General features: G+C 37.5%; 2 protein-coding genes across 3 annotated transcripts; one reads left to right on the plus strand and one right to left on the minus strand.

Annotated features, from left to right (window-relative positions):
- Positions 1-33,386: 33,386 nt before the first annotated feature.
- On the plus strand, positions 33,387-35,118 carry LOC119525596 (serine racemase-like). The gene is made up of 4 exons (XM_037824379.1): positions 33,387-33,590; positions 33,731-33,805; positions 34,298-34,507; positions 34,814-35,118. The coding sequence occupies exons 1-4, from the start codon at positions 33,519-33,521 to the stop codon at positions 35,027-35,029; spliced, it is 573 nt and encodes a 190-aa protein (XP_037680307.1). The 5' UTR covers positions 33,387-33,518; the 3' UTR covers positions 35,030-35,118.
- Positions 35,119-35,124: 6 nt separating this feature from the next.
- LOC119525595 (pre-rRNA-processing protein TSR1 homolog) lies at positions 35,125-37,786 on the minus strand. 2 transcript variants are annotated; one of them, XM_037824377.1, is made up of 2 exons: positions 37,580-37,707; positions 35,125-37,359 (listed from the first exon to the last, which is right to left on the minus strand). In XM_037824377.1, exon 2 carries the CDS (start codon positions 37,334-37,336, stop codon positions 35,366-35,368), a length of 1,971 nt encoding a protein of 656 aa, XP_037680305.1. In that variant the 5' UTR covers positions 37,337-37,359; positions 37,580-37,707; the 3' UTR covers positions 35,125-35,365. The 2 variants fall into 2 exon arrangements, with proteins under 2 accessions (XP_037680305.1, XP_037680304.1); XM_037824376.1 differs by having other exon boundaries at positions 35,125-37,786.
- Between the last annotated feature and the right edge of the window lie 34,303 nt (positions 37,787-72,089).

Here is a 72,089-nt window from a genome sequence, read left to right on the forward strand (position 1 = left end):
TCCTACCAAAAGCACTGGGAAAAGACTTAAATTTTCCAAATGCATCAAAGTACACACTTGGAAAGGACAAAATTAGTTAAACTGCTAAGAACTGACTTTTACATACCTAAGCTTTTTCAGGTAGCAAAGAAGGTAAGCAAAAGATGTCACGTCTGTGCTCAAGTCAACTCAAGTCATTTAAGTACCCCTGCTGCCCCCAGTCACTGCCTAAGAGGTCAACTCCCAGGAGAGCAATGGGAAATAAACTTCACGAAACTGCCTCCTGGACCAGGGGAATACAAGTACTTACTTGTGCTGGTGGACACCTTCTCAGAATGGGTTAAAACCTACCCAACTTGGTCAAAGTCAGCTCAGGTAGTAGCTAAGAAAGTATTAGCCAAAATTATCCCTCGGTTTAGCCTACAGATAGCCATGGGGTCTGACAATAGTCTGGCTTTTATAGCCCAAATTACTCAAAATTTGGCAAGAGCATTAGAAATTGAATGGAAGTTACACTGCATTTACAAACTGCAAAGCTCAGGGCAGGTAAAAAGAATGAATCAGACGCTTAAAGAAACCCTCACAAAACTGAAAATAGAGACTGGCGGAAACTGGGTGAGCCTCCTTCCATTTGCCTTGCTCAAAGCTAAATGCACTCCTTATGTAAAAGGTATTACCCCATATAAAGCCATGTTCAGCAGGCCACCCCCACTTCTCCCCAAAATAGGGGAGGAACAGCTCGCCCTTTTAACTAGCTCTAAACTTCTCAAGTCCTTACAGGCCTTGCAGTATAACTCCAGAAACAACCACTGCACCATCCGCGCCCACCACCTGAAACCTAACGCCGCGAGAACAGGAACCCCTACGGTTGACTCTTTGAAGTAAACTGGAACTTACCAAAAGTGGTCAATACGTACCTAAGTGGGGGACTTGCAAAATTGCAAGGCTTTAACTGTAGAAACCTAAACTTGAAACAGGGACTATAAGATAGTCAGCACTATATCTGTCCACAAGAAAGTACCTCAGCAGCATATGGGAAAAAATAATTATTTCTGTTACAATTAGGGCTGTAAAACTATAGCCCCATAAAAAAATGTAAACCGTGTGTTAAGGGTCACAGGGAATAAAAAGCCAAAAGCTTCTACTAAAAATTGTGCAAATAAAAACTATAACCCTGTTACTTTTAAACCACAGCAGTTTTGGAAGAATTCCCAGTGGTTGGAAACAAACAAACAAACAAAAAAAAACGTGGAAATTGCGCCTGTATGTATCAAGACTTTAGGTAACTTTCAAAGACAAAAAAACATGTTTCCAGTCCCCTCAATTCCCCCTATCTACTTCTCCTTATGCTAATTCTTGTGCCTCTGTACTACTCTGGCGAGGGAGGTAGAAAGCACCTCGGGCTAACTAGCCTCCAACGAGTCAAGTCAAGAAAGGAGGACCAGTATTAGTGCCGGTACTCCTTGGGCTTAAAGTAGCCAGAACAGCCGCAGTAAAAACTGCAGCAATTGTCACAGGGAACCAAAACTTTAAAATCCTTAGTAAACACCTATCCTCAGAAGAAACAATGATTTGATTCTCCCTAAAAACCAGTGGGGAATGAAGTGGGGTCCCTTTCCCTTAATCCCAAAACTTCTGCAAAGCAATAGTGTTGTGTAAACAGCATTAGGCCATGAGGAGGGGGAGGGAGTGAGACTGGGCCTGTACCAGTTAAAGAAATCAAAACTTTACCGTTTAGGGGAGGCAAAGCTGCGGTTGCACACATCAGCCAAGCATAACCCTTTTAACAATAACTGCTCCAGGTACAAGTGAAACTTTTTGTAACCCTTTAATAATCAATAGCTGCTCCAGTCCCAAGTGAAACTCTTTGTGAAATTGTTTTTGTGAAATTGTTTGTATGATCAATAACTGCTCCAGTTCCAAGTGAAACTCTTTGTGTAATTGTTTTTGTGATCAAGAGCTAAACTGCCAACTCTGCTCCTGTTAGAATAGCTTGCTTGCTTGCGTTTCTAGGATATGGTTTCTGTCTATATAAGGCACCAGCGCACACAGGTGCGGGCTGCTTGCTGAACTCCCTGTGTGGAGTGAGAGACGGCAGCCGCCTGCCAGCTGGCTAATAAAAGGCTCTTTAAATTCTGTTTGGCTGTCTCGTACTTTAACTCGCGGGCAACGTAACAGAACAAAATTTAAATTTTCTGTAGCACATTATCTAATTTAATCTGCATGATAAATGTATTTAAACAAAAAAAATTACATGGAACCTAGAATAGGGAGTGAGATCCTTTTATTCTCTACGTGTTAGTACAATACCTTGATACATCCCAGAGTATTTGGGGCAGAAATTTAAATAAAAAATGTATTTGCAAAATCCCCTTGAGAGACTCAGGAAAAAATGGAAATATTAAACTTCCCCACCTAGGGAATTCCAGATATTCACCCAAGCATTAGGGTTTCCAGATTTATTAAGACAAGATCTTGATCTTGGGGCTTGATTTCATGAAACTTATTCATGTAAAGGAGAAGCTAAGGTTACTTGTAATTACATCCAAGATTCATCACAGAGAATCTCTCTTCTTGCTCAGTTGTGACCTCTCTCTCTAAGCCAACTCTGCAAGTAAATTCACTACATTCCCCAGTAAGTGGGACATGACTCTCAGGAGTGTAAGTCTGCCTGGCAACATGAGATGTGACTCCAGGGATGAGCCTGTCCCTGGAATCATGGGATTGAGAATGCCTTTTGCACCAAAAGTGGGAAGAGAAATAAAAAAACATGTTTCCATGGCTAAGAGATTTCAAAGAGTTAAGCAGTCATTCCTGAGAGTTTATAGAGGTGGCATGGCACAGCTGCCCAGCCAATTGTGGGAGGGACCTTTTGATTCACTAATTTCTATGGAAATGTAACCAACCAATTGTGGGTGGGACCTTATGATTAGACTACTTCCATGGAGAAGTGACCCTGCCCATTCAAGGTGGGCCATGATTAGTTTACTGGAGTCCTTAAGAGAGCTGACACAGATGGAGACATTTGAGAGAGGAGCTAAGTTATGAAACACAGAGATTGCCCCAGCAGAAGCTAAGATAGAAGCTAAGACAAAAGCTCAGAGATGCTTGGAGTTGCAGAAGAAAGATGTTTTGGGAAGCTAAGGTAAGAAATGAAACTCAGTGTTTGCCCCAACAAGCTAATTGCAATCATACAGGTGATTAAAGAGAAGACCACTGCAATCAGAAGCTGAAAGCAGTGCATCCCTGGAGGAAATGATGAACAGACACCATCCACATGCCTTCCCAGCTGACAGAAGTGTTCTGGAAGACATTAGCCTCTCTTCAGTGAAGTTATGCTCTTGTTGATGCCATAGTTTGGACAATTTTATGGTTTTAGAACTGTAAACTTGTAATTTAATAAATCCCCTTTATAAAGCCAGTCCATTTCTGTTATTTTTCATAACAGCAGCTTTAGCAAACCATAACAAATAATCTCTTCAACATGATTTTGGGAAATTTTGGTATCTGCCTGCCAAAAAGCATGTCACACATGTAACCCACACCATATAAAAAGTTAACTCTAAATGGATGAAAAACCTAAATATAAGAGCTAAAACTAAATCTCCTAGGAGAAAATTTACACAAGAACCTTCATAACCTTGGAAATATAGTAATTTCTTATATAAAATAACCAAGGCATGAACAACAAAAGAAAAAATAGATAGAAAAGACTTTATCAAATTTAACATAATGTTTGTACCTCAAAGAGTCATTAATCTCATGAAAAAAATCTTACCACATGGGAGAAAATGTTTGGAAGCCATTTTTCTGATGTGTTTAATAACAAGAATATAAAGAACTGCTGTGACTCAACAACAAAAAGACAAAATTCAGAAAATAGGGAAACGGATTAATAGACCTCTCTGTAAAGAAAATATACAAATATCCAATAAATGCATGAAAAAATCCTCAATCTCAATGACCATTAGGGAAATGAAAATCAAAATGAAAATTAGGTACCATTTCATATCCATTAGTTTGTATAATATATATTAAAAATACTGGTAAGGATGCAGGGAATTAGGAACACATACATTTTTGGTGGCATTGTAGAATGGTTCAGACCCTCTGGAAATGAGTTTGGCTGTTCCCCAGAAATGTGAAAATATAGTTACCATGTGACCCAGCAATGCCCCTTCCTGGTATATAGAAACATGCCAGTGCTTCTGATGTACAGAACTGAGAGAAAATAAATGGGTGTTGTTGTAAGCTTATAGATGTATGGTAACTTGAATTGCAGCAACTTCAATGTAATATATATTGTATATTTCTAAATTTATTAAGAACTTTAATTTCTTTTTTTAGTCAACAAATTTTCTTGTTCACTTATATATATCATATCAGATGGCAGAAAAGTCAAACACATAGAAGATACTTCTAGCGTTGGCATTGCATTATACTCCTTTTGTCTGTCCTTAAATACATTTCAACAGTAAAAGGTACAGTTTTATATATTTTAACAAGTATATATAGTCCTGTAATCACCCCCACATCAAAATAGAGAATATTTTCATCCTCTTAAACAGATCCTTTGTGTACCTTTGTAGACAATATACTCCTACCCCAGTGACTGGCAGCCAGTAATCTGATTTCTATTCCCTATTTTTTCCTTTCCCAGAATGTCATATAAAAGGAATCAAACAGTATGTAGGTTTTTGAGTCTGGATTCTTTCACTTAGCAAAATTTTTTAGACTCAGCCATGTTGTGTGTATTTTAGTAATCCATTCCTTTTTGTTGCTGAATAGTGTACCATTGTGGCTATATGGATCTGTCACTAATTCTTTATCCATTGACTATATGCTTATTTGGTAATTTATAGTTCTTGTGTAATTAGGAATAAAGCTGCTATAAATATTCATGTTCCGGTTTGTCTTTGGATCATTGTTTTCATTTCTTTTGGGTAAATTCCTAGATGCAGGTTTTTGAGTCATGCAGTAAGTCTTAACTTTAAAAGAAATTGTCAGACCATTTCCCAAAGTGGATATGCCATTTTGCATTTCCAAGCAAATGTCTGAGACTTCCAATTACTCCACATCTTTATCATCATTTCAAACTGGCAATTTGTTGTTTGAACAATTAACAGGTATGTAAGCAGTGTCTCTACCACTAAATCTGCTTTTAATTTGCATTTCCCTAATGACTAATGATTGTGAGAATCTTCTCATGTCCTTCTCATGTGTATCTCTTCTTTGATGAAATGTCTGTTCAAAGCTTTTACCTATTTTTAATTGGTTGGGGTGTGTTCTTCCTATTGAGTTTTGAGATTTCTTTATATATATTGGTTATCAAACATTTATCAGGCATATGTTTTGCAAATATTTTCTTCATAACTGTAGATTGTCTATTTATTCTCTTAACAATGTATTTTTATTATACATTTATCCAAAGATCTAAAGTGAACAATCAATTGACCAGAGTACCATCATACAGCTCTGCATCTATTACCACAATTAATTTCTTCCAATTTTAGAACATTTTCATTACTCCAGATTAGAAATAAAGAGAAAAAGAAGGAAACTCAAGTACTCCTATACCCTTAACCAACCCCACCATTATTGATTCATAGTATTGGTATAGTACATTTGTTACTGTTGATGAAAGAATGTTAAAATAGTACTAAATGTAGTATAGAGTTTGCAATAGGTATATTTTTTCTTATATGCTGGTCTATTAACTTCTAGTTATAGTGTCATACATTTGCTCTAGTTCATGAGAGAGATTGCTAATAATTGTACAGTTAATCAAGGACATTGTCCACCAGAAGATTCACTCTTTTATGGAGTCCGATCTTTTAACCTCCAAATTTCCTTCTGTTGGCATATGTGACTCTGAGATTACCCATTCCACCACATTCACAGACCTTTTAGCATTGTTAGTCATTCTCACAATGTGCTATCATCCTCTCTGTCCACTTCCAAATGTTTAAGTTCACCCTAGTTGAACATTCTGCTCATAATAAACAACTGTTCTCCATACTTTAGCCCAATTATATATCCTGGTAACTTATATTTCATATCTATGCATTTACACATTATAATTAATTCATATCGGTGAGACCATGCAATATTTCTACTTATGTTTCTGTCTTATTTCACTCAATAGAGTGCCCTCAAGGTTTTTTCAGCAACCCATTTTTAAAGACAGTTTTGGTAACACAGCATACATTCCATCCTATGTAAACAATTGATGGTTCCCTGTATAGTCATGTATATATGTATTCATCACTATCACCACTATCTATATAAAAACATCTCCATTTCTTTCACAAAGAAGGAGGAAGAGTCAGAGAAGGTAGAAAGACATAGAAAATAAAGAAAGAGAAAAAAAGTGACAGAAAGGAGGTGATAAAAGGAAAACTAGCATTAAACCAAAGTAGAATAAAGAGTCAAACAGCATCCTCAATGCCAAGAGTCCCATACCCCTTCATTATCCCCCCATATGCATTTAGCTTTCATACATTCCTTTTGTTACATTAAAGGAAGCAAAATACATTGTTTCTGTTAATTACAGTCTCTAGTTTGCATTGATTGTATTTTTCCCAAATCCTATCCTGTTTTTAACACCTTGCTATGTTGACATTAATTTGTTTCCCCACATGTGAAAACATATTTTTACCTTTTATCACAATTGTTGAGCATCCTAAGTTTCATGGAGTTATACTTTACCAGTCTTAATCTTTTCTTCTAGTGTCCCACATGCTCCTAACCTTCCTCTTTCAACCATACTCACAGTCATGTTTGTTCAGTATACTTACATTGCTGTGCTGCTGTCTCCCAAATCTGTGCTCCAAACCTCTCACTCCTGTCTTTTCCTATCTCTCTGTAGTGCTCCCTTTAGCATTTCCTGTTGAGCAGGTATCTGTTCACAAATGCTGTTACTGTCTGTTTTTTTTTCAGAGAATATTTTGAGCTCTCCCTCATATTGGAAGGACAGAATTGCTGGATATAGGATTCTTGGTTGGTAGTTTTCCTCATTCAGTATCTTAATACATCACATCACCTCCTTCTGGCCTCCAAGTTTTCTATTGAGAAATTCTCACATTGTGTTATCAAGCTTCCTTTGCATGTGATGCATCAGTTTTCCCTTGCTGCTTTCAGGATCTTCTCCTCATCTTTGATGTTTGATAATCTGATTGTTAAATGTGTTGGTATAGGCCTATTCATATCTATTCTGTTTGGCATATGTTGCATTTCTTGGATCTGTAACTTTATGTCTTTCATAAGAGATGGGAAGTTTTCATTGATTGTTTCCTCTATTCTTGTTTCTGCCCCTTTTCCCTTCTCTTCTCCTCCTTGGACACCCATGACATATACATTCCTGTGTTTCACATTGTCATTCAGTACCTGGAGATGTTCTTCATATTTTTTCCATACTTTTCTCTATTTGTTCTTTTGTGTGTACCATTCAGGTACTTTGTTCTACAGCTCCTGAATGTTTTCTTCTGCCTCTTGAGATCTGCTGTTGTACGTCTCCATTGTGTCTTTCATGTCTTGTGTGGCACCTTTCATTTCCATAGATTCTGCCAATTTTTTTTTGAACTTTTCAGTTCTAACTTATAAATGCTCAGTGTTTTCTTTATTTGCTTCTTCTGTTTGGCCATATCTTTCCTAAACTTTTTAAATTGATTTAGCAGTAGTTGCTTAAATTTCTGTATCTCAGTTCAAGCATAAGTTTGTTCCTTTGAATGGGCCATAACTTCATTTTTTCTTAGTACAAGTTGCAGTTTTCTGGTATCTAGGCATCTCTTTTGTTTGATTACCCCTATCAGGTTTTCCCTGATCAGAATGTGCTCAGGACTCAGAAGGAGGCAATGATATCACATCTCCCTGAGGGTGTGTCTTAGAATATTGCTACACCCTGTGAGGCCTCAAGCCATTTGTGATTTTCTGCCAGCATGTGGTGCCTGTCTGCCTGTCACTCCAGGCTGGTGTAAGGAGTTAATGTCCATGGCTTTTTCCCCCAGGTTCTGGGGTCTGTTTCTGAATGGAAGGCAGGTACTATTTGGCACCAGCTCTTAGGGAAAATACATCCCCTGGGGAGGTAGCACTTGCATTCAAATAGCCTCTCTGCTGCTGCTATCTCCACCCTTGTCTGTGTCAGAGCACTGGGAACAGAAAATGGCTGAGGCTTTCTCCACTGAGCTGAAAAACAGACAGTAAGTCTCCCTTCAGGGCCAGTCCACAGCCCTCTTTATTTTTCCCCATTGGCCAAAGATAGCACCCAGTCCTCTTGGCTCTCCCTCCCTCCCAGAGAGTTCCTCCAACTATCCAAAGTCAGTCATTGTCAAAAGCCTCTGTCTGCTTCTCGGGGATTCATAGCTTGTATTGAGCAGTCAATATTTGTTAAATAAACCCTCAGTTGGAGCTGGGCTGAGGTATATTCACTCACTTATAGAGTGCTGCTCTCTAGCACAGCAAGGCTTTGGAGTTTGGGCTGCCAAGTGGGGGGACTCTCAGCTCAGGTCCACAGTTTTACTTACAGATTTTATGCTGTGATCCTGGACATTACTCCTAATCCTGGCTGGTGTGATGTGTGGACAGTCATATTTGTCCTCCAGCAGTTATTCCAGATTATTTACTAGTTGTTCCTGTTTGTTTGTTAGATTTTCAATGGGGACTAACTAGCTTCCTCTCCACTCTATGCTGCTAACTTCCCCTCTTCTAATTTCTTTTTATAAAACAAAATAGATGAACAAATTTGTTATCATGTAGCATACAAATATTTCTTAAACATATGTAAATAGTGAACTGGAGAAATCCTTGTAAGGATGGTCCCAAAATATTTAAATCAGGGACCCAGTTAGATATTTCCACACCGATGTTCAGAGAGGCATTATACACAAATGACAAAAGATGGAAGAAATCCAAATGGTAACCAACATATTAATAAATAAGCAAAATGTATATGCTTAAATGAGATACTATGCAGCAATAATATATGAGGTTCTTATGCATGCTATATCATGAAAACTCTATGTTGAGCCAAATAAGACACACAAAAGGGCAAATATTGCATAATATCATTATATTAAATGATTAGAATATTCTAATACATGATAGAAATTAGAATAAAGATTAGCCAGGGTTGGGTGGGAGTGGAAAATGGGAAGTAACTTCTTAAATATTTTTGGAGCACTACATTGGAGTGGTGGAAATATTTTAGAAATGGATGGTGGTTATGATGGCAAAACTTTGAGAATATATTAAAACCACTGAAATGTTTAACTGAAAGTCTATAAACTGGGGGAATGTTAGTTTCTATATATGTTACAAAAATGAAAATTTAAAAATGCATAAATCTCTGGAATACAGATTGAAACAATGCTGACTATAGACTATTATTAATAATATAATTATTATAATATTGTTCAATCTATTTTAATAAATATATCACACTAATGCAAATGATCATAAAAGGACAACTGCATATAAAGGGTTGAATATATGAACTCTGTACTAACTTCTTGATTTTTTGTACACCTACAACTTCTCTAACATAAAAAAATACAAACCAAAAAAGTGTTAATGGATATCAGTGATGGCAGCACAATATTGTTAGCATTATTGCAACTGATTCATACACTTGAATGTGGGTATAATGGGAAATGTTGTGTTTTATATTGGTTACCAGAAAATATTTTTAAAGTGAAAAGAAAACTAGAGAATGGGGTAAAATAATTGCAAAACATATATTGAACACAGTTTTATGATAGTTTCTCAGCTGCTATGTCAACTACCACACAATGGGCTGGCATAAACAATCAAATATATTGGCTCACAGTATGATAGTAGAAGTTCAATACCAAGGAATCAGAAAGGCAATGCTTCTACCAAAAGACCATGAAGTTCTGGTGCTGTAAGCCAAACATACATGGGTACTTGTATTCTAAGCAACATAGCAATACAGACATCAGGGTCCTGTTCTTTCTATTCTGGGTTCCATTGATTCCCAGCTCCTGGTTCTTCCCCTTAGCTTTCTTTCTTATAAGGCCTTAGTCATTGGATTAAGACCTTCCTGGTTCATCTGACTGTATCTTGAATATCATTAGTCTTTTAAAATTCCTATCTACTATTAGTTCATGTTCAAAGGAATGGGGGACACAATAAAACCTACTAAAATTAATCATAGAATATATATAAGGAACTGCTGTAACTCAAAATCCAAAACAGAGGCACGGCAGGTCAAGATGGCAGCATGGTGAGTTGTGGAATTTTGTTCCTGCTTTAGGACAGCTGGGAAATAGCCAGGAAGTGTCCAGAACAACTCTGCGGAGGACTTCTGTGGCCAGACACACATCATGCACCAGTCTGGAATGGGTGGAACAGGTGAGATGGCAATAAAGTTCTGTAAGATTCTCAGGCTGTGGAAGCTGCTGCTCCTTGTCTACTGGTATGGCAGGCTGTCCAAGAGTTGGCTCCCCAAGGGAAAATGATGCAGTCTCTGTTGAGAGCAAGGAAGGTGGCTGAACCAGGCTACAACTGCAGAATTAATTAACAATTTCAGACTGCTGAATAAAAGATATGAATACAGATACACCAACAGCAAGTACAAAAGGAACAAGGAGGTATTGCCTCAGCAGAGAGAAGGTGGGGCTAACAAAAGTAATACAGATTTTGGAGATGGAGGAGCTCACAGTACAGGAAAATGGATAGACAGAACAAGTTACCAATTCCAGCTGTGGACTGGCAAACCTGGTGAGCTGTGGCATAGCTCTGAAAAATGTTTCTTATTTCTCTCCACTTATTTATATATTTTAATTACTTTTCGTAGCCCATTAGAACTGTGGGAACACCCAAGTTTTGGCCTTGCCCCAGGCAAGGGTGGAAATAGGGTATGTTTGGGAGTAACTAGTCAGGTGAAGGAGATCATTTCCTAAAGGACACATCTTTAAGTACTCTCTGTAGGGAACAAGGGAAAGGGGCTCAGCCATGCTCCAGCTGCAGTTTTCATCCTAGCAGAGAAGGAGTGGTGCTGCCAGAAAAAAATAAAATAAAATAAAATAAAATAGAATAAATATGGAAGTTACTGGAATCAGCCAAGCTGAGAGCAGTAGAAAGGGGCTGTGGCCCAAGAATGGGGTACATGGAGCTGGATACTGACTCTGGTCTTTGACCCAAAATTGGGGGTATGGAAAAGGCTATGAAAAGGGATTGGTTTTTCCTTTTATTCTTTTTATTTTTGCTTTATTATTTCTTTTCTTTTTTAAAGTTTTCTTCTTTTTAATAACTAAAAATGAAAAAGTAGCTCATTAGAGAAAACCTCAGGTATTTTCAAGTGGCAGCTGGACCCAAGCAAGGGCATAGTTAGGATAAGTTTGAGAGACAAAACAATGAGTCGAGTGGGGGAGCTAATTCCCTAAAGATCATGCCTTCCTGGGGAAGGAGGTGGAGCCAAGCTCAAGGGTGGGTTTCCTTCAAAGAATTAGGATCCCAGGGGAAGGAAAAAATAAATAGCTTGAGACAACCACTACCCTGGGAGAAACTGGTGCTGCTGGGAATTAGAGGCAGTGCATGGGGAGTTTATGCCAGTGGGGAGCTGTAGGCTGATAAACACCACCTGTTAGGCAGGATAAGAATAGCACAGAAATTAGAGGCTTCACAGGAGGGTCTGAAAGCCTGCAGGGTCTCATCAGGGAAAGTTAATATGGGATACACACACCTCCTGAAACCTGGGTCTGTCTGAACTGGAAAAATCTGATTGGGGTTTATCATACATGGGGAAACCCCCTCCAAAAATGTTCCATATAAGCAGGGAAAGATCCAGAGAAACAAAAGCTGAAAAATACAACTAAAATAAGCAGAAGCTATGCTAGAGACCTGGAATAAATTGAACTGAACAGCAAAGAGCAGAGAACAAAGCAAACCAACAAGAAAACCATTGGTGAAATTCTGAAAAAGACCTCCATAGTAAACTAATCTGGAAAATCAGATGGCCAAACAGCAAAATATCACAGGCCATAATAGGAAACATGAAGTTATGGAGCAGCAAAGTAACAAACTAACACTTCCACTAAGATAAAGGAATTGAAAAACCTAACTAAAGATGTTCAAACAACCTTCAGAATCAAATCAAGGGGTTGAAGGAATATGTGGCAAAAGAGATTAAGGGTATAAAGAAGAAACTGGGTAACCATAAAAAAATCACAAGCTTGAAAAACCAAACAGCAGAACTGTTGGGAACAAAAGGCAGAAAAGAAAAGATGGAAAATGCAAAGGAGACTTACAACAGACAATTTGAAGAGGCAGAAGAAAGGATCATCTCAAATCATGCACACAAATGAACACATATGGAAAATAAATTAAAAATATGAGAAGGTTTTCAGGGATCTGAATGACAATATTAAGCACAGGAATATACATGTTATGATTGTCCCAGAAGGAGGAGATGGAAAAAGAGGTGGAAAGAATAATGCATGAAATAATCACTGAAAATTCCCCAACACTTATGAAAGATGTAAAATTACAGATACAAGAAACTCAGCACACCACAAGCAGAATAGCTCTGAATAGACCTACTCCATGAAACTTACTGATGAGCTTTTCCAGTTTCAAATACAGATAATTCTGAAAGCAGCAAAGGAAAAGTATCAATCACATTCAAGGTAAATAAGATAACAGAATATATGGGTTTCTCAGAAGAAACCATGGAGATGAGAAGGCAGTGGGATGACATATTTAATATACCAAAAGAGACAAACTGCAAAACAAGAATTCCATATCCGGCAAAACTATCATTCAGAAATGCATTGGACTTTATAATATTACAGACAAATAGACACTGAGAGAGTTTGTGAGAAAGAGATCTACACTACAAGAAATAAGGGAGCACTGCAGGCTCATAGCTAAAGACAGAAAAGAGAGGTTTGGAGAAGAGTGTAGAAATGAAGACTATAAGGAAGGGTAAAAGAAGGGACTGCCAAAATAAGGTATGACATATAAAATCCAAAAGAAAATTTGTAGTGGAAAATACTGCCCTTACAGAAAAAATTAAATGTTAATGGTTTAAACTCCCCAATAAAAAACATAGACATATAGAATAGATTTAAGAACAGGAACAAATCTGTGCTGTCTAAAAGATACTTTAGACACAAGGGAAAGAATAACTTGAAAGTAGAAGGCTGGAAAAGATATTTCATGCAAACTTCCACCAGAAAAGAGTGGGTGTGCCTATATTAATATGAGGCAAATTAGACTTCAAATGTAAAAAATTAAAAGACAAATAAGGACATCATATATTAATAAAAAGGACAATTCATCAAGAAGACATAACAATCATAAATATTTATGCACCAAGGCAGAGTACTCCAAAATACATGAGGCAAACACTGAAAACTCTGAAGGAGGAGGCAGACACATATACAGTCATAGTTGGAGATTTGCATCCACTGCTCTCATCAATGCATAGAACATCTAGAGATGATCAATCAGGAAATACATATGTTGAATATTATGGTAAATGAACTAGACTTATTAGATGTTTATAGAACACTACCCCCCACAACAGCAAGATACACATTTTTCTCAAGTACTTTCTACAGGACAGACCACATATTGGGTAACAAAGCAAGTATCAATAAATGTAAATATATTGATATTTACAAAACATTTTCTCACATCACAATGAAATGAAATTGGAAAAATAAAAAGAAGGGAGGGAAATTCACAAATATATGTAAGCTAAATCACACATTTTAAACAACCAATGGTCAAGGAATAAATTAGAGGGGAAAATAGTAAATATGTTGAGGCAAATGAAAATGAAAACATAACATATCAAAACATATGTGAAGAAGCAAAAGTGGTGCTGACATCCCAGAGTAATTTGAGCAGATAATAAAAAATATATTTACAGCCTCCCCCTCCCTAGCCCCGAGGATCTGGGAGACGGTGCGGAAGTGTTGGACTTCCCCACCTGGACTGGTGTTGATGCTGTCACAAACATTGGGACTGGCAGTTTGATGTGTTGAGCCCTCGATCATGGGACATGCCCTTATGAAGCTCGATACTGCAAAGGAGAGTCTAAACTTGCATATAATTGTGCCTAAGAGTCTCCCCCTGAGTACCTCTTTGTTGCTCAGATGTGGTCCCTTCTCTCTCTCTGAGCCACCTTGACAGGTGAACTCGCCGCCCTCCCCCCTATGTGGGACCCGACTCCCAGAGGTGTAAATCTCACTGGCAATGCAGAATATGACTCCCAGGGATGAATCTGGACCCAGCATCATGGGACTGAGAGTATCTTCTTGACCAAAAGGGGGAAGCAAAATGAGATGAAATAGTTTCTGTGGCTGAGACATTTCAAATAGAGTCGAGAGGTCACTCTGGTGGATGTTCTTATGAACTATACAGATAACACCTCTTAGGTTTTAATGTATTGGAAAAACAACAAGTAAATACCTGAAACTACCAAACTCCAACCCAGCAGTCTGGACTCCTGAAGACAATTATATAATAATGTAGATTACAAGGGGTGACAGTGTGATTGTGAAGACCTTGTGGTTCACACCCCCTTTATCCAGTGTATGGATGAATAGAAAAATGGGGATAAAAACTAAAAGATAAATGGGGTGGGATGGGGGATTATTTGGGTGTTCTTTTTTCATTTTTACTTTTTATTCTTTTTCTGGTTCTTTCTGATTTAAGGAAAATGTTCAGAGATAGATTGTGGTGATGAACGCATAACTACGTTATCATAATGTGGACAGTGGATTGTATACCATGGATGATTGTATGGTGTGTAAATGTATTTCAATAAAACTGAATTTAATAAAAAAAAAGTTAAAAAAAATAAAAAGAGGTGCTGAGAGGGAAATTTATTGCCCTTAGCACATAAATTAAAATGGAAGAAAGAACAAAAATCAAGGAATAACTGTTCACCTGGAGGAAACAGAGGAAGACCAGCAACAAACTGCAAGCAAATGGAATGGTGGCTCTTATCAGAAACTCTTTCTGCTGATCCAAACTCCAATCATAGATAGACTGAGACCAGACACCAGAGAATCTGAGAGCAGCCAGCCCAGCAGAGAGGAGAAAGGCATAGCAAAAAACAGCAAGACAAACTCAAAAATAAAAGCAGACGCTTTTTGGAGTTCTGCTGAACATAGAAAAGGGAAGGGCAGAGCTCAGGCCCTGAGGCTTATATGCAAATCCTGAAGAAAAGCTGATCTCTCTGCCCCCTGGATCGTTCCTTCATAGCCCTAATAGCTTTGTCTCTTAGCATTTCAATAACCCATTAGATCGGCCAGGAGGGCACTTTTTTTTTTTTATCTTTTTTTCTTTTTCTAAAACAATTACTCTAAGAAGCCCAATACAGAAAGATTCAAAGACTTGCAATTTGGGCAGGTCAAGACAAGAGCAGAACTAAGAGAGCTCTGAGACAAGAGGTAATAATCCAGTGGCTGAGAAAATTCACTAAACACCATAACTTCCCAAGAAAAGGGGGGCATCTGCTCATAGCCATTATCCTGGTGGACAGGAAACACCCCTGCCCATCACCAATCCCATAGCCCAGAGCTGCCCCAGACAACCAAGTGTGATGGAAGTGCTTGAAATAACATGCACACAGCACAAAACTGGGCATAGACGTTAGCCTTCCCTGCACCCTCAGCTGGTTGTCCCAGACTTGGGAAGGTGGAGTAGTGTGAATTAACAAAGCCCCATTCAGCCAACATTTCAGCAGACTGGGAGCCTCCCTACACAGCCCAGCAGTCCAGAACTGTCCTGGGGGGATGGCACTCACCTGTAACATAGCTCAATCATCCCTCAACAGAGGACCAAGGGGTGCACAGCCTGGAAGAGGGACCCAATCACAAGTCTCAGGGGCCATACGCCAATACCAAGGACTTGTGGGTCAGTGACAGAGACAAACTGTGGCAGGACTGAACTGAAGGATTAGACTATTGCAGCAGCTTTAAAACTCCAGAAACACCAGGGAGATTTGATTGTTAGAGCCACCCCTCTCCCTGACCACCCAGACACATGCCCCATATACAGGGTGGGCAACACGAAATACACACGGAAGCTTGGTACACCAATTGGACCCCACGAGACTCACTCCCCCACTCACCACAAAGGCAAAGCAGGGGAGAACTGGCTTGTGGAGAACAGGTGGCTTGTGGATGCCACCTGCTGGTTAGAGAAAGTGTACTCCATGAAGCTGTAGATCTGATAAATTAGAGATAAGGAATTCAATTGGTCTACAAATCCTAAAAGAACCCTATCAATTTAAGCAAATGCCAAGAGGCCAAATACAACAGAAAATTATAAAGCGTATGAAAAAAGCAGATGATATGGATAACGCAAGCCCAAGCACCCAAAACAAAAGTTGAGGAGAGACACAGTACCTACAGCAACTAATCAAAGAACTAAAGATGAACAGTGAGACCATAGTACAGGATACAAAGGATATCAAGAAGACTGTAGAAGAGCATAAAGAAGATATTGCAAGAATAAATAAAAAAATAGATGATCTTATGGAAATTAAAGAAACTGTTGACCAAATTAAAAAGATTCTGGATACTCATAGTGAAAGATTAGAGGAAGTTGAACAATGAGTCAGTGACCTGGAAGATGACAGAATGAAAAATGAAAGCACAAAAGAAAGAATGGGGAAAAAATTTGAAAAAATCAAAATGGATCCCAGGGATATGATAGATAATATAAAATGTCCAATTATAAGACTCATTACTGTTCCAGAACGGGAAGAAAAGAGTAAAGGTCTAGGAAGAGTATTCAAAGAAATTGCTCAGGAAAACACCCCAAGTCTTCTAAACACAATAAATACACAAATCATAAATGCCCCATGAACTCCAAATAGAATAAATCCAAATAAACCCACTCTGAGACATATTCTGATCACACTGTCAAACACAGAAGAGAAGGAGCAAGTTCTGAAAGCAGCAAGAGAAAAGCAATTCACCACATACAAAGGAAACAACATAAGACTAAGTAGTGACTACTAAGCAGCCACCATGGAGGCAAGAAGGCAGTGGCATGATATATTTAAAATTCTGAGTGAGAAAAATTTCCAACCAAGAATACTTTTTCCAGCAAAGCTCTCCTTCAAATTTGAGGGGGAGCTTAAATTTTTCACAGCCAAACAAATGCTGAGAGAATTTGCTAACAAGAGACCTGCCCTACTGGAGATACTAAAGGGAGCCCTACAGACAAAGAAACAAAGAAAGGAGAAAGAGACTTGGAGAAAGGTTCAGTACTAAAGAGATTTGGTATGGGTACATTAAAGGATATTAATAGAGAGAGGGAAAAATATATATGACAAACATAAACCAAAGGATAAGATGGCTGATTCAAGAAACGCCTTCATGGTTATAACATTGAATGCAAATGGATTAAACTTCCCAATTTAAAGATATAGACTTGCAGAATGGATTTAAAAAAATGAGCCATCAATATGTTGCACACAAGAGTCTCATCTCACACACAGGAACACAGAGAAATTGAAAGTGAAAGGATGAAAAAAATATTTCATGCAAGCTATAGCCAAAAGAAAGCAGGTGTAGCAATATTAATCTCAGATAAACTACACTTTAAATTCAGGGATGTTTTGAGAGACAAAGAAGGCCACTACATACTAATAAAAGGGGCAATTCAACAAGAAGAAATAACAATCATAAATGTTTATGCACCCAATCAAGGTGCCACAAAATACATGAGAGAAACACGGGCAAAACTAAAGGAAGCAATTGATGTTTCCACAATAATTGTGGGAGACTGCAACACATCACTCTCTCCTATAGATAGATCACACAGGCAGAAGACCAATAAGGAAATTGAAAACCTAAACAATCTAATAAAGGAATTAGATTTAACAGATATATATAGAACATTACATCCCAAATCACTAGTATACATATACTTCTCTAGTTCTCATGGAACTTTCTTCAGAATAGATCATATGCTGGTACATAAATCAAGGCTCAATAAATTTAAAAAGATTGAAATTATTCAAAGCACATTCTCTGACCACAATGGAATAAAATTAGAACCCAATAACCATCAGAGACTTAGAAAATTCACAAATACCTGGAGGTTAAACAACACACTCCTAAACAATCAGTGGGTTAAAGAAGAAATAACGAGAAATTACTAAATACATAGACACGAATGAAAATGAGAACACAATATACCAAAACCTATGGGATGCAGCAAAAGCAGCACTGAGGGGGAAATTTATAGCACTAAACACATATATTATAAAGGAAGAAAGAACCAAAATCAAAGAACTAATGGATCAACTGAAGAAGCTAGAAAACAAACAGCAAACCAATACTAAACCAAGTAGAAGAAAAGAAATAACAAGGATTAAAGCAGAAATAAATGACATAGAGAACAACAACAACAACAAAAAAACACAATAGGACGAACATCATCAAAAGTTGGTTCCTTGAGAAGATCAACAAGATTGACAAGCCCCTAGCTAGACTGAAAAAATCAAAAAGAGAGAAGACCAATATAAACAATATAATGAATGAAAAAGTTGACATAACTGCGGATCCTGAAGAAATTAAAAAAAAAAAGTTATAAGAGGATACCATGAACAACTGTATGGCAACAAAGTGGATAATGTAGAGGAAATGGACAATTTCCTGGAAACATATGAACAACCTAGACTGACCAGAGAAGAGATAGAAGACCTCAACCAACCCATCACAAGCAAAGAGATCCAATCAGTCAACAAAAATCTTCCCACAAATAAATGCCCAGGACCAGATGGCTTCAAAGGGGAATTCTACCAAACTTTCGAAAAAGAACTGACACCAAACTTACTTAAACTCTTTCAAAACATTGAAGAAAATGGAACACTACCTAACTCATTTTATGACTCTAATACCAAAACCAGGAAGAGATGCTACAAAAAAGGAAAAGTACCAGCCAACCCCCCTAATGAATATAGATGCAAAAATCCTCAAGAAAATACTTGCAAATTGATTCCAAAGACACATTAAAAAATCATACACCGTGACCAAGTGGGGTTCATTCCAGGCACACAAGGATGGTTCAACATAAGAAAATCAATCAATGTATTACAACACAGTAACAATTCGAAAGGGAAAAGTCAAACTGATATCTCAATAGATGCAGAAAAAGCATTTGACAAAATCCAACATCCCTTTTTGATAAAAACACTTCAAAAGGTAGGAATTGAAGGAAACTTCCTCAATATGATAAAGAGCATATATGAAAAACCCACAGACAGCATAGTACTCAATGGTGAGAGACTGAAAGCCTTCCCTCTAATATCAGGAACAAGACAAGGATACCCACGATCACCACTGTCATTCAACATTGTGCTGTAAGTGCTAGTCAGGGCAACCCAGCAAGACAAAGAAATAAAAGGCATCCAAATTGGAAAAAAAATAAAACTGTCATTGTTTGCAGATGATATGATCTTATATCTGGAAAACCCTGAGAAATCGATGATACAGCTACTAGAGCTAATAAACAAATTTAACAATTTAGCGGGATAGAAGATTAATGCACAGAAGTCAGTAATCTTTCTATATGCTAGAAATGAACAAACTGAAGAGACACTCAAGGAAAAGATACCATTTTCAATAGCGACTAGAAAAATCAAGTACCTAGGAATAAACTTAACCAAAGATGTAAAAGACCTACACAAAAAAACTACATAACTCTACTAAAAGAAATAGAAGGGGACCTTAAAAGATGGAAAAATATTCCATGTTCATGGATAGGAAGGCTAAATGTCATTAAGATGTCAATTCTACCCAAACTCATCTACAGATTCAATGCAATCCCAACCAAAATTCCAACAACCTGCTTTGCAGACTTGGAAAAGCTAGTTTTCAAATTTATTTGGAAAGGGAAGATGCCTTGAATTGCTAAAGAGACTCTAAAAACGGAAAACGAAGTGGGAGGACTTACACTCCCTGACTCTGAAGCTTATTATAAAGCCACAGTTGTCAAAACAGCATGGTACTGGCACAAAGATAGACATATAGATCAATGGACTCGAACTGAGAATTCAGAGATAGACCCCCAGATCTATGGCCGATTGATCTTTGATAGGGCCCCCAAAGTCACTGAACTGGGTCATAATGGTCTTTTCAGCAAGTGGGGCTGGGAGAGTTGAATATCCATATCCAAAAGAATGAAAGAGGACCCCTACCTCACACCCTATAGAAAAATTAACTCAAAATGGACCAAAGATCTCAATAGAAAAGAAAGTACCATAAAACTCCTAGAAGATAATGTAGGAAAACATCTTCAAGACCTCGTATTAGGCAGACACTTCCTAGACTTTACACCCAAAGCACAAGCAACAATAGAAAAAAATAGATAAATGGGAACTCCTCAAGCTTAGAAGTTTCTGTACTTCAAAGGAATTTCTCAAAAAGGTGAAGAGGCAGCCAACTCAATGGGAAAAATTTTTGGAAACCATGTATCTGACAAAAGACTGATATCTTGCATATATAAAGAAATCCTACAACTCAATGACAATAGTACAGACAGCCCAATTGTAAAATGGGCAAAAGATATGAAAAGACAGTTCTCTGAAGAGGAAATACAAATGGCCAAGAGACACGTGAGAAAATGTTCAGTTTCACTAGCTATTAGAGAGATGCAAATTAAGACCACAATGAGATACCATCTCACACCAGGTAGAATGGCTGCGATTAAACAAACAGGAAACTACAAATGCTGGAGGGGATGTGGAGAAATTGGAGCTCTTATTCATTGTTGGTGGGACTTTATAATGGTTCAGTGACTCTGGAAGTCAGTCTGGCATTTCCTTAGAAAACTAGATATAGAGATACCCTTCAGTCCAGTGATTGCACTTCTTGATATATACCTGGAAGATCAGAAAGCAGTGACACGAACAGATATCTGCATGTCAATGTTCATAGCAGCATTGTTCACAATTGCCAAGAGATGGAAACAACCCAAATGTCCTTCATCAGATGAGTGGATAAATAAGATGTGGTATATACCCACGATGGAATACTACATGGCAGTAAGAAGGAACAATGTCGTGAAACATATGACGACATGGATGAACCTTGAAGACATAATGCTGAGCGAAATAAACCAGGCACAAAAAGACAAATATTATATGCTACCACTAATATAAGCTTTGAAAAATGTAAAACAAATGGTTTATAATGTAGAATGTAGGGGAACTAGCAATAGAGAGCAATTAAGGAAGGGGGAACAATAATCCAGGAAGAACAGATAAGCTATTGTGAGTAAATTTAACATTCTGGGAATGCCCAGGAATGACTATGGTCTGTTAATTTCTGATGAGTATATTAGGAACAAGTTCACAGCAATGTTGCTATATTAGGTAACTTTCTTGGGGTAGAGTAGGAACATGTTGGAAGTAAAGTAATTATCTTAGGTTAGTTGTCTTTTTCTTACTCCCCTGTTATGGTCTCTTTGAAATGTTCTTTTATTGTATTTTTTTTAAAATTATTTTTAAATTTTTTTTTTTAGTTTTAATACAGTTGACTTAAAAAAAACAAGGAAAAAAATATGTAGAGCCCCCTTGAGGAGCCTGTGGAGAATGCAGGGGTATTGGCCTACCCCACCTCGATGGTTGCTAACATGACCACAGACATAGGGGACTGGTTGTTTGATGGGTTGAGCCCTCTACCATAGGTTTTACCCTTGGGAAGACAGTTGCTGTAAAGGAGAGGCTAGGCCTCCCTATAATTGTGCCTAAGAGCCTCCTCCTGAATGCCTCTTTGTTGCTCAGATGTGGCCCTGTCTCTCTAGCTAAGCCAACTTGAAAGGTGAAATCACTGCCCTCCCCCCTACGTGGGATCAGACACCCAGGGGAGTGAATCTCCCTGGCAACGTGGAATATGACTCCTGGGGAGGAATGTACACCTGGCATCGTGGGACGGAGAACATCTTCTTGACCAAAAGGGGGATCTGAAAGGAAATGAAATAAGCTTCAGTGGCAGAGAGATTCCTCAAGGAGCCGAGAGGTCACTCTGGTGGGCACTCTTTTGCACAATTTAGACAACCCTTTTTAGGTTCTAAAGAATTGGGGTAGCTGGTGGTGGATACCTGAAACTATCAAACTACAACCCAGAACCCATGAATCTCGAAGACAATTGTATAAAAATGTAGCTCATGAGGGGTGACAGTGGGATTGGGAAAGCCATAAGGACCACACTCCACTTTGTCTAGTTTATGGATGGATGAGTAGAAAAATAGGGGAAGGAAACAAACAAACAGACAGACAACGGTACCCAGTGTTCTTTTTTACTTCAATTGCTCTTTTTCACTCTAATTATTATTCTTGTTATTTTTGTGTGCTAATGAAGGTTCAGGGATTAATTTAGGTGATGAATGTACAACTATGTAATGGTACTGTGAACAATCGAATGTATGATTTGTTTTGTATGACTGCATGGTATGTGAATATATCTCAGTAAAATGAAGATTTAAAAAAATTTCACTTGATCATGGTGTATAATTCTTTTCATGTGCTGTTGAATTTGACTTGAAAGCATTTTTTGATTATTTTTAATCTATATACATTATAGGAAGTGGTCTGTAATTTCCTTTTCTTGTAGGATCTTTATATGGCTTTGAGATTAGGGTGACACTGGCCTCATAGTATAATGTAAGTATTATTCAGTCCTCCATTTTTTGAAAGAGTTTGATCAAGATTGGTATCAACTTTTTATGGAATTTGTGAAATTCACCTGAGAAACATCTGGTCCTGGTCTTTTCTTTGTTGGAAAGTTTTCCATGATTGATTCAATCTTAATACTTGTAGTTGGTCTGCTGGGGATTATATTTACTCTAGATTAAGTTTAGGTATTTTGTGTGTTTCTATGGATTTTTCCATTTCATCTATATTGTCTAACATTTTGGCATACAGTTGTTATAGTACCTCCTTATTATCCTTTTCATTTCTTTGGGGCCATTAGTGATGCCCACCCTCTCATTTGTGATTTGATTTATTCTCTTCTGACATTTTGTCAGTATAGCTGAAGTTTTGTCAATTTTACCAATATTTTCAGAAAACCAACTTCTGGTTGTGTTAATTCCTTCTACTGCTCTTCCCCTCAGTTTCATTTATTTCTGCTCTAATATTTTTTATTCCTTTCATTCTACTTGCTTTGTAATTTTCCTCTCTTTCTAGTTCCTCTGAGTGTGCTGTTAGACCTTTGGTTTCAGCTTTTTATTCTTTTTTAATGTAAGCATTTATGGCTATAAATTTACCCATTTGCACTGCCTTCACTGTATCCCATAAGTTTTGATAGGCTGTTTTTAAATTTTCATTTGTCTCAAGATATTTAATGGTTTCCCTTCCAAATTTGTTTTTGCCATACTGATTGTTTAAACTGTGTTATTTAACTTCCATATATTTGTGGAATTTACAGTTCTCTGCCTGTTAGTGATTTCCAGCTTCATCCCCTTTGTTCAGAGATGATGCTTTGTATGATTTCCAATTTTCTATATTTATTTAGACTTGTTTTGTGACACAAGACGTGGTCTATGGAGATGATCCATGGAGAATGACATAATCACTTGAGAAAAATATATATCCTGCTGTTTTGAGTGGCAATTTTCTGTATATATCTGTTAGGTCTAGTTCATTTTATTCAGGTTCTCTGTTTCCTTATTGATATTTCATATAGATGTTCTCTCTACTGATAAGCATGTTTTATTGACATCCCAAAATATTATAGACATGACTATTTCTCCCTTCAGTTTTCCTGTGTTTCCTCTTGTATTTTGGGACACTGTGGATAGGTGCATAAAAATTTATGATAATTTCTTCTTGATGGATTGCCCCTTCTATTAATCTATAGTTTACTTATTTGTCTCTTATAACAGATTTGGTTAAAGAATATCTTTTCTGATATTAGACTATCTAACCCAGCTTTTTTTGTTACTACTTGCATGGAATATATTTCTCTATCTTTTCAGTTTCTACCTATTCGTGTCTTTGAGTCTGAGGTGAATCTCTTGTGAAGAGCATATAGTTGGTCTTGCTTTTTAATCCATTCTGCTAACCTGTCTTTTGATTAGGCAATATAATTCATTTTGAAATTCAGTGTTCTTACTTTATATGTAATACTTTCTTCAGATATTTTGTGCTTTGGTTTTTACATGTCATATCTTTTTTGTCTCTTTTTCTTTATTGCAATTTCCTTTTCTTTAAATTTGATCTTTTGTGAGGTATGTGATTTATCCTTTTCTCATATTCTGTGTTTGTGTATACTTTCTTTGTGGTTACACTGTGCTTTGTATTACAGAATCTCTTTCTACAACCTGCTAATTTGAAAAACTGCCAAATTCACTTCAATGGAATACATGTTCCCTACTCAACATCCTTCTGTTTCCTCTCTTCATATTTTTTATCCCACTTTAAAACTTTATATTTTGCACATCTGTTATCTGAAAATATGCCTTTGTCTTGTTCATGTGTATCCTCATGCTAACATGAATTAAAGAGTAGTGTTGTATAATTAGGACACAGGGCTAATTGGTTTTGTGTTTACCCTTTTAATTACACTTACTGATGATCTTCATTTCTTCATAATACTCCAAGCCACTCTCTCCTGTATTTTTCTTTCAACCCGCAAGAATTCATTCAGTAATTCTTGTAGGGAAGGTCTATTGTATACAAACTCTCACAGTTTCTATTTATTTTTGAAAATTTAAACTCTCCCTCATTTGAAAGGACAGTTTTATTGGATAAAGAATTTTTAGCAGTTTTTCTCTTTCAGTACTTTAAATATGTTATACCACTGCCTTCTTGTCTCCATAGTTCCTGAGGAGAAATTGGCAATTAGTCTTTTTGAGTATCCCTTGTATATGATGAATTGCTCTTTTGCTGCTTTCAGAATTCTCTCTATCTTTGGTATTTGGCATTCTGATTATTGTGTTTCCTGGAGTAGATCATTTCGGATATATTCTGTTTGAGTGTGTTGTACTTCTTGGACATGTACATTTATGTCTTTCATAAGAGTTGAAATATTGTCAGTGATTGTTTCCTCAAGTATTCTTTCTGTCTCTTATCCTTTTTCTCCTTCTGGGATATCCATGATGCATATGTTTGCATGCTTTCATGTTGTCACTCAAATCCCTGAGACACTGTTCATGGTTTTCTATATTTTCTGTCTGTTCTTCTGACTCTATAATTTCAAATATCTTGTCTTCTAATTTTCTGACTCTTCTGCCTGTTAAAATATAATGTTGTATGCATCTAGTGTATTTTTTATTTTTACTATTTTGTTTTTCATCCCCATAATTTCTGTTATGTTTCTGTTTTTCCTTTATAAGAGAATTTTGGGTTTACAGAGCCATCATGCATAACATGCAGTATTCCCATTCACCACACCATCAACTACAACTTGCTTTGGTGTGAGATATTTGTTACAATTCATTATAGCATATTTTTTCCTTTTTTAATAACAATGTTACAAATTATTCAGTTAAAACAAGATAATAACTACAATAATAAATTCCTTGAAGTCATCAATTACAATTCCCTCTTATTTTTGTTTTTCCCTCAATCTTAAAGGATTTGGGATGAAGTCCACTCTGGATGCTTCAACCTGAGAAGGGATGTATATATTACAGGGCAAAGGAATGGAATTATGTGCTTTCCATTGAAGATACTCTGCTTCAGAATTAGGCTGATTCATTCTTCTCTTTCTTAATTGTCTGTGACTGCCCAGAGTAAGTGTAGCATGGGAGTTGACTGCCTACCTGCTGGATTTCAAGGCCCAACCAGAATAGGTAAAATCTTGAGGATTTAAGTCTCTGAGAAATGAACTTAACAAGTGAATTAAAAATTGTAGGTTCAAGTAAAAGAAGTAGAACATGATTATGGGATTTATAAGTAATACAACTATGTTATGTTGGATAAATAGTTTTTCATAGATTCCCAGATACAACCTGCAGAAAGGATGTTCATTTTTTATAGCCATGACATTTGCCTATAGTGGTGACAGTGGACATCCTTGTCTCATTCCCAATCTTAGGGATTTTAACTGGGATTTATCCACTGGAAGGTCTTTTTCTTGGTTTCCTAACTAGCTGTTGATAAGGCTGAGATTTGCATGAATGCAGTGTGCAGTGTTTATTTTCTTTCTGGACCTCTGTCTCTCATGGGATTTTGTTTTTTAGTTGGGTTGGAAAGACTTTCTTTACAAGAGATTGGTTGTCCACTATGTTTCCTGGGGAACAAACCTCTCTCTCACAGGTATTTGAACAAGCATGTCTTTGTCACAGATCATCCAACTCTAGAAGGCTTTCCATTCCTTTTGTCACAGATCATCCAAATCGAAAAGTTTTCCATTCCTTTTGTTATTTCAGACTGCTGTGGCTGGAGTGAAAATTCTGGGAAGAGGGCCACCACAGGGAGTACTTGCCCAAGTCTAACTTCCACAGCCAAAAGAGAGATAGGGAGCCACTGATAATGAAGACCAGATCCAAATAGCCCTGTGGAGAGGGTCTGGAGGGACACACAAATCATCTCTGACAGATCCCCAATGCTGAGCTTTCCTGGCCTGCCCAGTAAATACAGCCTTTCAGCTAACTGTTTCTCAAAGTCCTAAGGAGGTGCTGCATCATTATATCTTCACCATCTCAACCTCTGTCTGGGGAGGGTTGAGAGAATGTCTCCCAGTTAACCTCTGAGCCTCTACCTAGTGATGGAAATTTGATCATCAAAAGCAGTGACCAGTATTTGGACATGTCCACTCCTGTTCTTTGGGTAGAGGACATTTACATCACTCTATCACCTACAGGTAGCCAGGGTCTGCGCTCAGTAGCAGCATGCCACAAAATTGGGGAATGGGCACTATTAGCTGCCATGCAGATAGAGCAATTTACTATCATTTGCACTAATTGTATCAACCTCTTCTCTTCTGTATGTGCTATTCTGGCCTCTAGTGCTTCAAAATATTTCTTAAATCTATTTCTCCCTTCAAAGCAATCAGTAATTTTTTCATGTATTTTAGGCTTTTCCTGTTAGGTGCATATGTATTTATAATCTTCTTCTTTTTGAAATAGTTCTATTGTCAGTGTGTAATGACTGACTTAGACCACCATAACTGTTTTTGACATAAAGAATATTTTATCTGATATTATAATACTCAACCAAGCTCTCTTTTGATTACTACCTGAAAGGCATTTTCTTACATCTTTTCACTTTCAAATGACTACTGTCTTTGAAGAAAATATGTATCTCTTTCTGAAAGCATATATATGGAACATGCTATATTTTAATCTATTTTCCCAATCTCTGCCTTTAAACCGGAGATTTTAATCCATTTTTTCTTATTTTATCTACTTTTACTTTGCATTTTGTTTGGCTATTCACTGTGGTAACTTTTTAAAAATACATTTTTATTGTGAAATTTAACACAGGAACTGTTATAACTTTCAAAGTATGGTTTAGCAGGTGATTAGAAAGCAAATTTCCAAGAATATTATGGTACAGTTTCACAATTTCAGTTATTTACTTATTAGGATATATAAAATATATACAGAAAGGTGATATTTTTCAATGTAACAAGTGGTTATATGTAATTTGAGAGAATGTTATGGGTCACCATTCCACAGTTTCAGTTATTTCCTTATTGTGAAATATATGATATAAGCAGAAAGGAGATAACTTTCAAAGTACAATTTAATGAGTAGCTATAGATCAAATTTCAAAGAATATTATGGGTGACAGTTCCACCACTTCAGTTATTTCCTTCTAGCTATTGTATTACCCTAGCATCTATAAATATATAGTATTCATCATCTTTTGTTAAATCCTACCTTGTCTGTTGCTATCCATCCCTCTAATTTAGTCACATGTGTAATCTTCAGGGATGTCTTGTCAGTGACCACCCTAATGTCTTCATATTTAAAAGGGGTGTCAGTAATATGGGGAAGGAGGTTCATCTGGTTAATATTCTTATAGAGGCAGTTTCCTCTAGGTTTTAGGACTTCTTTGGCATAAGTACACTCTGGTGAACTTGAATTTCTGGAAAATTAACTTACATGGTGAAATTTTACAAAGTCTGAGAAAGGAACCTAGGTATTTCAGGACTACTATTGTTTAGGGCTTGGCATACTGTGGCCATTTGGGATATCTAGCTGGAGCTTGTGTAAGAATAACCTCCAGGATAGTGTTTTAACTCTACTTGAAATCTCAGCCACAGTAACTTATTTTGTTAAAACATGGGTGTCCTGATCCACATTGCCAGGAAGATTCACTCCTCTGGTAGTCATATCCCATGTAGTGATGAACTTAATGAATTTATTTGCTAAGCTGGAAATAGAGAGAGAAAGTCTACATCTGGGAAACAAAAGAGGTTTTCTGGAGGTGTCTCTTAGGCATTGTTACAGGAAGGCTTAGCCTCCCTTTCACAGCCGTAAGTTTCACAAGAGCAATCCTCAAGATTGAGGGCTTGATTCATTAAGTAGGGGGTTCCTAATTAGACATACCGTATGTTCAGTCCAAGGTAAATATTCAGTATCTCACTTTATCTCCACTTAGTTGTACAGTCATCATCACTCTCAATTTTTAACAATTATCATAACACAAAACATTCCTGAGCTCTTATGAGCCACATATTTTCTATCCCTACTATTAGTGTAGTACTGGTAAGGTATTTCTACTTGAAAATATTTCTACCTGAAGGCATTTCTAACAGAAGGGGTAGTTTCTCCATATACTACTCTGTTGTTAACTCTTGTACCAATGTCATACCTTAGAAGTATATCATGCAACCATTTATATTTGTATTGCTGATCTGTGGGATACATGCCTTTAAAAAAAAGACTTTTGACCATGTTTGCCTTCAATGCAGCACTAATATTATAATCCCATTAATTAATCATCATCACCACTGTAAATTCCAATACCTTTAAATTTACCCTTATTATCACATCTGTACAAATTAGGTTATCATTCTCCCTTTGCTAGTTTCTATCTCTAAGTCTCCTATAATCTACATTATAAGACTCTTATTTTACATCATTCAGTGTGTTAACATTATTGGTAACATACAGTATAATTCCTTTGTGGCTGACTTATTTCAATCAACATTATGTCTTCAAAGTTCATCTATGTTTTCTTATGTTTCAGGACTTCATTCCTTCTTACTGCTGCAGACTATTCCATTGTATGTATATATCACATTTTGTTTATCCACTCATCTCTTGAATGACACTTGGATTGTTTCATCTCTTGGAAGCTGTGAACAATGCCATTATGAATATCAGTGTGCAAATGTCTGTGTCACTGTTTCATATCTTCTGGGTATATACTGAGAAATGACATTGCTAGATATAGGGCAGCTTGATATCTAGTTTTCTGAGGAACTCTGAAACTGTCTTCCACAGCAGCTGTATCATTATACATTCCCACCAGCAATGAATAAGAGTTAAAATTTCTTCAGAACCCTCCCTTCATTTGTAGTTTCCTATTTGTTTAATTTCACTCATTCTTATTGGTGTGAGATGATATTTCATTGAAATTTTGATTTGCATTTCCCTAATATCAACTAAAGATGAACATTTTTCATGTGTTTTTAGCCATTTACGTTTCCTCTTCAGAAAAAAATGTCTCTTTATCTTTTCATGCAAAACTTTTTTAAGGTTCCATGAGATTTTTAATCATATTTTTATTGTGGAATTTAACTTATATACACAGAACTGACAACATTCCAAGTGTAATTTAACACTGAATTAGAGAAAAAATTTAACAAAATGTGATAACTTTCACATTGCAATTTAACTAGTAACTACAGAGGAAATTTCAAAGAATGTCATAGATTACAGTTCCACCATTTCATTTCTTTCCTTCTAGCTATTCCAATAGCCTAGCAACTAAGAAAAATAAAATTATTTACAGATCCAGCATCCATAATCTTTGTTAAATTATATCTTGTCTGTTGTTACCCATTCCTCTAGTTTAATCACTTTCCCAGTCTTCAAGGATGGCTATGCAGTGATCACCCTAACTCGATCATGTTGAAATGGTGTGTTGACATTACAGGAAAACGTGATGCATCTGGTTGATGTTGAAAAGACTCTTGCCTCTGCATTTTGGGACTCAGCTGGCATAGAGGCTCTCTGGAAGATTTATGTTTCTGAAGTGAGTGTAACTTTCATGCAGTCTCAGATAGGGTTCCAGGTATTCCTTAGGGTTTTCAGTTTATCTGTTGACTTAAGGTTATCATACTGTGGCCATTTGGCATTTCTAGCTGAAGCTTTCATAGGAGCAATCTCCAGGACAGCATCTCAACTTCATTTGAAATCTCTTTGTCACTTAAACCTTATTTTGTTTTCTTTCCTTTCCCTTTTTGGTACAAAAAGGCATTCTCAACCCCTCAATGCAAGGGTTAGTCTCATTTCTGGAATCTGTGTCCCACATCTCCAGGGAGACACATTCACCTGGTGAGTCCTGTCCCATGTGATGAATTTATTTGCAGAGTTGGGCTTAGAGAAAGTAAGTCCACATAAGAGCAACAAAAGTGGTTCCCTGGAGGTGACTCCTAGACATAATTATAGGTGGACTTAGTGTATCCTTTACAACCATAAGTTTCACAAGAGCAAGCCTTGAGATAGTGAGCTTGACTTAAAATTAGGGGGTTCCTAAATTCACATAGCATTTATTCTGTCCATGATAATGTATATCTCACATTATCATCACTTATTTGTACAGTCTGCATTACTCTCCATTTTAAACAACTTTCATATCACAAAACACCCTACAGATCTTTTCAGGCATTATTTACCCTAGTATTTTTGTGGTGTTAGTAAGGAATTCCAAGTAATTTAAGTTCTTATTATGCAATAGGTAGTTTTCTCCAATATATTATTTTGTCAACTCTCTGTATCAGTGTGATAGCTTAGAAGTATATCATGCAAGCACCTATCTATATTTTTAATGCTTATATTTGGGATATATGCCTTTAAACAACCCCTTTCAAACCTATTTGCCTTCAAAGCTGCTCTGATATTTAATATTTAACAAAAACATTAACAAAATAAATCACATCTATCCACTCCAATACATTTGAACTCACCCTCATTAACATATCCAAATGTATAAAAGTATCATTCCCTTTTCAGTAGCTTCTGTCTATCATTAGGTCCCCAATATTCTACATTATAAGTCATTGATTTCATATCATTCAGGGGCTACCTCTTCAACTTTTTGCCAAATTTCTTTGAGGTACAGAAACTTTTGCTTTTGCAGGGTTTCAATTTATTTTTTTCTGTCATTGCTTGTGCTTTGGTTGTAATGTCTAAGAAGCTATCTCCTAGTACTAAGTCTTGAAGGTGTATCCCTACATTATCTTCTAGGAGTTTTATGGTACCATCTCATATTGAGGTCTGTGATCCACTTTGAGTTTGTATATGGTGTGAAGTTGGAGTCTTCTTTCATTCTTTTGGATATGGATATCTAGTTTTCCCAGCCACATTTTTTGAAGAGACTGTTCCCTCCCAGTTCAATGGATTTTGGGTCCTTATCAAAAATCAGTTGAGCATAGTTCTGGGAGTCTCTCTGAAGTCTTAATTTGATTCCATTGATCAATATGTCTATCTTTGTGGCAGTACTGTGCTGTTTTGAATACTGTGACTTTATAGTAAGGTTTAAAGTCAGGAGGTGTAAGTCCTCCCAGTTTGTACTTCATTTTTAGAATGTTTTTAACAATTTCAGGCCCCTTCACCTTCCAAATAATTTTGACAACTATCTTTTCAAAGTCTGCAAAGTTGATTGTTGGAATTTTGATTGGAATTGCTGTGAATCTGTAGATCAGTTTGGGTGAATTGACATCCTAACTACATTTAACCTTCCTTTCAATGAACACAGAATATATATCTACCTCTTTAGCTCCCTTTTGATGTCTTTTAGTCAGCTTACGTAATTATCTGTGTAGATGTCTTTTACATCCTTGGTTAAGTTTATAACTAGGTACTTGATTTTTTGGTTGCTATTGTGACTGGAAATTTTTTCTTGAATGCCTCTTAAGTATGGTCTTAACTACTGTATAGGAACATTGCTGAATTTGTGCATCAAACGTGTATGATATTTTTATTAGCTCAAGTGGCTATGTCATTTATTTCTCACCATTTTCCAAATGTATGATCACATCATCTACAAATAATGACAGTTTTAATTCTTCTTTTCCTATTTGGATGCCTTTTATCTCTTTGAATTTCCAGATTGCTCCAGCTAGAAATTCTAGCACAATGTTGACTAATAGTCATGAGAGCAGGCATCCTTGTATCATTCACAATCTTAGGTGGAAGGCTTTCAGTCTCTCACTGTGAAGTACTATGCTGACTGTGGGTTTTCCATATATGCCCTTTATCATGTTGAGGAAGTTTCCATCAATTCCTACCTTCTGAAGTGATTTCATCAAAAAAAGGACACTGAATTTTGTCGAAATTTTTTCAGCACCTATTGAGATGATCCTTTGATTTTTCCCTTTCAATTGTTATGTGGTGTGTTACATTGATTGATTTTTTTATCTTTAACCACCAATACATGCCAGGAATTAATCCCACTTGGCCATAATGTATGATTCTTTTAATGTGTCTTTAGATTCAATTTGCAAATATTTTCTTGAGATTTTTGCATCTATATTAATTAAAGATTGGCCTTTAGTTTTCCTTTCTCATAGCCTCTTTATCTAGTTTTGGTATTATTGTGATCTTAGCTTCATAAAATGATATAGATAGTGTTCCTTTTTCTCCAATTTTTTGAAAGAATTTGAGCAAGAATGGTTTCAGTTCTTTTTGGAAAATTTGGTAAAATTCTCTGTGAAGCTATTTGGCCTTGGTTTTCTGTTTGTAGGAAGCTTTGGCTGACTGATTGGCTCTCTTTAGTGCAGGTTGATTTATTGAGATTTTCTATCTCTTCTCAGGTCAGTCTAGGATGTTCACGTTTCCAGGAAATTATCCATTTCCTCTAAATTGTTTTGTTTGAATGCATGCAGTTGTTCAGAGTATCCTCTTATAATTTACTAATTTCTTAATGACACACATTAATGCCCCCCCTCATTTATGATTTTATTTGGTTCAGTCTTCTCTCTTTTTGACTCTGCCTGTCTAGTAAGGGTTTGTTAATCATGTTGATCTTCCCAAAGAAACAACTTTTGGTTTCATTTACTCTAATTTTTCTCTATATAATTTATTTCTGGTTTAATCCCTGTTGTTTCTTTTCTTCTACTTACTTTTGTGTAAGTTTGCTGAACATTCTCTAGCTTCTTCAGTTGTTCTTTCTTTGATTTTAGTGCTTCTTTCTTTTTTTTTTTTTTTTTTTTTTTTTTTGAGGGCAAGCACTGTTTTATTCAGTTATATCCCAGTGCCTAAACAAAGTGAAAAACAGTAGGAGGCCATTGTGTCAAAGTGTTAAAGGACTGACTCTAACTTAATTGGGAACTCTTAAATGTAATCAAGTAAGCTAAATTAATGTACTCTTGCAGTCCAGAGAAAAGGTTACAAAAAGAATTATAGAAGAAACAGAAGGCATTATGGTACATCCCAACCAGGAGCCTGCAGTGATAGCTGGGCAAGGAACAATTGTCCTGGAAGTGCTGAACCAGGTAAAATGACCTAATTAATTAATTCGTCCTGTTTAGCTACTGGTCTAGCTGATATTTGGCTATAGATTTGGTTATTTTATATGTATATCTAAAGTGCCTATTGATAGGCTTATTTATACTTTATATTTTTTTCACTAAAGGTTCCCTTGGTGGATGCAGTGGTGGTACCCGTAGGGGGAGGAGGAATGGTTGCTGGAATAGCAATTACAGTTAAGGTGAGAAAACAACTTCTAGAGGACTCCCCAGTTCAGGCATGGATTTTATTTTACATCATAGTATGTTGTGGATATTTGCTGAACATTCCCCCAAAACTGCCGTTCTTTCCTCATCATCCCTTGGCATTTGAGATGGAAGGCCCTTCTCTGCCTCACTACCCTCTTATTCCATGACAACTTTACAGCACAAAAGCAGTTACAGTGAAGAACACGTTCACATTCATTTCCCTGAATTCCATCTCACAAGCCTACTAGCCAAGCCAGGAACTACTCTTCCTAAATTACCAGTAGAAACAAATGTAATCTGAGCAACTGAAGGCCCATATTAGACATTCAATATATTTATAAAGTGCTTTAAAGGTCCTGTCTTCAATGAATGTATCATCAAAAGGAAGCCTCTTACTTGGGCAGAAATGTAGCCATACTGTTTTATTTTAGGCATGTGGGCAATGCTGTGGCTAGTTGTAAGGTACCTAATATTCCTCTTCCCAGGCTCTGAGACCTAGTGTGAAAGTATATGCTGCTGAACCCTTGAATGCAGATGACTGCTACCAGTCCAAAATGAAGGGGGAACTGACCCCCAATCCTTATCCTCCAGAAACCATAGCAGATGGTGTCAAATCCAGCATTGGCTTCAACACCTGGCCTATTATAAGGGACCTTGTGGATGATGTCTTCACTGTCACAGAGGATGAAATTAAGGTGAGGCTCTAACGGGAAAGGGACTAACAGAAGGGAGCAACTTCTTAGGCAAAAGAATCTTGTTACGAGTAGGGGGCTTGACTAGGTGTCTTCATGACACGTGGTGGTCCCCTAGATACAGTAAGACAACTCTTTCAACAGAAGTGGAGTTGAAATAAAAGCTATGCCCTTCACTGGCAACACACATACAAAGAAACAAAAAAAAAAATTCAGACAGGGCACATATCCTCATCTGGCCTTTACAATTAAACCAATAAGTCCTTTTCCCTTCTCCCATTTCACTATTACTCCCTTCTGTACCAACAGCATGCAACCCAGCTGGTGTGGGAGAGGATAAAACTACTCATTGAACCTACCGCTGGTGTTGGAGTGGCTGCTGTGCTATCTCAACGTTTTCAAACAGTTTCCCCAGAAGTAAAGAACATTTGTATTGTGCTCAGTGGTGGAAATGTAGACCTAACCTCCCTAACTTGGGTGAAACAGGCTGAAACACCAGCTCCACATCCATCTGTTTCTGTTTAATCTATGCTAACAGAGGAGATGGGATTTAGTGTCTCTAGACCCTTGGAAATTTTGTTTTCTTGTCTTTGTCATGAACTGTCAACTTTCAATCATCCCCTCTTAAATAGTTCTCAAAATCCCAATTAAGAGTTGCTATTATTGAGTAAGATTTAATAGTTTTTTGGACTAAGTAGTAATAGAAAAACATACTTATTTAACTGAGACCCCTTGCCAAGGTCAAGAAGAACCATTTGTGAAAGGCCTATAGGCTGAAGTAGAAAACAACTTTGCCATATTACAACCTGTAGGTTCCTGACCCTAGAGGGCTAACTGGTAATATGAATCCCTTTGAATCTATTACTCCATGTCCACTTCAGGAATTGCTGAAGAAATCTCACTTTTCACCCAAGATGCTGGTTCTGGAACATATGGATCGTAAGTCCATTTGGGGAAAACTCGTTTATAGAGATTCATTAGTACTGTGTCCTGAGATTTTAGCTTCCCATCAAAAGTGCACTTCATGTGGCCATGAGTACCCAAAGGCTCCTTGATGTGTCCCCTGCGGCCCCACTTTGTTCTCAGTTCCACCGGTTTAAACCACAGCACATCCTCTCTGTTGAAGAACATGTATCGCACTACTGCCATCTTAGTAAAAATTTTGAAGGGATGACCACTCAGAACAACCCTCTTGATGACCATTCTTTCTGGATCCACTGACAACAGATGGCCTGTAGCAATGAGGCTGTGCATTCCATTGCTATTCTGTTTGAAAAGCAGCACAGATGCAGGAGGAAAAGTGATTGGGGCATACACTGTTAATACCAGGGCCACGTCAGCAGTCAGGAATCGCTGAAATTTATGCTTATCCGCTGCAGTGTGCTGAGAGAATAAAGGTGAGGCTCGGAAGCGCCTGAATCCACAGTGGAAGATCAGTTCCTCTTTGGCTTTCACAGGTTCAGTGTTGCCAGGGTGTCGGCTCACTACCATATTCAATACTGACATCTTCTGTTCATGAGGTAATAAGGAAAATGCAATCAAGGGTGCTCCTCGCCTGAAGTACTCAACCACTGAGACAGGGACTTCAGAGACATGAATTGTCACATACCAGCCAATCTCAGCTCCTTCAACCTCTTTTTCCTCAATCTCTTTAAAGATGCGTTTCCTAGTATTAGTAAAGTTCTGAAACTGAAAGATCCTAGCATAATCTTGAGGAAGGTTTTCCTTGGGATCCCATGGAGATGTCCGGAAGCTCTTCAGGCCTCTGTATTTCTGAAATCGAATTCTAGCAGCCTCATCCCGGGGGGTGTCTACTTCATCTGGAAACATCTCTTCCAGACGTTCTTGTTTATATTTCTCCAACATTTTTTCCTCAGCCTCTTCATCCACCTTCTCATCATACAGATCATCACGCTCAGACTCTCCCAGAGTTATAGTTTCACATTCCTCCGCTTCTTCCTCTTCGCTACTCTCATCCTGAGATTCTTCTTCCATAAAATTCTCATTTTCCATATCATCAAAGTCATCCCCTTCCCCACCACTTTCACCATTCTCATCTAAAATCCATTCAGCTTGGTAACTGGATGTTCCTTTGGGGACCTTCTTTACCACCTTGGAACTTTTCTTCAAGAAGTCATTTGTCTCATCCAGCTCCTCCTCGGTAGGCCAGGTTTGCTCCCCCTCCAATGGATCTGGGATAACCTCTGATTGCAAAGATTCCTGTTTATCAGGGTCTGCTTTCATTAGGACCTTAAGGTCTTCTTCCATTTCAGCTACAGCATCCGTAGCACAAATCTCCATTGCCAGGCCTGAGTCCTTTTGGGATTTAATCACTCTGTGATTTAAAGGACAGGGGTCCATAGGTGCATCTATCTGTTTCATCTGGAAATCACCATGTCCAACTATATGCAGCAAGCTATTTACATTCAGAGTCTGCCCACGAACATAGCCTGAGACTTTCAAAGTGCCCACCAAGCTATTCTCCTCACTAGGCATAAAGTCAGCAGCATGGGCAAACAGGTAAGCCCGTCGATCTCGAAAGGCAAGATGCCGTTGCTTTTGGCTAGCCAACTGCCTGAGCAGCATCCTTGCCTCCTCTTGAGTGTCTAATAGGAGAAGTTTGTCATCAGGAAAGCGCTTCTCCACTGTTTTACTTAGCTTCTTTCTGGCATCTATTTGTTTCTTCAGTGGAAGACCAGAAACCCCCCGGACAGCTAAAGTGTAGGTGGGAAGGCCTGGAGCAAAGAGGCAGGAAAGGCAGTAATCCCCAGTGCTGTCCCAGCCTTCTAGTGAATCAAGCATGAACAGGATGGTATCAGCCACTTTAGCCATGTCTAACACAGTATGCAAATCCCCTGGCTTTGCAGATGTGAAAAACCACCGATGTCTCAACAAGGGACATAGCAGCATAAAGCTATGGCTACTTCCCCATTCGTTCAGGTGTATTATCCCAGAGTCCCTATCCTGAAGCAGGCAAAACACTTCTGACAGGGAAATCCTGTTGTGCAGGGGCACCACCAGTACATGATGGGGAGGGCCATCTTTGCTGCCCAAATGTCTCTTCTCTGCTAGGACCGCCTCCTTCTTTTGCTTCCGGAGCTGGCTGGCACGATGCCTCTGGTCTACTCTGCTGAGCTCTTTTCTGACCTTCTTGCTTAGAGTTTTCAATGCTAGACGGCCCTTGCCGTCGCGCTGAGCGGATCCCCGACCCCGATGCCGCCCGCCTTTGTGAGCTTTATTCTGCTGTTTCAGTGGGCCGGAGCGGTGTGCCGCCATGCCGCCGCTCACGTGCACGGAGTCCGCTTCTTTCTTTTAATGTATGCATTTAGATCTATAAATCTCCACTCAGCACCACCTTTTCTGTATCTCACTGATATGCTCTGTTCTCATTTTCATTCATCTCTAGATATTCAGCAATTTCTGTTGCAATCTATTGTTTGACCCACTGATTGCTTTGGACTGTGTTGGTTCACCTCCATTTATTTGTGAATGTTCTGGTTCTTTGATAGTTATTGATTTCTAGTTGCATTCCATAATGGTCAGAAAATGTGCTTTTAAATAATTTCATTTATTTTTTATTTATTGAGACTTGTTTTATGTCCCAGAATATCTTCTATGCTGAAGAATAGTCCATGAAACTAGAGAAGAAGGTGTATCCTGGTAACTTGGGATGTAACTTTCTGTATATGTCTATTAAGCCTAATTCACTTATCTCATTTCTACATTCTCAGTTTCCCTATTGGTGCTCTTTCTGTTTGTTCTATCTATAGAAGAGAGCTGTGTATACAAGTCTCCCACTATTATTCTAGAAACTTCTAGTGCTTTTTTCAGTTTTTCCTATATTAGACTCATGTATTTTTGAGTACATTTATTGGGTGCATAAATATTTATGATTGTTTTCTTCTTCCCGGTGAGCTGTCCTTTTATTAATATATAGTGCCCTTCTTTGTCTCAGATGAAATCTTTGCATTTAACATCTTTTGTCTGACATTGGTATTGCTACCACTACTTTCTTTTGGCTGTATCTTGTGTGGAATAGTTATTTTTCCAGTTTTTCACTTTCAATTTCTTTGTGTCACTGGGGCTGAGACGAATCTCTTGTAAGCAATGTATTATGTTTAATACTCTTAAATCCATTCTACCAACCTGTGTCTTTTAATGTGAGTTTAATCTATTCACACTCAATTTTATTACTGTGTAGGTAGTTCTTGAATCAACCATCTTATACTTTATTATTTATTTGTCAGACTTTTTTCTGCCTATCACTTTCATTTTTCCCCTTTATGTTTGCCTTATGAATACTCTTCAGTTCTGTGCCCTTCTTCACACCTCTCTCTGTTTTCTTTTACTCTCAGCCAGTAGATCTCTCTTTAATATTTCTTGCAGGGTTTGTCTCTTACTAACAAATATTGTCAGAATTTCTTATAGTTGAAAATTTTAAACTCTCCTTCAATTTTGAAGAACTTTGCTGGATTAGAAAATCTTTGCTGGCAATTTTTCCCTTTTAGAATCTTAAATATGTCATAACACTGCTTTCTTGACTCCCTGGTGCCCACTGAGTTGTCAGTACTCAGTTTTATGTGGTTTCCCTTAATGTGCTTAATCATTTTTGTCTTGCTTCTTTCAGGAATTTCTCCTTCTTTTCAGCATTTTGAAATCTGAAATCTGATTAGTACATGTCTCAGTCAGTGTATTTGCACTTAATCTATTAGGAGTTCCTTGGGCATCTTTGATTTGCATATTGATGACATTTAGAAGGGTTTAGAAGGTTTTCCTTACAATGTCTTTGAATACTCTTATAGAGTTTTACTCTTCTTTTCACCTTCAGGAACAGAAAATATTCTTATATTTTTTGCTTCATGTTGTGCATCATTTCCACGACATCCATTTCATTTTTTAAATTTTTTTCACCTTGGCTTTTTCTGCATTCACATTCAATTGTCTTGTCCTCTAGTTCACTCATTCTTTCTTCTGCATCTTCAAATCTGCTGTAGTGTCTTCTAGTATACTTTGAATTTGATCAACATTAACTTTTATTTCCCTAACATTTGCTATTTTTAATTTCCTCATCCAAATTCTTCCTTAAGTTCTTCTAGGGTCTACTTTATGTCTTATGTCCTTTATGTCCTTAGCCAGTTCATTTATGTTGTTTTGGAGATTTGCATGTACTTCTTTAATTGCTCCAAGTTCTGTGTCTCCTCTGGCTTTTTAATTTGCTCTTTTGGCTTATGAATCTCATCTTGTTTCTTCATGTGTTTCATGATTTTCTGCATTGGCCTCATGGTATTTGCTTATCTTGATAGGGTTATGTAGGGATATGCAGTATTATTTGAATATTTACCTATAATTTGTAAGAATTGTAGCTTGGGTTAGTGCATTTTCCCTGTCCTACAAGAATATGGCACTCTTGAGCCATCTCTTACTCTCAGGAAAATTCTCCATCTTCACCTGTGAACTAAGCAGTGTCTATCCTGGAAGGAAATCAGTTACAGCAGGTCTCTGTGTGCACTTGGAACTGCACACCCTGTGGGAAGGTGCAGGCCCTGCAAATTTCAGTGGGGTGTCAGATCCAGGGCAAAGTGGTCCCAGCAGTTCCTGGTGCTGTGAACAGACCACTCTGGGGCTGCAGGGCTGCACATCTCCCTCTCCAGCTCAAATGTACTGCAGTTCATGTCTGGAGATGTTCACTGAGCATGGAAGGGAGCAGGTTTCTATGCTCTGTGCAACCTCTTCAGCAGTTGGCTGGGGAGATAAACCTTTGGGAGGGTTTGGGAGGGTCTCCTAGCCCTTCTGTGAGGCACCCTAGCCTCTTGGTTGTTCTCACCACTGGATTCCTTGAAGGAATAATGAATACCATCACAAGTCTAGTGAGCCCCAAGTTCCCTCATGGGAGCTCTAATCCATGGGGTTGTGAAGGTTTATCTCACAAGCCAACTGCTGATATGGTTGTTCAAGGCATGGAAATTTGATTCTTTCCATGCTTGTCAGCCAGTTCCAGCTGCCATTCACTGGAACAGGAGCTTTTGGTTGCCATGCTGTGAAGGGTATCTCCCCAGCCAACTACTGAGAATGGTGCACAGAGCATAGAAAGCTGCTCCCTTCCATGCTCAGTGGCCAACTCCAGGCACTAATCCCAGCATGTGAGCTCTTGGTCATGGGGCTATGGTTTTCTCCCCAGTCAAATGATGAGAAATGTTCATGGGGCATGAAATCTACTCCCTTCCATGCTCATCAGCTGGCTGTAGCCACCCATCACTGGTGGTGGTCCAGGCCAAGCACACTCACCCTGTCCTTTCAAATTCAGTCTTTCAGCCTCTCCAGCTAAGTCCCACAATGTGATATAGAAATCCCTGCCAGGACAGTAACACCCTGGAATTACTTTTCTGAAGCATTTTCTGCCCATTATATAGTTTTTCTCATGGAGGAGATGTTTACTCTGCCCCTCCTGAACTGCTATCTTCCATCTTTTACTCTTTACCCTGATTTACTTTAGTCTTAACCAAGTACATTTTGTTCATGTCTCTAAGTATTGGATGTCTAATAGGTTCCTCAAACATATAGGTCCCAGTACTGAACTCTTGCCTTCCCTTCTTCAAACCTGCTTGTGTTGGTTTGTTAATGCTGCAATAATGCAAAATAACAGAAAGATTGGCTTTTATAAAGGAGGTTTATTTGGTTACAATGTTATGGTCTGAAGGCCATGAAAATGTCCAAATTAAGGCATCAACACATGTATACCTTCACAGAAGGAAGACCAAAGTCATCCAGAAAACCTCTGTTACCTGGGAAAGCATGTGGCTGGTGCCTGCTTGCTTCCAGGTTTTGTTTCAAAATGGCATTCCCCAAAATGTCAGGTTCAGCTTTCAGCAGCCATCTTCAAAATGTATCTCTAGGCTTCAACTGCCCTGAGGTCCTTCTGTTTGTGAGGGTTTACAGAGCTCCAGTAAACTAATCAAGACCCAGGCTGAATGGGCAGGGTCACACAGCCATGGAAACAATCTAATAAGAGGTATTGCCCAAATTTGGGTCAGTCATATTTCCATGGAAATAGCCTAATCCAAAGATTCCAACCTAATCAACATGAATACACCTGTTCACACAAGATTGCATTAAAGAACATGTCATTTTGGGGGCCATAAGACATTCAAACCAGCACACTATTCTTGCCCACTATTTGACACCTAATAAAGGTCACTGACATTTGCCTATTCACACAGTTGCTCAGGCAAAAATGTGCGAGTCACCTTCGACTCATCTTTTAATATCCCACAGCCAATCCATCTGCAATTCCTATTGGCTTTGCTTTAAGAAAATTTCATTGATCCAGTTACCTCTTGCTATCTCCTTAACTATCACCTGCATCCAAGCTATCACCACCCCTCTGGTGTACTTTTTTAATGTAATTTTATTGAAATATATTCACATACCATACAGTCATCTAAGGTGTATAACAATTGTTTACAGTTTCATCATATAGTTGTGCATTCAACACCACAATCAATTTTTGAACATTTTCATTACTCAAAGAAATAAAATTCAAATAAGAATAAAAATAAAAGTAAAAGAGAACACTGAATATATTCCATATCCATCCTCACCACCTCAATTATTTTTTTAATTTTTTTAATTGAAATATATTCACATACAGTGCAAATCATCGAAAGTGCAAAACAGTTGTTCACAATATCAACATATAGTTGTGCATTCATCACCACAATCAATTTTGAACAATTTCAATACTCTAAAAAATAAAAATAATTAAAATAAAAGTGAAAAGAATACCCAAAACATCCCATACCCAGTTCCTACATATTATTCATTCAGATTTTCCCCCATTTTTCTACTCATTTGTCCACACATTGGGTAAAGGGAATGGGACACATAAGATTTTCACAATCACCCAGTCACACTATATAAGCTATATAGTTATATGCGGCCTTCAGGAATCAAAGATACTGGATTGCAGTTCAACAGTTTGCAGAACATACAGATTTTGTGCCATATAGCCACCTCTTCCTTTGATCTCACACAGAAGCCCAAATTTTAAAACATGGTTAATATCATCCTCTACCCTTTATTCTGCTTTACCCCAATCTCCACCAAGTTCATTTCATTCATATTTCCAACTGAAGTGTGATCTCCTTTTCAGACCCTTTATCAGTTGATTCATGGGGCAGTGCAGTCACTCACAGCTGCTGAATTCAGGCTCTGAGTCCCAGGTGACACACAGACACCTGAAGCTCCAGTGACTGACCACATCACACACAAACAGCTCAGAATCTCAAAATTTAGAAATAACTATTACAAATCATGAATGAATGTGACTGCCTTAAGAGCTTATAATCTAGGAATCTTTACATAAGCCTTCCCCTTATAACCTATGCTCCAAGATTCAACTCTCAGAGTTTGCACTCTATTAATAATCCATATTAGTGAGGCATTATAATGTTTGTGTTTTCATTTCTGGTTTATTTCACTCAACTTAATGACCTCATGGTCCACTGACTTCCCTTGGGGTAGGTCTTTTGGGTTCAATTGTGTTTGGGGTATGCTGTGATTCTTGGATTTATAATTTTAAGTCTTTCATAAGAGTATGGAAATCTCCATTGATTATTTCCTCTCTTACTCTTTCTGCTGATTTTCCTTCTGTTCTCCTTTTGGGACACATGTAACACATATATTTATGCTCTACATGTTGTCATTCAGTTCCCTGAGACCCTGCTCACGTTTTTTCATTCTTTTCCCTTTCTGTTCTTTTGTGTGCAGGATTTTAGATATCCTGTCCTCCAGCACACTGATCCTTTCTTATGCCTCTCCAAACCTGCTGTTGTATGTCTGCATTGTGTTTTTCATCTCTTCTACTGTGCTTCTCATTCTCATAAGTTCTACCACTTGTTTTTTTCAAGCTTATGAATTCTTCCTGATGATTACCCAGTGACTTCTTTATATCTGCCTTCTCTTTTGTCACATTCTCTCTCAGCTTTTTGAGTTCATTTAAAAGATTTGTTTGAGAATCTATAATTAGTTGTGTCAACTCCTGAATCTCAGTTCCAATCTTAGTTTCTTCCTTTGACTGGACCATGTCTTCCTGTTTCCTAATTGGCTCATGATTCTTTGCTGTCTAGGCATCTGATATTCTTGATTGCATTATTCTGGATGTAATTTACTCTCTTTTTGATACGGTTTTCTTGTTGGTTGACTTTGATCTCTATCTTTTCTTTTTTTCTCCCCCTGACCATTTTTCAGATTGTCTATGCCAATCATTCTTCTCTTCAAAATCAGGCACCCACTGTTGCCAGCCACAGGGATAGGAAGTAGGCACAGTGAACCCCAGCAAGTTCACTTTGTGTGGTAATACAAATCTGTTGGTTTCCAGTGGTGCTCTATTTTCCACTGTCTAGCAAGAGCTGAGTTTGTTTTGGGGTCCTGCTTTAACAGGTGGGTCTTCCCTATTTCTCAGCCAAAACAAGGCTGGGTTTCCATACAAGATGTGTATACCAGCTCCTGTGCTCCTGAAAAAGAATCTGAAGAATCATTTTAAAAAGTATTTTCATCCCTTGCACATTACAGACTGTCAAGCAGATCGTGATCTTCAGTAACTTAATCATCCTCAGAGGCTGCTTTGCCGCTGACCAAAAGATTGTGTGACCCAGCCAAGCTGAACCTGCAGGATTCCTGTGCCCTCACTTTGCCAGCCAAAATCTGGCTCGATGTGGGGCTTCACATGTGGCAAAGCACTCCCTCAGCAAGGAAACAGCTGATAACTACTGCTTCCCTCAAGGTTGAGAGAAGGGCTTTCAGATGCAGGGCTGTATGCATGTCTCTGTCCATGTTGTCTCTTTGTCCCTTACTGATCTGGGCCTTGAAATTTCCCCCATTTTCTACCAGGTCTTCAAAAGTGAGGGTATTTTTCACTACTGTGTGATTTTAAAATCTGTGTCTCTAGTGGAAGGGTTCTGGTCTGCTGTTTCTATGTCTTCCCCACATGGAGACCTAGTGAAGGGGAGGGGAGATGATTGGCTGGTATGAGACAGAAAATTCCTACTTCATATTTCTTCTCTTTCTTCAATTCAGTATTTGCAGTGTCTTTATCCAATCTATACCTTCCTCCAGAGTTTCAAACAATTCAGAATTGTCCTTTTATTCATTGAATCTCTGGAGAGGAATATTCAGTAGCTGTTTTTGTCACCATATTGATGATGTCAACCCTTGAGTTTATTTTTGCATAAGGTAAGATATCCAGTTCCAAAGCACCATTTATGGAAAAAGTTCTTCTTTCCCAGTTGCATTGGCTTGAACATCTTATCAAATATCACTTGCCTGTAGATGAGAGGGTCTGTTTATGAGCTCTCATTTTTATTTCATTGGCCAATATACCTATCTTTATGCCAGTACCATGTGGTTTTGACCACCATATCTTTGTAATATGCCTTACAGTCAGGTACTGTGGGAACTTACACCTCATTCCTCTTTCTCAAGTTTTACTATTTGGGGCACTTTGCCTTCCATATACATTTTGTTATTGTTTTCTCTAATTCTTCAAAGTAAGTTGTTACAATTATAATTGGAAATGTAATATTCTGTAATCAATTTGGGTAGAATTGACATCTTGACTATATTTAGTCTAATCACTGAACATCATATGTTCTTTCATTTATTTAAGTCCTCTGTGATTTATTTTAGCAACTTCTTGTGTGATTTTTTGTAGAGGCCTTTTGTAGTCTTGGTTAAATTTACTCTTAAGTATTTATTTTCATTGCTATTATAAATGGAAGTTGTTTCCAGATTTCACCTTCATTTTGCTCATTACTAGTGTATAGAAACATTGCCAAATTTTATGTGCTGATCTTGTAATCTGCCACATTTCTGTCTTCATTTTTAGCTTTAGTAGCTTTTTTGTATGCATTTCAGGATTTTCTACATGCAAAATCATGTCATTTGTAAACAATGAAAAGTTTGCTCCTTCCTTTCCAATTTAACAAATTTTGTTTCTTTTCCTTGCCTAATTGCTCTAGCTAGAACTTACAACCAGGTGTTGAATAACAATGGTGAAAGTGGGCATCCTTGTCTGCTTCCTGATTTCATAGGGAAAGCATTCAATCATTCTCCATTGAGTATATTAGCTGTGGGTTTTCCATATATTGCACTTGTCGTATTGAGGAAGGTCTGTTCTATTCCAATCCTTTGGTGTGTTTTCATCAACAAAGGATGTTGAATTTTGTGAAATGCCTTTCCTGCACAATTTAGATGATAATGGGTTTTTATTCTTTATTGATGTGGTGTATTACATTAATTAATTTTCTTGTTTTGAACTAGCCTTTCATACTTGGAACAAATCTCACTGGCTCAGGCATATAATTCTTTTACTGTGCTGCAGGATTCAATTTGCAAATATTTTGTTCTGGGTATTTGCATCTATATTCATTATAGGGATTTGTCTGTAATTTTCTTTTGTTGTAGTATCTTTGTCTGACTTTGGTATTAGGGTGATACTGACTTCATAGAATGAGATAGTTAGCTTTCACTCCTCTTCAAATTTTGAAGAGTTTGAGATTTGGTACTACTTTTTTTTTTCTCCTCCATTATATTTTATTTTATTTTAAATCTTCATTTTATTGAAATATATTCACATACCACACAGTCATACAAAACAAATCATACATTCGATTGTTCACAGTATGATTACACAGTTGTACATTCATCACCTAAATCAATCCCTGACATCTTCATTAGCACACACACAAAAATAACAAGAATAAAATTAAAGTGAAAAAGAGCAATTAAAGTAAAAAAGAACACTGGGTGCCTTTGTCTGTCTGCTTGTTTGTGTCCTTCCCCTGTTTTTCTACTCATCCATCCATAAACTAGACAAAGGGCAGTGTGGTCCTTTTGGCTTTCCCAATCCCATTGTCACCCCTCATAAGCTACATTTTTATACAATTGTTTTTGACATTCATGGGTTCTGGGTTGTAGTTTGATAGTTTCAGGTATCTACCACCAGCGACCCCAATTCATTAGAACCTAAAAAGCATTGTCTAAATTGTACATAAGAGTGCCCACCAGAGTAACCTCTTGGCTCCTTTTGGAATCTCTCTGTCACTAAAGCTTATTTCATTTCCTTTCACATCCCCCATTTGGTCAAGAAGATGTTCTCCATCCCACAATGTTGGATCTACGTTCCTCCCTGGGAGTCATACTCCACGTTGTCAGGGAGATTCACTCCCCTGGGTGCCTGATCCCATGTGGGGGGGGGGGCAGTGATTTCACCTTTCAAGTTGGCTTAGCTAGAGAGAGGGCCACATCTGAGCAACAAAGAGGCACTCAGGAGGAGGCTCTTAGGCACAATTATAGGGAGGCCTAGCCTCTCCTTTGCAGCAACAGTCTTCCCAAGGGTGAATCCTGTGTTAGAGGGCTCAACCCATCAAACAACCAGTCCCCTATGTCTGTGGTCATGTTAGCAACCATTGAGGTGGGGTAGGCCAATACCCCTGCATTCTCCACAGGCTCCTCAAGGGGGCTCTACATATTTTTTTCGTTGGTTTTTTTAAGTCAACTGTATTAAAAATAAAAATAATTTTAAAAATAATTTAAAAAAAGACATACAATAAGAGAATATTTCAAAGAGACCATAACAAGGGAGTAAGAAAAAGACAACTAACCAAAGATAACTACTTTACTTCCATCATGTTCCTACTCTACCCCAAGAAAGTTACCTAATATAACAACATTTCTGTGAACTTGTTCCTAATATACCCATCAGAAATTAACAGACCATAGTCATTCCTGGGCATTCCCAGAATGTTAAATTTACCCACAATAACTTATCTGTTCTTCTTGGATTATTGTTCCCCCTTCCTTAATTGCTCTCTATTGCTACTTCCCCTACATTCTACATTATAAACCATTTGTTTTACATTTTTCAAAGCTTATATTAGTGGTAGCATATAATATTTGTCTTTTTGTGCCTGGTTTATTTCGCTCAGCATTATGTCTTCAAGGTTCATCCATGTCGTCATATGTTTCACGACATTGTTCTTTCTTACTGCCATGTAGTATTCCATCATGTGTATATACCACATTTTATTTATCCACTCATCTGATGAAGGAAATTTGGGTTCTTTCCATCTCTTGGCAATTGTGAACAATGCTGCTATAAACATTGGCATATAGATATCTGTTCGTGTCACTGCTCTCTGATCTTCCAGGTATATACCAAGAAGTACAATCACTGGACTGAAGGGTATCTCTATATCTAGTTTTCTAAGGAAATGCCAGACTGACTTCCAGAGTGGCTGAACCATTAAAAAGTCCCACCAACAATGAATAAGAGTTCCAATTTCTCCACATCCCCTCCAGCATTTGTAGTTTCCTGTTTGTTTAATGGCAGCCATTCTACCTGGTGTGAGATGGTATCTCATTGTGGTCTTAATTTGCATCTCTCTAATAGCTAGTGAAACTGAACATTTTCTCACGTGTCTCTTGGCCATTTGTATTTCCTCTTCAGAGAACTGTCTTTTCATATCTTTTGCCCATTTTATAATTGGGCTGTCTGTACTATTGTCATTGAGTTGTAGGATTTCTTTATATATGCAAGATATCAGTCTTTTGTCAGATACATGGTTTCCAAAAATTTTTCCCATTGAGTTGGCTGCCTCTTCACCTTTTTGAGAAATTCCTTTGAAGTACAGAAACTTCTAAGCTTGAGGAGTTCCCATTTGTCTATTTTTTTCTTTTGTTGCTTGTGCTTTGGGTGTAAAGTCTAGGAAGTGTCTGCCTAATACAAGGTCTTGAAGATGTTTTCCTACATTATCTTCTAGTAGTTTTATGGTACTTTCTTTTCTATTGAGATCTTTGGTCCATTTTGAGTTAATTTTTCTATAGGGTGTGAGGTAGGGGTCCTCTTTCATTCTTTTGGATATGGATATTCAACTCTCCCAGCCCCACTTGCTGAAAAGACCATTATGACCCAGTTCAGTGACTTTGGGGGCCTTATCAAAGATCAGTTGGCCATAGATATGGGGGTCTATCTCTGAATTCTCAATTCGATTCCATTGATCTATGTGTCTATCTTTGTGCCAGTACCTTGCTGTTTTGACAACTGTGGCTTTATAATAAGCTTCAAAGTCAGGGAGTGTAAGTCCTCCCACTTCGTTTCCCTTTTTTAGAGTGTCTTTAGCAATTCAAGGCATCTTCCCTTTCCAAATAAATTTGAAAACTAGCTTTTCCAAGTCTGCAAAGCAGGTTGTTGGAATTTTGGTTGGGATTGCATTGAATCTGTAGATGAGTTTGGGTAGAATTGACATCTTAATGACATTTAGCCTTCCTATACATGAACATGGAATATTTTTCCATCTTTTAAGGTCCCCTTCTATTTCTTTTAGTAGAGTTATGTAGTTTTCTTTGTGTAGGTCTTTTACATCTTTGGTTAAGTTTATTCCTAGGTACTTGATTTTTCTAGTCGCTATTGAAAATGGTATCTTTTCCTTGAGTGTCTCTTCAGTTTGTTCATTTCTAGCATATAGAAAGATTACTGACTTAGGTACATTAATCTTGTATCCTGCTAAATTGTTAAATTTGTTTATTAGCTCTAGTAGCTGTATCATCAATTTCTCAGGGTTTTCCAGATATAAGATCATATCATCTGCAAACAATGACAGTTTTATTTCTTTTCCAATTTGGATGCCTTTTATTTCTTTGTCTTGCTGGGTTGCCCTGACTAGCACTTACAGCACAATGTTGAATAACAGTGGTGATAGTGGGTATCCTTGTCTTGTTCCTGATATTAGAGGGAAGGCTTTCAGTCTCTCACCATTGAGTACTATGCTGGCTGTGGGTTTTTCATACATGCTCTTTATCATATTGAGGAAGTTTCCTTCAATTCCTACCTTTTGAAGTGTTTTTATCAAAAAGGGATGTTGGATTTTGTCAAATGCTTTTTCTGCATCTATTGAGATATCAGTTTGACTTTTCCCTTTCGAATTGTTACTGTGTTGTAATACATTGATTGATTTTCTTATGTTGAACCATCCTTGTGTGCCTGGAATGAACCCCACTTGGTCATGGTGTATGATTTTTTAATGTGTCTTTGGATTCGATTTGCAAGTATTTTCTTGAGGATTTTTGCATCTATATTGATTAGGGGGATTAGCTGGTAGTTTTCCTTTTTTGTAGCATCTCTTCCTGTTTTTGGTATTAGAGTCATAAAATGAGTTAGGTAGTGTTCCATTTTCTTCAATGTTTTGAAAGAGTTTAAGTAAGATTGGTGTCAGTTCTTTTTCGAAAGTTTGGTAGAATTCCCCTGTGAAGCCATCTGGTCCTGGGCATTTTATTTGTGGGAAGATTTTTGTTGACTGATTGGATCTCTTTGCTTGTGATGGGTTGGTTGAGGTCTTCTATCTCTTCTCTGGTCAGTCTAGGTTGTTCATATGTTTCCAGGAAATTGTCCATTTCCTCTACATTATCCACTTTGTTGCCATACAGTTGTTCATGGTATCCTCTTATAACTTTTTTTTAATTTCTTCAGGATCTGCAGTTATGTCAAATTTTTCATTCATTATATTGTTTATATTGGTCTTCTCTCTTTTTGATTTTTTCAGTCTAGCTAGGGGCTTGTCAATCTTGTTGATCTTCTCAAAGAACCAACTTTTGATGATGTTCATCCTATTGTGTTTTTTTTTTTGTTGTTGTTGTTCTCTATGTCATTTATTTCTGCTTTAATCCTTGTTATTTCTTTTCTTTTACTTGGTTTAGGACTGGTTTGCTGTTTGTTTTCTAGCTTCTTCAGTTGATCCATTAGTTCTTTGATTTTGGCTCTTTCTTCCTTTTTATATATGCGTTTAGTGCTATAAATTTCCCCCTTAGCACTGCTTTTGCTGCATCCCATAGGTTCTGGTATGTTGTGTTCTCATTTTCATTCGTGTCTATGTATTTAGTAATTTCTCTTGTTATTTCTTCTTTAACCCACTGATTGTTTAGGAGTGTGTTGTTTAACCTCCAGGTATTTGTGAATTTTCTAAGTCTCTGATGGTTATTGGGTTCTAATTTTATTCCATTGTGGTCAGAGAATGTGCTTTGAATAATTTCAATCTTTTTAAATTTATTGAGCTTTGATTTATGTCCCAGCATATGATCTATTCTGAAGAAAGTTCCATGAGCACTAGAGAAGTATGTGTATACTGGTGATTTGGGATGTAATGTTCTATATATATCTGTTAAATCTAATTCCTTTATTAGATTGTTTAGGTTTTCAGTTTCCTTATTGGTCTTCTGCCTGGTTGATCTATCTATAGGAAAGAGTGATGTGTTGAAGTCTCCCAGAATTATTGTGGAAACATCAATTGCTTCCTTTAGTTTTGCCCGTGTTTCTCTCATGTATTTTGCGGCACCTTGATTGGGTGCATAAACATTTTGATTGTTATTTCTTCTTGTTGAATTGCCCCTTTTATTAGTATGTAGTGGCCTTCTTTGTCTCTCAAAACATCCCTGAATTTAAAGTCTATTTTATCTGAGATTAATATTGCTACACCTGCTTTCTTTTGGCTGTAGCTTGCATGAAATATTTTTTTCCATCCTTTCACTTTCAATTTCTCTGTGTTCCTGTGTGTAAGATGAGTCTCTTGTGTGCAACATATTGATGGCTCATTTTTTAAAATCCATTCTGCAAGTCTATATCTTTAAATTGGGAAGTTTAATCCATTTGCATTCAATGTTATAACCATGAAGGCATTTCTTGAATCAGCCATCTTATCCTTTGGTTTTTGTTTGTCATATATATTTTTCCCTCTCTCTATTAATATCCTTTAGTGTACCCAAACTGAATCTCTTTAGTACTGAACCTTGCTCCATGTCTCTCTCCTTTCTTTGTTTCTCTGTCTGTAGGGCTCCCTTTAGTATCTCCAGCAGGTCAGGTCTCTTCTTAGCAAATTCTCTCAGCATTTGTTTGGCTGTGAAAAATTTAAGCTCTCCCTCAAATTTGAAGGAGAGCTTTGCTGGAAAAAGTATTCTTGGTTGGAAATTTTTCTCACTCAGAATTTTAAATATATCATGTCACTGCCCTCTCATCTCCATGGTGGCTGCTTAGTAGTCACTACTTAGTCTTATGTTGTTTCCTTTGTATGTGGTGAATTGCTTTTCTCTTGCTGCTTTCAGAACTTGCTCCTTCTCTTCTGTGTTTGACAGTGTGATCAGAATATGTCTCAGAGTGGGTTTATTTGGATTTATTCTATTTGGAGTTCACGGGGCATTTATGATTTGTGTATTTATTGTGTTTAGAAGACTTGGGGTGTTTTCCTGAACAATTTCTTTGAATACTATTCTGAGATCTTTACCCTTTTCTTCCCGTTCTGGAACAGTAATGAGTCTTATAATTGGACATTTTATATTATCTATCATATCCCTGAGATCCATTTTGATTTTTTCAAATTTTTTCCCCATTCTTTCTTTTGTGCTTTCATTTTTCATTCTGTCATCTTCCAGGTCACTGATTCATTGTTCAACTTCCTCTAATCTTTTACTATGCGTATCCAGAATCTTTTTAATTTGGTCAACAGTTTCTTTAATTTCCATAAGATCGTCTATTTTTTTATTTATTCTTGCAATATCTACTTTATGCTCTTCTAGAGTCTTCTTGATATCCATTGTATCCTGTACTATGGTTTTATTGTTCATCTTTAGTTCTTTGATTAGTTGCTCTAGATACTGTGTCTCTTCTGATATTTTGATTTGAGTGCTTGGCGTTGGGTTATGCATATCATCTGGTTTTTTCATAAGCTTTATAATTTTCTGTTGTATTTGGCCTCTTGGCATTTGCTTAACTTGATAGGATTCTTTTAGTATTTGTAGAGCAATTGAAATCCTTATCTCTAATTTTTCAGATCTACAGCTTCATGGATTACCCTTTCTCTAACCAGCAAGTGGCATCCACAAGCCACCTGTTCTCCACAAGCCAGTTCTCCCCTGCTTTGCCTTTGTGGTGAGTGGGGGAGTGAGTCTCGTGGGGTCCAATTGGTGTACCAAGCTTCCATGTGTATTTCGTGTTGCCCACCCTGTATATGGGGCATGTGTCTGGGTGGTCAGGGAGAGGGGTGGCTCTAACAATCAAATCTCCCTGGTGTTTCTGGAGTTTTAAAGCTGCTGCAATAGTCTAATCCTTCAGTTCAGTCCTGCCACAGTTTGTCTCTGTCACTGACCCACAAGTCCTTGGTATTGGCGTATGGCCCCTGAGACTTGTGATTGGGTCCCTCTTCCAGGCTGTGCACCCCTTGGTCCTCTGTTGAGGGATGATTGAGCTATGTTACAGGTGAGTGCCATCCCCCCAGGGCAGTTCTGGACTGCTGGGCTGTGTAGGGAGTCTCCCAGTCTGCTGAAATGTTGGCTGAATGGGGCTTTGTTAATTCACACTGCTCCACCTTCCCAAGTCTGGGACAACCAGCTGAGGGTGCAGGGAAGGCTAACGTCTATGCCCAGTTTTGTGCTGTGTGCATGTTATTTCAAGCACTTCCATCACACTTGGTTGTCTGGGGCAGCTCTGGGCTATGGGACTGGTGATGGGCAGGGGTGTTTCCTGTCCACCAGGATGATGGCTATGAGCAGATGCCCCCCTTTTCTTGGGAAGTTGTGGTGTTTAGTGAATTTTCTCAGCCACTGGATTATTACCTCTTGTCTCAGAGCTCTCTTAGTTCTTCTCTTGTCTTGACCTGCCCAAATTGCAAGTCTTTGAAGCCTTCTGTATTGGGCTTCTTAGAGTAATTGTTTTAGAAAAAGAAAAAAAGATAAAAAAAAGAAAAGTGCCCTCCTGGCCGATCTAATGGGTTATTGGAATGCTAAGAGACAAAGCTATTAGGGCTATGAAGGAACGATCCAGGGGGCAGAGAGATCAGCTTTTCTTCAGGATTTGCATATAAGCCTCAAGGCCTGAGCTCTGCCCTTCCCCTTTCTATGTTTACCAGAACTCCAAAAAGCCTCTGCTTTTATTTTTGAGTTTGTCTTGCTGTTTTTTGCTATGCCTTTCTCCTCTCTGCTGGGCTGGCTGCTCTCAGATTCTCTGGTGTCTGGTCTCAGTCTATCTATGATTGGAGTTTGGATCAGCAGAATGAGTTTCTGATAAGAGCCACCATTCCATTTACTTGCAGTTTTGTTGCTGGTCTTCCTCTGTTTCCTCCAGGTGAACAGTTATTCCTTGATTTTTGCTCTTTCTTCCATTTTAATTTATGTGCTTAGGGCAATAAATTTCCCTCTCAGCACCTCTTTTTATTTTTTTTTAACTATTTTTTATTAAATTCAGTTTTATTGAAATACATTTACACTCCATACAATCATCCATGGTATACAATCCACTGTCCACATTATGATAATGTAGTTATGCGTTCATCACCACAATCTATCTCTGAACATTTTCCTTACATAAGAAAGAACCAGAACAAGAATAAAAAGTAAAAATGAAAAAAGAGCACCCAAATCATCCCCCATCCCACCCCATTTGTCTTTTAGTTTTTAATCCCCATTTTTCTATTCATCCATACACCGGATAAAGGGGGTGTGATCCACAAGGTCTTCACAATCACACTGTCACCCCTTGTAATCTACATTATTATATAATTGTCTTCAGGAGTCCAGACTGCTGGGTTGGAATTTGGTAGTTTCAGGTATTTACTTCTTGCTATTCCAATATATTAAAACCTAAGAGGTGTTATCTGTATAGTTCATAAGAATGTCCACCAGAGTGACCTCTCGACTCTATTTGAAATCTCTCAGCCACAGAAACTATTTCATCTCATTTTGCTTCCCCCTTTTGGTCAAGAAGATACGCTCAGTCCCATGATGCTGGGTCCAGATTCATCCCTGGGAGTCATATTCTGCATTGCCAGTGAGATTTACACCCCTGGGAGTCGGGTCCCACATAGGGGGGAGGGCGGCGAGTTCACCTGTCAAGGTGGCTCAGAGAGAGAGAAGGGACCACATCTGAGCAACAAAGAGGTACTCAGTGGGAGACTCTTAGGCACAATTATATGCAAGTTTAGACTCTCCTTAGCAGTATCGAGCTTCATAAGGGCATGTCCCATGATCGAGGGCTCAACACATCAAACTGCCAGTCCCAGTGTTTGTGACAGCATCAACACCAGTCCAGGTGGGGAAGTCCAACACTTCCGCACCTTCTCCCAGATCCTCGGGGCTAGGGAGGGGGAGGCTGTAAATATATTTTTTATTATCTGCTCAAATTACTCTGGGATGTCAGCACCACTTTTGCTTCTTCACATAAGTTTTGATATGTTGTGTTTTCATTTTCATTTGCCTCAACATATTTACTATTTTCCCCTCTAATTTATTCCTTGACCATTGGTTGTTTAAAATGTGTGATTTAGCGTACATATATTTGTGAATTTCCCTCCCTTCTTTTTATTTTTCCAATTTCATTTCATTGTGATGTGAGAAAACGTTTTGTAAATATCAATATATTTACATTTATTGATACTTGCTTTGTTACCCAATATGTGGTCTGTCCTGTAGAAAGTACTTGAGAAAAATGTGTATCTTGCTGTTGTGGGGGGTAGTGTTCTACAAACATCTAATAAGTCTAGTTCATTTACCATAATATTCAACATATGTATTTCCTTATTGATCATCTCTAGATGTTCTATGCATTGATGAGAGCAGTGCATGCAAATCTCCAACTATGACTGTATATGTGTCTGCCTCCTCCTTCATAGTTTTCAGTGTTTGCCTCACATATTTTGGAGTACTCTGCCTTGGTGCATAAATATTTATGATTGTTATGTCTTCTTGATGAATTGTCCTTTTTATTAATATATGATGTCCTTATTTGTCTTTTAATTTTTTACATTTGAAGTCTAATTTGCCTCATATTAATGTAGGCACACCCACTATTTCTGGTGGAAGTTTGCATGAAATATCTTTTCCAGCCTTCTACTTTCAAGTTATTCTTTCCCTTGTGTCTAAAGTGAGTATGTTTTAGACAGCAGATTGGTTCCTGTTCTTAAATCCATTCTATATGTCTATGTTTTTTATTGGGGAGTTTAAACCATTAACATTTAATTTTTTCTGTAAGGGCAGTACTTTCCACTACAAATTTTCTTTTGGATTTTATATGTCATACCTTATTTTGGCTGTCCCTTCTTTTAGCCTTACTTACAGTCTTCATTTCTACACTCTTCTCCAAACCTCTCTTTTCTGCCTTTAGCTATGAGCCTGCAGTGCTCCCTTATATCTTGTAGTGTAGATCTCTTTCTCACAAACTCTCTCAGTGTCTATTTGTCTGTAATATTATAAAGTCCAATGCATTTCTGAATGATAGTTTTGCTGGATATGGAATTCTTGTTTTGCAGTTTGTCTCTTTTGGTATATTAAATATGTCATCCCACTGCCTTCTCACCTCCATGGTTTCTTCTGAGAAACCCATATATTCTGTTATCATATTTACCTTGAATGTGATTGACACTTTTCCTTTGCTGCTTTCAGAATTATCTGTATTTGAAACTGGAAAAACTCATCAGTAAGTTTCATGGAGTAGGTCTATTCAGAGCTATTCTGCTTGTGGTGTGCTGAGTTTCTTGTGTCTGTAATTTTACATCTTTCATAAGTGTTGGGGAATTTTCAGTGATTATTTCATCCATTATTCTTTCCACCTCTTTTTCCATCTCCTCCTTCTGGGACAATCATAACATGCATATTCCTGTGCTTAATATTGTCATTCAGATCCCTGAAAACCTTCTCATATTTTTAATTTATTTTCCATATGTGTTCATTTGTGTGTATGATTTGAGATGATCCTTTCTTCTGCCTCTTCAAATTGTCTGTTGTAAGTCTCCTTTGCATTTTCCATCTTTTCTTTTCTGCCTTTTGTTCCCAAAAGTTCTGCTGTTTGGTTTTTCAAGCTTATGATTTTTTTATGGTTACCCAGTTTCTTCTTTATACCCTTAATCTCTTTTGCCACATATTCCTTCAACCCCTTGATTTGGTTCTGAAGGTTGTTTGAACATCTTTAGTTAGGTTTTTCAATTCCTTTATCTTAGTGGAAGTGTTAGTTTGTTACTTTGCTGCTCCATAACTTCATGTTTCCTATTATGGCCTGTGATATTTTGCTGTTTGGGCATCTGATTTTCCAGATTAGTTTACTATGGAGGTCTTTTTCAGAATTTTACCAGTGTTTTTCTTGTTGGTTTGCTTTGTTCTCTGTTCTCTGCTCTTCAGTTCAATTTATTCTAGGTCTCTAGCATAGCTTCTGCTTATTTTAGGTGTATTTTTCAGCTTTTGTTTCTCTGGATTTTCCCCTGCTTATATGGAACATTTTTGGAGGGGGTTTCCCCATGAATGATAAACCCCAATCAGATTTTTCCAGTTCAGACAGACCCAGGTTTCAGGAGGTGTGTGTATCCCATATTAACTTTCCCTGATGAGACCCTGCAGGCTTTCAGACCCTCCTGTGAAGCCTCTAATTTCTGTGCTATTCTTATCCTGCCTAACAGGTGGTGTTTATCAGCCTACAGCTCCCCACTGGCATAAACTCCCCATGCACTGCCTCTAATTCCCAGCAGCACCAGTTTCTCCCAGGGTAGTGGTTGTCTCAAGCTATTTATTTTTTCCTTCCCCTGGGATCCTAATTCTTTGAAGGAAACCCACCCTTGAGCTTGGCTCCACCTCCTTCCCCAGGAAGGCATGATCTTTAGTTAATTAGCTCCCCCACTCGACTCATTGTTTTGTCTCTCAAACTTATCCTAACTATGCCCTTGCTTGGGTCTAGCTGCCACTTGAAAATACCTGAGGTTTTCTCTAATGAGCTACTTTTTCATTTTTAGTTATTAAAAAGAAGAAAACTTTAAAAAAGAAAAGAAATAATAAAGCAAAAATAAAAAGAATAAAAGGAAAAACTAATCCCTTTTCATAGCCTTTTCCCTACCCCCAATTTTGGGTCAAAGACCCGAGTCAGTATCCAGCTCCATGTACCCCATTCTTGGGCCACAGCCCCTTTCTAATACTCTCAGCTTGGCTGATTCCAGTAACTTCCATATTTATTCTATTTCATTTTATTTTATTTCATTTTATTTTTTTCTGGCAGCACCACTCCCTCTCTGCTAGGATTAAAACTGCAGCTGGAGCATGGATGAGCCACTTTCCCTTGTTCCCTACAGAGACTACTTAAAGATGTGTCCTTTAGGAAATGATCTCCTTCACCTGACTAGTTACTCCCAAACATACCCTATTTCCACCCTTGTCTGGGGCAAGGCTAAAACTTGGGTGTTCCCACAGTTCTAATGGGCTACAAAAAGTAATTAAAATATATAAATAAGTGGAGAGAAATAAGAAACATTTTTCAGAGCTATGCCACAGCTCACCAGGTTTGCCAGTCCACAGCTGGAATTGGTAACTTGTTCTGTCTATCCATTTTCCTGTACTCTGAGCTCCTCCATCTCCAAAATCTCTATTACTTTTGTTAGCCCCACCTTCTCTCTGCTGAGGCAATACCTCCTTGTTCCTTTGTACTTGCTGTTGGTGTATCTGTATTCATATCTTTTATTCAGCAGTCAGAAATTGTTAATTAATTCTGCAGTTGTAGCCTGGTTCAGCCACCTTCCTTGCTCTCAACAGAGACTGCATCATTTTCCCTTGTTGAGCCAACTCTTGGACAGCCTGCCATAGCAGTAGACAAGGAGCAGCAGCCTCCACAGCCTGAGAGTCTTACAGAACTTGATTGCCATCTCAGCTTTTCCACCCATTCCAGACTGGTGCATGATGTGTGTCTGGCCACAGAAGTCCTCCACAGAGTTGTTCTGGACACTTCCTGGCTATTTCCCAGCTGTCCTAAAGCAGTAACAAAATTCCACACCTCACCATGCTGCCATCTTGACCTGCCCTGCCTCTCTTTTGGATTTTGAGTTACAGCAGTTCCTTATATATATTCTATGATTAATTTTAGTAGGTTTTATTGTGTCCCCCATTCCTTTGAATATGAACTAATAGTAGATAGGAATTTTAAAATACTAATTATAGTCAAGATATAGTCAGATGAACCAGGAAGGTCTTAATCCAATGACTAAGGCCTTATAAGAAAGAAAGCTAAGGGGAAGAACCAGAAGCTGGAAATCAATGGAATCCAGAATAGAAAGAACAGGACCCTGATGTCTGTATTGCTATGTTGCTTAGAATACAAGTACCCATGTATGTTTGGCTTACAGCACCAGAACTTCATGGTCTTTTGGTAGAAGCATTGCCTTTCTGATTCCTTGGTATTGAACTTCTACTATCATACTGTGAGCCAATATATTTGATTGTTTATGCCAGCTCATTGTGTGGTAGTTGACATAGCAGCTGAGAAACTAACATAAAACTCTGTTCAATATATGTTTTGCAATTATTTTTCCCCATCCTCTAGTTTTCTTTTCACTTTAAAAATATTTTCTGGTAACCAATATAAAACACAACATTTCCCATTATACCCACATTCAAGTGTATGAATCAGTTGCAATAATGCTAACAATATTGTGCTGCCATCACTGATATCCATTAACACTTTTTTGGTTTGTATTTTTTTATGTTAGAGAAGTTGTAGGTGTACAAAAATCAAGAAGGTAGTACAGAGTTCATATATTCAACCCTTTATATGCAGTTGTCCTTTTATGATCATTTGCATTAGTGTGATATATTTATTAAAATAGATTGAACAATATTATAATAATTATATTATTAATAATAGTCTATCGTCAGCATTGTTCCAATCTGTATTCCACGGATTTATGCATTTTTCAATTTTCTTTTTTGTAACATATATAGAAACTAACATTCCCCCAGTTTATACACTTTCAGTTAAACAATTCAGTGGTTTTAATATATTCTCAAAGTTGTGTCATCATAACCACCATCCATTTCTAAAATATTTCCACCACTCCAATGTAGTGCTCCAAAAATATTTAAGCAGTTACTTCCCATTTTCCATCCCCACCCCAACCTGGCTAACCTTTATTCTAATTTCTATCATGTATTAGAATATTCTAATCATTTAATATAATGATATTATGCAATATTTGCCCTTTTGTGTGTCTTAGTTGACTCAACATAGAGTTTTCATGTTATAGCATGCATAAGAACCTCATATATTATTGCTGCATAATAGCTCATTTAAGCATATATATTTTGCTTATTTATTAATATGTTGGTTACCATTTGGATTTCTTCCATCTTTTGTCATTTGTGTCTAATGCCTCTCTGAACACTGGTGTGGAAATATCTAATTGAGTCCCTGATTTAAATATTTTGGGACCATCTTTACAAGGATTTCTCCAGTTCACTATTTACATATATTTAAGAAATATTTGCATGCTACATGATAACAAATTTGTTCATCTATTTTGTTTTATAAAAAGAAATTAGTTCACTGCAAGTTCTCTAACCCTATCAATTAAATTTAGTCATTTTTTCCCCCAAAGGGAACATGGACCAAGAAGTTGTAACACCTGCACATTAGGGGCTATAACAGTTGCCAGCAGATTCTGTTATCTCCCTGGCTGGGAATTTAGAAAGGAGCAGGGAATTGAGGGAGGCAGCCAGGGAAGATTTTTTTTTTTCTCTTTTGGCTATTCACTTCAGGATTGATGCCAAATTCTCTCATGCAGTCTCCAGCATCTGGAGAGTACCTAGACTCAGCGGATCTTTCTTTTTGCCCCCATCCCCACCCCATGCATCACTGCAACCCTCAATGCCCCACAGCCCTGTGTTCCCTTGGCTACTCCTATAGCCAGTAACCCTTCCCCCTATCAGTCTGGATAGAAGGGTGACTTGGGCAACTGCATTAAACACAGCTATAAAAATTGGAGTCACTTTCTTCCTCAAAGTTTCCCAGCACTTGACATTTTTTGTTTTCCTTAAAGCAGTTGAGGTTAGGGTAGAGGGGGAAGGAAGCATGAGGGGGTCTGGAGGGACAAAGCAGCTGCATGCCAGTAAGCCTTTAATTTTGAGCAGCTACCCATTCGGGCTCAACAAACTTCTATTTTTGATCTACCCAAAGCTTTAGTTCCTCATTGCTGGCAGCATTTGTTTCAGCTTTGGAACCCCTTGATTCAGCAACCACAGCCAACTTTCCTTTGGGCTGGGACCTGGGGCTTGTTTCCTCATTGTCCTGATAACATCCTTCTTTACCCACTTAGAGATGAGAGAGTAACAAGGAGGATGCTATTCTGGTGTCTTATTTTAATCCTACTTCTCACTGCTTAACCTCTAAACATTCATTAACAGGTAGGACAGTGGGGGACCCCTCCTCCCCCACCCCTTACTAACCACTTGGGCCAGAATATTCACTACTAGATCCCAGGTAGTCTTCTCATATCTCCTAACCTAGCCCATGAGGGCCTTCATCTTTTCTAGAAAACCAAGGCTCTATCAGCATCCTATCCTCATTGCCAAAACTGTCAAGAACTCTGCAAGGTCTGTGTTAACCTATTTACAAGCTAAGAAGTTTGTTAGTTAGTGTTTCATGAAATACTGGCAGAAGACGAGATTCCAGGGTCAGAGGCAACAGCTTTATACTGGTCAGAGCTTCATATTAGTTGTGTTAGTCCCTTGTGCTCCCCAAGTTCCACAGGGATGACACAAAGAGCCTATAATGGATTCCTGCACATACAGTGGCTGTGGTACAGGAGAGCTTGGGCAGTTCACCACTTTTGTAGTAAGTAGAAGCAAGCCTGTTTTTTGTCCGGAGGGAGACATTACATCATCCCTCAAGGTTGCTCACTACAAACACAGACCTGAGAAATGGCCTGGATGAAAAGCAGTCATACCCAGCAAGAATATACAAAGATGTTCACCGTCTATGGTGGACTGCCTGTCCCAACGTAGGGTTTCTCTTTTGCTAATTAAGCATAAATTGAACATAATGAGACTGAATTACATGTGTAGCTTTTGGAGTTGAGTATTAAAAGAGCTCTGGGAAAATAACAGAAGTAACAGAATTATTGATTACCTTTCATGTCCTAAGCACTGTTCTAAATTCTTTATATATTGCATTAGGGTCCTCCACAGAAACAGAACTGATTATAGATATACATAAAAATTAAGAGATTTCTTACAAGAATTGGATCATGCAATTGTGGGGATTTGCAAGCCTGAATTGTGTAGGGCAGGCCACAAGCTGGGAACTCCAATGAAGGTTTTGATGAATTCCCTAGGACAAGCTGGCTTGCTGAAGTAGAGATAGAAATTCTCCTTTCTGACTGCTGAAATCATCAGTTCTCCCTGTATGGCCTTCAGCTGATTGGATGAGACTTCTCTCATTGCTGAAGCAATCTCCTTGTTGATTGTTGATATAATTGGCCATAGATGGAATCAACTGACTGATGATTTAAATCCATGAAATACCCTCACAGTAACAATCAGGCCAGTGCTTGCTTGCCAAACAACTGGACATGATAACCTAGCCAAGTTTACACATGAACTTAACAGAATATATTATCTCTATGTTTGCAACATTCATTTTCTCCATATTTTTGATGAAGAAACAGTCTCAGTAAGATTAAGAAACTTGCCCAAGTTCTCACAGCTACCAGGTGGGAGAGATGTAATTTTAACCAAGATTTTGTTTGACTCCAAAGTCTGTATTTCTAAGCATTAATTATAGTACGCAACTTCTTTCTGTAAGGTGACAAAAAGAACAAAACTAGAAGAAAAGATATGCCTGTTTTATTTATAGAACTAATTTAAATGCATTAGAAAATGTAATTTGACTGTTTTTATTTTTGGGAGTGATAAAAGAATGTTATTTTGCATTATACAAAATAAATGAAATATTTTCTGGTTTGGTAGTTGGCTTAAATGTGATCACAACCTTGTACAAGTATCCATTCCAGTTATATACTGTCTTTGTTCAAAGTTGGAAAAACAAAAATGTTGTATGTTTTTAAAAATAAAGTGTATTATTTAAAAAAAAAAAAAAAAGAAAGAAATTAGAAGAGGGGAAGTTAGCAGCATAGAGTGGAGAGGAAGCTTAGTTAGTCTCCATTGAAAATCTAGCAAACAAACAGGAACAGCTAGTAAATAATCTGGAATAACTGCTGCAGGACAAATATGACTGTCCACACAAGACACCAGCCTGGATTAGGAGTAATGTCCAGGATCACAGCATAAAATCTGTAAGTAAAGCTGTGGACCTGAGCTGAGAGTCCCCCCACATGGCAGCCCAAACTGCAAAGCCTTGCTGTGCTAGAGAGCAGCACTCTCTAAGTGAGGGAATATACCTCAGCCGAGCTCCAACTGAGGGTTTATTTAACAAATGTTGACTGCTCAATACAAGCTCTGAATCCCCAAGAAGCAGACAGAGGCTTTTGACAATGACTGACTTTGGATAGTTGGAGGAACTCTCTGGGAGGGAGGTAGAGCCCAGAGAACTGGGTGCTGTCTCTGGCCAATGGGGAAAAATAAAGAGGGCTGTGGACTGGCCCTGAAGGGAGACTTACTGTCTCTTTTTCAGCTCAATGGAGAAAGCCTCAGCCATTTTCATTTCCCAGTGCTCTGACACAGACAAGGGTGGAGATAGCAGCAGCAGAGAGGCTATTTGAATGCAAGTGATATCTTCCCAGGGGATGTATTTTCCCTAAGAGCTGGTGCCAAATAGTACCTGCCTTCCATTCAGAAACAGACCCCAGAACCTGGGGGAAAAAGCCATGGACATTACCTCCTTACACCAGCCTGGAGTGACAGGCAGACAGGCACCACATGCTGGGCAGAAAATTACAGATGGCTTGAGGCCTCAAAGGGTGTAGCAATCTTCTAAGAAACACCCTCAGGGAGATGTGATACCATTGCCTCCTTCTGATACCTCAGCAAATTCTGACCTGGGAAAACCTGATGGGGTAACCAAGCAAAAAGAGATGCCTAGATACCAGAAAACTGCAACTTGCACTATGAAAAAATGAAGTTATGGCCCATTCAAAGGAACAAACTTGTGCTTGAACTGAGATACAGAAATTTAAGAAACTAATGCTAAATCAATTCAAAAAGTTTAGGAAAGATATGGTCAAACAGAAGAAGCAAATAAAGAAAACACTGGGCATATATAAGGCAGAACTCAAAAGTTCGAAAAAAAAAAAAAAACTGGCAGAATCTATGGAAATGAAAGTTGCCACACAAGACATGAAAGACACAATGGAGACATACAACAGCAGATCTCAAGAGGCAGAAGAAAACATTCAGGAGCTGGAGAACAAAGTAACTGAATGGTACACACAAAAGAACAAATAGAGAAAAGTATGGAAAAAATATGAAGAACATCTGCAGGTACTGAGTGACAATGTGAAACACAGGAATGTATATGTCATGGGTGTCCAAGGAGGAGAAGAGAAGGGAAAAGGGGCAGAAACAAGAATAGAGGAAATAATCAATGAAAATTTCCCATCTCTTATGAAAGATATAAAATTACAGATCCAAGAAATGCAACATATGCCAAACAAAATAGATATGAATAGGCCTACACCAACACATTTAACAATCAGATTATCAAACATCAAAGATAAGGAGAAGATCCTGAAAGCAGCAAGGGAAAACTGATGCATCACATACAAAGGAAGCTTGATAAGACAATGTGAGAATTTCTCAATAGAAAACTTGGAGGCCAGAAGGAGGTGGTGTGATGTATTAAGATACTGAATGAGAAAAACTACCAACCAAGAATCCTATATCCAGCAATTCTGTCCTTCAAATATGAGGGAGAGCTCAAAATATTCTCTGAAGAAAAACAGACAGTAACAGCATTTGTGAACAGATACCTGCTCAACAGGAAATGCTAAAGGGAGCACTACAGAGAGATAGGAAAAGACAGGAGTGAGAGGTTTGGAGCACAGATTTGGGAGACGCAGCACAGCAATGTAAGTATACTGAACAAACATGACTGTGAGTATGGTTGAAAGAGGAAGGTTAGGTGCATGTGGGACACTAGAAGAAAAGATTAAGACTGGTAAAGTATAACTCCGTGAAACTTAGGGTGCTCAAGAATTGTGATAAAAGGTAAAAATATGTTTTTACATGTGGGAAAAGAAATTAATGTCAACAAAGCAAGGTGTTAAAAACAGGATAGGATTTGGGGAAAATACAATCAATGCAAACTAGAGACTGTAATTAACAGAAACAATATATTATGCTTCCTTTAATGTAACAAAAGGAATGTATGAAAGCTAAATGCATATGGGGGGATAATGAAGGGGTATGGGACTCTTGGCATTGAGGATGCTGTTTGACTCTTTATTCTACTTTGGTTTAATGCTATTTTTCCTTTTATCACCTCCTGTCACTTTTTCTCTCTTTCTTTATTTTCTGTGTCTCTCTACCTTCTTTGACTCTTCCTCCTTCTTTGTGAAAGAAATGGAGATGTTTTTATATAGATAGTGGTGATAGTGATGAATAGATAAATACATGACTATACAGGGAACCATCAATTGTTTACTTAGGATGGAATGTATGGTGTGTTAACAAAACTGTCTTTAAAAATGGGTTGCTGAAAAAACCTTGAGGGCACTCTATTGAGTGAAATAAGACAGAAACATAAGTAGAAATATTGCATGGTCTCACCGATATGAATTAATTATAATGTGTAAATGCATAGATATGAAATACAAGTTACCAGGATATATAATGGGGCTAAAGTATGGGGAACAGTTTTTTATTATGAGCAGAATGTTCAACTAGGGTGAAGTTAAACATTTGGAAGTGGACAGAGGGGATGATAGCACATTGTCAGAATGACTAACAATGCTAAAAGGTCTGTGAATGTGGTGGAATGGGTAATCTCAGGGTCACATATGCCAACAGAAGGAAATTTGGAGGTTAAAAGATGGGACTCTATAAAAGAGTGAATCTTCTGGTGGACAATGTCCTTGTTTAACTTTGCAATTGTTAGCAATCTCTCTCATGAACTAGAGCAAATGTATGACACTATAACTAGAAGTTAATAGAGCAGCATGTAAGAAAAAATATACCTATTGCAAACTCTATACTACATTTAGTAGTATTTTAACATTCTTTCATCAACAGTAACAAATGAATCAATCAATACTATGAATCAATAATGGTGGGGTTGGTTAAGGGTATAGGAGTACTTGAGTTTCCTTCTTTTTCTCTTTATTTCTAACCTGGAGTAATGAAAATGTTCTAAAATTGGAAGAAATTAATTGTGGTAATAGATGCAGAGCAGTATGATAGTACTCTGGGCAATTGATTGTTCACTTTAGATCTTTGGATAAATGTATAATAAAAATATATTGTTAAGAGAATAAATAGACAATCTACAGTTATGAAGAAAATATTTGCAAAACATATGCCTGATAAATGATTGATAACCAATATATATAAAGAAATCTCAAAACTCAATAGGAAGCACACACCCCAACCAATTAAAAATAGGTAAAAGCTTTGAACAGACATTTCATCAAAGAAGAGATACACATGACAAGGACATGAGAAGATTCTCATAATCATTAGTCATTAGGGAAATGCAAATTAAAAGCAGATTTAGTGGTAGAGACACTGCTTACATACCTGTTAATTGTTCAAACAACAAATTGCCAGTTTGAAATGATGATAAAGATGTGGAGTAATTGGAAGTCTCAGGCATTTGCTTGGGAATGCAAAATGGTATATCCACTTTGGGAAATGGTCTGACAATTTCTTTTAAAGTTAAATATGCACTTACTGCATGACTCAAAAACCTGCATCTAGGAATTTACCCAAAAGAAATGAAAACAATGATCCAAAGACAAACCTGAATATGAATATTTATAGCAGCTTTATTCCTAATTACACAAGAACTATAAATTACCAAATAAGCATATAGTCAATGGATAAAGAATTAGTGACAGATCCATATAGCCACAATGGTACACTATTCAGCAACAAAAAGGAATGGATTACTAAAATACACACAACATGGCTGAGTCTAAAAAATTTTGCTAAGTGAAAGAATCCAGACTCAAAAACCTACATACTGTTTGATTCCATTTATATGACATTCTGGGAAAGGAAAAAATAGGGAATAGAAATCAGATCAGTGGCTGCCAGTCACTGGGGTTGGAGTATATTGTCTACAAAGGTACACAAAGGATCTGTTTAAGAGGATGAAAATATTCTCTATTTTGATGTGGGGGTAATTACAGGACTATATATACTTGTTAAAATATATAAAACTGTACTTTTTATTGTTGAAATGTATTTAAGGACAGACAAAAGGAGTATAATGCAATACCAACTCTAGAAGCATCTGCTGTGTGTTTGACTTTTCTGCCATCTGATATGATATATATAAGTGAACAAGAAAATTTGTTGACTAAAAAAAGAAATTAAAGATCTTAATAAATTTAGAGATATACAGTATATATTACATTGAAGTTGTTGCAATTCAAGTTACCATACATCTATAAGCTTACAACAACACCCATTTATTTTCTCTCAGTTCTGTATATCAGAAGTACTGGCATGTTTGTATATACCAGGAAGGGGCATTTCTGGGTCACATGGTAACTATATTTTCACATTTCTGGGGAACAGCCAAACTCATTTCCAGAGGGTCTGAACCATTCTACAATGCCACCAAAAATGCATGTGTTCCTAATTCCCTGCATCCTTACCAGGATTTTTAATATATATTATACAAACTAATGGGAATGAAATGGTACCTAATTTTCATTTTGATTTTCATTTCCCTAATGGTCATTGAGATTGAGGATTTTTTCATGCGTTTATTGGATATTTGTGTATTTTCTTTACAGAGAGGTCTATTAATCCATTTCCCTATTTTCTGAATTTTGTCTTTTTGTTGTTGAGTCACAGCAGTTCTTTATATTCTTGTTATTAAACACATCAGAAAAAATGGCTTCCAAACATTTTCTCCCATGTGGTAAGGTTTTTTTTTCATGAGATTAATGACTCTTTGAGGTACAAACGTTATGTTGAATTTGATAAAGTCTTTTCTATCTATTTTTTCTTTTGTTGTTCATTCTTTGGATATTTTATATAAGAAATTACTATATTTCCAAGGTTATGAAGGTTCTTGTGTAAATTTTCTCCTAGGAGATTTAGTTTTAGCTCTTATATTTAGGTTTTTCATCCATTTAGAGTTAACTTTTTATATGATGTGGGTTACATGTGTCACATACTTTTTGGCAGGCAGATACCAAAATTTCCCAAAATCATGTTGAAGAGATTATTTGTTATGGTTTGCTAAAGCTGCTGTTATGAAAAATAACAGAAGTAGACTGGCTTTATAAAGGAGATTTATTAAATTACAAGTTTACAGTTCTAAAACCATAAAATTGTCCAAACTAAGGCATCAACAAGAGGATAACTTCACTGAAGAGAGGCTAATGTCTTCCAGAACACTTCTGTCAGCTGGGAAGGCATGTGGATGGTGTCTGTTCATCATTTCCTCCAGGGATGCACTGCTTTCAGCTTCTGATTGCAGTGGTCTTCTCTTTAATCACCTGTATGATTGCAATTAGCTTGTTGGGGCAAACACTGAGTTTCATTTCTTACCTTAGCTTCCCAAAACATCTTTCTTCTGCAACTGCAAGCATCTCTGAGCTTTTGTCTTAGCTTCTATCTTAGCTTCTGCTGGAGCAATCTCTGTGTTTCATAACTTAGCTTCTCTCTCAAATGTCTCCATCTGTGTCAGCTCTTTTAAGGACTCCAGTAAACTAATCAAGGCCCACCTTGAATGGGAAGGGTCACTTCTCCATGGAAGTAGTCTAATCATAAGGTCCCACCCACAATTGGTTGGTTACATTTCCAAAGAAATTAGTGAATCAAAAGCTCCCTCCCACAATTGGCTGGGCAGCTGCTGGCCATGCCACCTCTATAAAATCTCAGGAATGACTGCTTAACTCTTTGAAATCTCTTAGCCATGGAAACATTTTTTTTAATTTCTCTTCCCGCTTTTGGTCCAAAAGGCATTCTCAATCCCATGATTCCAGGGACAGGCTCATCCCTGGAGTCACATCTCATGTTGCCAGGCAGACTTACACTCCTGAGAGTCATGTCCCACTTATTGGGGAATGTAGTGAATTTACTTGCAGAGTTGGCTTAGAGAGAGAGGCCACAACTGAGCAAGAAGAGAGATTCTCTGTGATGAATCTTGGATGTAATTACAAGTAACCTTAGCTTCTCCTTTGCATGAATAAGTTTCATGAAATCAAGCCCCAAGTTCAAGGTCTTGTCTTAATAAATTTGGAGAGCCTAATGCTTGGAATTCCCTAGGTGGGGAAGTTTAATATTTCCATTTTTTCCTCAGTCTCTCAAAGGGATTTTGCAAATACATTTTTTTTTTAAATTTCTGCCCCAAATACTCTGGGATGTATCAAGGTATTGTACTAACACGTAGAGAATAAAAGGGTCTCACTCCCTATTCTAGGTTCCATGTAATTTTTTTTGTTTAAATACATTTATCATGCAGATTAAATTAGATAATGTACTACAGAAAATTTAAATTTTGTTCCAAATAAACATTTCTTCCTTTGGTCTCACACAGAAGTAAAAAATTTTTAAATACATGCCATATCATCCTTTACCTTGTATTCTGATTTATCTTAATCCTAACCAAGTCCACTTCATTCATATTTTTCATTGAATTCTGAAACTTTTTCAGTTTCTTTAATGTTTCTGTATGGAGTAATGCTAACTTTCAGAGCTGCAGAATTTTCTCTCTTAATCTCAGTTGGCACACAGATATGTAAATTACAGGAAATTCACAAAGAGCTATAACCAGGTTATACACAAAGAGTCCAGCATCTCATAATTTAGAAATAACAGTTAAAACTCAGGAACAGATATGACTTCTGTAAGAACTTACAATCTAGTAACAATTGCAATGAACCTTACTGAATATTCTTTATTCCTAATTTCCATTTAAGTAATTTGAGCTCTCTGATTTTAATGCCTGGTTTCACTTTTAAAAACAGATTCAGTGGCATGAGTATTCAGAAGTAAAATATTGAATACATCTAATTGGGTGCATGTATATTTAAGGACATGATGGAGTGATGAATGTGCTCTACAGTCCCTGCCATATGCAAGCAACTGCCTCTTGTTAAGTATGCTTTGGTGAAAAATCATTTGTCATATCAAAGGCTAGGTACTTCTTGCAAGAGCTTATCAATAATCTGCTTCAGAAAGAGAACACACTTTGAAAGGGAGTCACCATGGGACTAAGTTTAAAATAATCTACATTCCTTGTCCATTATATATGAATTTCTTCTACACAGTCCCCAACATAATTCAGGATAGGATGTAATGGTTATTATACTCCATGACTGCAAACTGTAATCTCTGGGATTCTTCCAAGAATTAATTGTTGTATTTGAAAATTATCTTGGTAAGCAGGAACATTTTCAGGAAATTTGTCTTGACATTTCCTAAAATAATATTCTCACTCAAAGATTGTAAAAACAATGTGGATATTTTGCTCAGCAAATTATGTCTTTGTCAACTATTTAGCACAGATATTAGAAAGTAGAAGCAAAGCATATGTAGGCTTACTGGGTTCTTTGTGCAACAGGGTAAGGTTCATGTTTCATTTATCACCTGACTCCAGAGCCATTATTTTATTTGGCAAGACATAATGGCATCTTGGGATTAGTGATTACTCTGAGCTAATATGTTCTTTTTAATCCGATAATTTCCTTTTATTCATGTCAAAATTTTTGGCAAATCTGTGGATACACCTTATTTTGTAAGTAAGCAATGCACAGCATCAGACTTTGTTTTTGAGACACACAATCACCATAACTGCAATTTTAAGAGGGATGTGATGGTTAGGTTCATGTGTCAACTTGGCCAGGTGATAGTACCCAGCTGTCTGGTCAAGCAAACACTGGCCTAACAATTGCTGTGAGGATGTTTGAGGCTGGTGAATAAACCAGCAGGCTGGTTTATTAAATCATAAGTCAATTGACTGCAGCGTGACTGATGACTCACCAAAGGGTGTGCCTTCCACAATGAGAGAGTGCAATTGGCTGGATTTAATCCAATTAATCAGTTGAAGACTTATAAGCAAGACAGACAGAGGACATTCATTTCTTCTTTGGCTGCCCAGTGGATCATTTCCTGAGGAGTTCATCAAACACATTTGTCAAAGATCTCAGTTCATTTCCTGAGGAGTTCATCAAAGTTGCTGGTTTGTTTCCTGAGGAGTTCATCAGACATCTTCCTTGGAGTCAACAGTTTGCTGACTGCTCTACAGAATTTAGACTCATGCATACCTACAGTTGTGTGAGTCAGTTTTACAAATATGATAGTCAGAGACACCTCTCATTGATTCTGTTTCCCTGGAGAACCCTAACTAATACAAGGGAAAAACGGTTTTTGATTCAATCCTGGACATTTTCTGGTTTTTGATATTCCTACTATCTGAGAGTTAAAAATCCACAGCTTGTCATTTTCTTTTGGAAACCCCCCAGTACAATTAATCTGACCTTTCTCCACCTTGTCTGAAATATGATTCCCAAGAAAATCACCTATCACATAAACATGTCAGTTTGTCAAAATTTCTCTTAGGATCTTTCGTTAGGGAAACTGTAACCAATAATACTGAATCAGGCTTGTTCAATGCTATACATATACTAGTGGCATACATTCATCTGGTGAAGTAGCAACATTGTCTCCCTTACATCCACAAATTGACTTATCAACCCTAGATTCTTGTCCTGGAAGATATGATTTTGTTTTGTTTTGTTTTTTGCAGCGAGTTCAGATTTGAAATAATTTACCTGTATGGCTTATTTGCTTTAAGCACAATTCTCTTTATAAAGAAAATAAATGTCTTTATGTATTTTGAGAAGACATTTACTAAGAATGTGCCTTCACTGTTGCTGAAGTGAATAGAGATCTGTCTTTAAGTACTTGGAAGTGTAAAACAACACTGAAAAACAGGACAGCTTAGAAAGTTGATAATTCTGCGATCATAAATATTAGTGTGTAATCAAGAAACTCCACTCAAATTATTGGCACTGCATTTTTGGTAATCCAGGTAGCAGAAAACATTTCATTAAGCATTGATTAAATATGCACTGTGCCTGATACTTCATCATCCTCCAGAGTATAGGAACATGAACCAGAAGGAGGAAGAGCAGACTGCTGAATGCCAGTCCACTCTGCTTACATAACACATGACTACATGATGACACAGGCTAAACCATGTCAAATTTCCTTTAAATACTTTAAATATTTTAAATGTATTTGTGTGAGGAAAATTGTGTCTCTGAAAATTCTCTAATCTTTCCTGTTTTCTTTCTAATATACCTAGCTAATACATAGGTTCTTGAGAAATTTTATATGCATGTCATGAATGTGTGATGGAGGCTGTAACAATTTTGATATATATTCCTAGATGTTTACTTAAATCACTGTTCCTGTGGCTCCTATGTTTCTCCAAGAAGAAAAAAAATCCTGGTTTATATCAGTAGAGTGTACTGTGATTAACACTCACAAACTGTGCATAAAGTAAAAATTCACTGGCAACAGAGGGGTACATTTATTCTGATGGAAAATTCATTTTCTTCTAGAATATATAAATTGACTCAATAAGATCATCAAATTGTCTATTCTTGGT

The sequence above is a fragment of the Choloepus didactylus genome, assembly GCF_015220235.1.
Source record: "Choloepus didactylus isolate mChoDid1 chromosome 25 unlocalized genomic scaffold, mChoDid1.pri SUPER_25_unloc2, whole genome shotgun sequence".
Lineage (NCBI taxonomy): Eukaryota > Metazoa > Chordata > Mammalia > Pilosa > Megalonychidae > Choloepus > Choloepus didactylus.

Coding starts and splice junctions, on each gene's coding strand:
- LOC119525596 (XM_037824379.1), top strand. CDS start 33,519: ATGGTACATCCCAACCAGGAGCCTGCAGTGATAGCTGGGCAAGGAACA. Junction 33,806..34,297: donor GAATAGCAATTACAGTTAAG/GTGAGAAAACAA, acceptor TCCTCTTCCCAG/GCTCTGAGACCTAGTGTGAA. Junction 34,508..34,813: donor TCACAGAGGATGAAATTAAG/GTGAGGCTCTAA, acceptor CTGTACCAACAG/CATGCAACCCAGCTGGTGTG.
- LOC119525595 (XM_037824376.1), bottom strand. CDS start 37,780: ATGGCGGCACACCGCTCCGGCCCACTGAAACAGCAGAATAAAGCTCAC.